The 72,089-nt window shown below is 24.5% G+C and overlaps 3 protein-coding genes across 4 annotated transcripts; 1 reads left to right on the top strand and 2 right to left on the bottom strand.

The window, feature by feature from the left end:
- Positions 1–23,680: 23,680 nt before the first annotated feature.
- On the top strand, positions 23,681–35,051 carry LOC145831383 (DBH-like monooxygenase protein 1 homolog). Its single transcript, XM_082938629.1, has 15 exons — positions 23,681–23,871; positions 24,238–24,351; positions 25,048–25,194; positions 26,263–26,353; positions 26,680–26,864; positions 27,291–27,365; positions 28,240–28,344; positions 28,695–28,794; positions 28,934–29,100; positions 30,666–30,760; positions 31,368–31,524; positions 32,148–32,275; positions 32,793–32,880; positions 33,561–33,659; positions 34,467–35,051. The coding sequence occupies exons 1-15, from the start codon at positions 23,713–23,715 to the stop codon at positions 34,617–34,619; spliced, it is 1,863 nt and encodes a 620-aa protein (XP_082794755.1). The 5' UTR covers positions 23,681–23,712; the 3' UTR covers positions 34,620–35,051.
- Positions 35,052–47,908: 12,857 nt separating this feature from the next.
- On the bottom strand, positions 47,909–54,778 carry LOC145832503 (NAD-dependent protein deacetylase sirtuin-2-like). The gene is made up of 11 exons (XM_082939821.1): positions 54,718–54,778; positions 54,309–54,350; positions 53,983–54,089; positions 53,647–53,772; positions 53,038–53,161; positions 52,787–52,858; positions 52,307–52,439; positions 51,938–52,051; positions 51,441–51,524; positions 48,216–48,411; positions 47,909–47,992 (listed from the first exon to the last, which is right to left on the bottom strand). Exons 2-11 carry the CDS (start codon positions 54,331–54,333, stop codon positions 47,909–47,911), a joined length of 1,065 nt encoding a protein of 354 aa, XP_082795947.1. The 5' UTR covers positions 54,334–54,350; positions 54,718–54,778.
- A 10,993-nt stretch (positions 54,779–65,771) lies between these two features.
- On the bottom strand, positions 65,772–69,136 carry LOC145831845 (uncharacterized). Of its 2 annotated transcripts, none has more exons than XM_082939188.1 (4): positions 69,011–69,136; positions 68,030–68,192; positions 67,593–67,864; positions 65,772–66,814 (listed from the first exon to the last, which is right to left on the bottom strand). In XM_082939188.1, the coding sequence occupies exons 1-4, from the start codon at positions 69,108–69,110 to the stop codon at positions 66,672–66,674; spliced, it is 678 nt and encodes a 225-aa protein (XP_082795314.1). In that variant the 5' UTR covers positions 69,111–69,136; the 3' UTR covers positions 65,772–66,671. The 2 variants fall into 2 exon arrangements, with proteins under 2 accessions (XP_082795314.1, XP_082795315.1); XM_082939189.1 differs by having other exon boundaries at positions 65,774–66,814; positions 67,593–67,840.
- Between the last annotated feature and the right edge of the window lie 2,953 nt (positions 69,137–72,089).

A 72,089-nucleotide genomic window follows, 5' to 3' on the forward strand; every position in this document is an offset into this window, starting at 1 on the left:
AGTAAAGTAAACATAAGTAAACTACAAACAGTTTATAGGTTTTAAGATTATATCTTAATTTCATTATTACATAAAATTAAAGTTTAAATCTTCGGAAAAGATATCTTTGATTGATTCATATAAACTAAATCAAGTTTAATAGTATTGGAAACATATTGACAAAAAATTAGATAAAACTATCAAAAATAATTTTCTAATTAAATTGTTTATAAATTATTCAGTTTTAATTGATTAAATTTGCAATTCAAAATATTTTTCTGATTGGCTTTTAAGTATTTTAACTATAAAAGTTATAAAAATTTAGTGTTAGTTATTTTGTGAGATTTATGGTACAAAAATATTTCTAACTTGACTGTTTAAAATGCAAAATAAACAAATTAGATTGAATCAATTATTTATAAACTAATAATATAACATAGTTCTTAAAAAACAAAAGTATTAAAAATAAAAAGAAAAAAAGATTTAATAACTTGTAAAGTTACAAAGCTATAAAACAGTAGTTTTATTTATAGTTGTTTGTTATGTGTTACACGATTCCAATATGTGAAACTTTATTTGATAATTCACTGATAAAATAAATTAAATTATAAATGCAGAACTATTTTTTACTTTGGCAATTCTCTATGCATTAACTAAACAGTAGTGTTGCAACTATAATTGATTTTTGTATCCAGTTGTTAAGTATTTTGAGTAATAAACATTTAAGAAAGTATTTTTGAATCCATTTTAATCAAATAACTAAACTTTACATCAACTATACGTTTTTTTTTAAATTTTAATTGGACTTCAAGTAGTAATTGATTTGTTTTTTGTGTAAACTAACGAGACTTACTAAAAAATATGCTCAGAAGTTTTAGTAATAATAATTTCTTTTATAACGCTGATTAATAATATAACTGTTTGTTTTAATTCTTAACAAAAGTTTGGTAGAAAATTATGTAAACAAGTAGTTAGGAAATTTGGATTATTTAAATACAATTACTATTCTATATACATATGTAAAACATTTTTAGTTTTACGTATTTTGTATGACGCACATTTGGTCAGTTAATTAAATAATTTGTTGGAAATTAAAAAACAAGCAATCTTACTTTCTTCCTACAAGTAAAATTGTTGTAATAAAAAAACAAATTGTATTCACCGTAAAAAACGATTTGATAAATTCAAAAAAAGTAATGACTTATAGTACAGCTGAGCGAGCTAAGCATGTGTTTAAAAACTAAATTATTTCTTCGTGTTCCTGCAAAACAAACTGATTTCGGCACAGTCATAGATCGAAACTAAAGTTTTGTCATGACAGATTAAAAATTCTAAGTTAAAGATACTGATGCAGTTTTTATTAACTTGTGATTTTGTTATACGCTATCTCTGAACTAAACATGCGAAACTTAATATCATTAATACGCAATCCTTTTAATTAGCGTAAACTTTTGTTTTACAAAAAAGAATATGAATGTTTTTATTATATTAAAGTTTGATTTAAATATTTGTTTTTTTTTTAAGAGAAGTTTGTGACTAATTAGTTACTTTTAAGTAATGTAACTTAACTCTTTAATTGTTTTTTACAAAACAAAGTTTTTCGTTAAAAATTTTATCTTATCTTTTACTTTGAAACACTTTAAACCTAAAGAGATTTTAATATTTATTAAAAACATTTATTACTTGTTGTTTAAGATTTAAGTTAGTCGATTAAAGTCGTAAAAATTTTTAAAACATTTTAAACACCCATTTTAAAACTTATTCCTTTTCATACTTTTTTTAAAGGAAATAGTTAATGTCTTCGTATTTTTTTTTGCAGTCTATCTAAAGTCTATTGAAATAATTTATTAATACTTAGTTTACAGATTTATAAAATTAAGCACTTAAGTTATAAATTAAGTTTTTATTTGCGTGTAAAAAAGGATGTTTGATCCGAAAATTAGCTTTATAGACTTTTTATAGTGGTTTATAGTATATATCAAATCTTTTATAATGATACATTTGTTCTAAAAGTATTTTTACTAAGTTATATGTAGGTAAACAGAACTGAGTAAAATTAAACATAAGTTGGTTCTATATTCTTTTTAACAAGGCTCAAATACATCACTTGAAATATCGAGCTAGAATAAATGTCAGTTTTAAAGCTGTACTCGATTTTATGTATCTTTATAAAAAATTAAAAGTAATTTGCCATATTATATTTGTTAAATCAAGTTTAATAATAGTTTTAATCGATTTCATTTAAAAACTTTTTATTTTCTTTTTATATAAATTTATTTTATCCATTTTGATATACCTCAGTACAGACTTAAATATATAAGAAGGAATGTTAATTGAAAAACTAAAAATAGCCCTTTGAAAACAATTATTTAAAATGGACAGTTAAAAATAAGAAAAAGTATACGTATAGTTTTAAATCAAACGACATTAAATGTTTTTTAAATTAAATCTATAAAATTAATTACATGTACTACATACCATAACGTTTTGAACATAACGGTGCATAACATGTTTTATACGATTTACTTTGCGGAGCTAACAGTATAAGTTTAAATAATAAAAGCAATTAAAAACTCTGCAACTTTTATAACTGTAGTCTACCATAAATACTTTTAATTTTTACTCAAATAAATAGCATATTAATGCAAGGACTTACTATGCATTAGTCATTAACATCACTTAAAAACTTAGTTTACTGAGATGGTTATTGTTTTCACAACTATTTAAGTAAATTTTTGTTCAGAATGATTAGAAGAAGTTTAATTTTTGAAGTAAATCAAGTTCTTAAACCTTTAATAAAGTGTTGTAATGTTTAGTTTAAATTAATACAGACGCTTTAAACCGCAAATTTAACAAATTACCTATTCAAATGCTTTTCAAATGACACAAGGTTTTTTATTACAAATTTATTATATTTGAAAGTATTTTATAAATGAAACAATGAAAGTTTTGTAGAATTTTTTCCAGGAAATTTATAAATTTTGCAATTCATAGAATGTTGAAATTATGTGCGTTCAACCAAAGTTACCACAATGATTAGCAAAAGAGCGGTAAAAATGTTGTGTACATTTTTTTAAAAGACTTAAAAAAGTTAGTAAAAAAAGTATACTTAAAGGTCAGCATGATTTGCATATTTTCTGAGTCAGCTTATTTTTAGTTTATACTTTTTATACCCTTATTCCTAACCTACCGTACCCAAACGTATTAAAATAATGCAAAATAAGTTAAAGGTATTTGTGTATTCATTGTAGCCATTGTTATAAGAAAACTGATGTTTACAAATTGATATAAACAATTGCGTAAGTTGACCTTAAACTTAAACAGCAGTAGTTTTCAAATATTTTCCTGAAGCAACTTGGAATATTACTGGCAGAAAAATTCACATGAATCATATTCATACGTTGCTTAGCAACTACTGTTAAAAAAAGAGGAAATAGCTATCACTTATTATGTTTTTATTTGCTTTTTTACAAAATTTTGATTTTTCTGTAACGCCTTGTACCAAATTTTAAATAGTTTAGTCTATAGATAGTGTTTGATTTCAATTTGTTTACTTAGCACTTAATTAAGAACTATAAACTCAGTTAAAAAATAACTAGATTATTTTGTTAGAGATTTTTATAACGTAATCGTGTAGCAAAATATAACAACTTTTGACTGTTATAAACATATAATATGTAGACTTTTGCAAACTTTAAATTCTTTATTTGATGATATTTTTTGTAGTTTTACTTTAAATTTTAGTTATAAATTAGATATTATGTTTAAATAGAGAAGAAGTAGTCAATGAAGTAGAATAAGCTTAACAAACTAGATTAACATAATAATAGCACACTTATCATACGTTATCTTTTCATACGAACTTTGAAATTTTAATAACGATATTTTCATAAATTTTTAAACAAAATAACGTCAATGAAAGATAAAAAAAAACACCTGTTTGGGCTAATAGATAATATATAAAAAACAAACTCAGAAAGTTTGTATGTAAATTGTAATTTATGAATAATATATGAACTATAAAAATTATAATATAAACTTTATAAAATTTTCTTTTTTTAACTTGCTGTTTTTACTAGTTTATTTAAAACAGCATTAGACGAGAGTTTGTTGAATTTAGATATATTGCAAGTGTGATTTTGATAGACTTTGTTTTATTATAACAATTTTTTGTATTTTTTTAATGAAGGTTTGTTTTTTAGTTTAGTACAACGCAGCATTAAAAACTGGTAAAATCTATTTAAAATTTCAAAATTATAATTTGTGTGAAATACTGTTTTTTTAGCATTGTGTAAAACCTAAACATCTTTCCAGAACCTGTACTGTTTTTATTTTAATTTTCACAACTTTTTTTCACATATCTTTGATAAAAATGGTAAAACAGGTTTAATTAATTAAGTAGATTAAATTCTAGAACCTTTTAATATCTACCACTCTATATATTACAAACAGTTTAAACGTTAAAAACTGACAATTTAAGAATTTACCTACTTACTTTCTTAAGCTTACATACTGTTTGTCTTATCAAAAGTACAGCATGAAAAAAAAAACTATAAAAAGATTTTGATAATAAATATGTAACTGCAAGTCATGGTGTCAAACTTATGCTCGGTCACCACGACAAAATAAAACAATAAGCAGTAAAATCTATCATGTAAGAAGAAAAAAAAAACATTAATCAAATGACAAATTATTTTGAACCCTGGTTGATCTTGAAATTTAAACCCCAAGTTAAAAATTTCGAAATGTTTTTCTATTAAAATCATCCGATCTTAAGTAAATAAAAAGCTAAGTAATATTTTTTAAGTTCTGAGAATTTTTTTTTGTCAAAATATTTCAGCAAAGTCATGTTTATTTAGTTTTGTTTTTTAACATTCTCTTTAAATTGAAAAAAATGTTTTAAGCTCGTTACTAAACATAATAAGTTTAAAAGTTTTCGAAATTTCTAGTTTAAAACAAGCAAATTGGTTTACGTTTAATATAAATTTCATAAGAGCTTAAATATTATGATTTTCAAACATAGAAATAAAAACACATTGTTTGTAAAATGTCAAAAAAGTATACTTTAAACTCACTACAGGTTGTAACAGATCAGGTAAATTTGTTTCAATATCATAAGTTGTTAAAACCTGTCATTAAACCGTTTTAAATTTTAGAGTTTTACCGTAATTTGATATAGACTTTACAGATAATTACTGTACTCTTTTACATAGCTCAGTTTTCAATACATGACAAAAATATTGCAAAATGATTTGTACTGGTTTAAAAGAAACAGTGTTAAGTGTTAGTATTTAAAATCATTAAAATTTTACGATTTCGTATATTTTAGACAATAAGTTCGTTTTAAGTGTAAGGCGATTGATATATTAACTAGTTACTTTGATCTCGAGTTTAAGCTTAGCTGAGATAATCAGTCAATTAAGCGTTGTCGAATGGAATTCATAAAATTGCGAAATACACAGTTTTTGTATGGTTCTGAATATAACTTCAAAACTTAGACGATGAGTTTTAACTTAAACTAGGTTAGTTGTAGTAAAGTAAACATATTGTATAAGTAAACTACAAACGGTTTACAGGTTTTTCAATTTAATTATTATTTTCTTGTTAAATAAGATTAAAGTTTAAAGCTTCATAAAAGAAATCATTGATTGATTCATAAAAACTAAACCAAGTTTGATAGTATTGGAAACATGTTGACTTAAAAGTATCTAAAATAGTTTTTTCAATCAAGCTCTTTACAGATTATTTAGATTTAATAAGATAACTTTACAGTTAAAGTATATTTGTCATTGATGAGGTTTTGAATATTAAAAATATAAAATTACTAAACTTTAGTTTGTAAGATTTAAGTCACAAAAATGTTTCTAACTTGAATGTTTCAAATGCAAAATTAAATTAAATCAATTATTTATATGTTAGCCATATATCATAGATTTGAAAGTAAGAATATTAAAATAAAAAAAAGTTACTGATGGAATTTTCGTAGTTATTTAGTATACAAAAAGCCTTGTTAGAACTACTTTTTTTTGTCTAAGCTTATATTTTAAAGACTTTCCATTTAAGTAGTTTTTGCCAAAAACGTATAATGAGAAATTCAGTTTGAAGCTATATGTTTTATAAAGCATAGAAAAAGACGAAACTTTCATTAGTTCAAACACTTAAAATTACTTTATAAAAAACGTTAAATATCATAAGAACATGTTTTTATTAATGTTTTACATGTTAATGTTACATGTTTATATCATAAGTTTTTGTATCGTAATACTAGTTTTAGCTTTATGCATCTTTTACTTATTAACGTATAAGAAACGTAGAAAAAAGTTGAAAGAAAAAGGCAATGTAAAAGCTAAAATTGAATGTTAGTTCTACGAAGTTAACTAGTCATTTTGTCATGTTTACAGATACTTTTGTTTAAATTGCTAAGGAAAAAAAAAATAACTTAACATGAGTATGTCAAATTTTAATAAATGAGGATTATTAATGTAGATTGATTTCTTTTAACTATTACCTGAAAGTTTAAGCTTTTTTTAGCATTTTCTTATTTGGATTTCTTTTATATAAAGCAGTTCAGCACATTTTTGTGGAAATTGTAACAAATTTTTACAAATAAAGTTTATTGAAAATTTGTTTCAAAGTAAAGTAAACCTTTTGTAATGTATGAAGTTGATACTGAACTATTTATGAGTTTATTCTGATATGGATATCATTACACTGAGAGAAACAACTGTTTAACATGAATAAACAATTTGCTACTTTTAAGTTGTGCTGAATTATTAGAAAAGTAAAAAAAAAACGTCTTTCCATTAGTAGTTCTAAAAAGTAACACTTTGCGTTTTAATATCATAGTTATCTAATTTTAACCTTTTTCTTTAAAAAATTATATACTTCTAAACATTTATAATAAATGATAATGAAACTAAAAACATTATTATTGCGCTTCAAAGGCATAAGTTGAAGCAAGTATTAACATAAATCTCGGTATTTTACAAAATTTCCTAAAATAGCACTTCAAATAACAAAACTATTTTATATATTTCAATTTTTAGATTATTCTGAAAAAACATCATGTATGAACAAAAATTTGTTTAATTAATGCTTTATAAATCATAAGTTGCACATTTTGTATATTCAGTCAGATATTACAATCAAAAGCTTAAAATTACGTAAAACAAAGTCTGTATTTGTCAATTTCGTCCTATATTTAATCTTTTTAAACGTAAAGGCAGCTATGAGTTTTATTTGAAGTTTATTTTTTTTAGTATCTAGTCATGTTAAAGCTGTCGAAATCCATTTTATTTTTAAAAGTTGATATTTTTATTATAATTTTTGATTTTTTAAAATTATATATATACGTAGGCTGGAAAAGTTAGTTATTATGTAAATGTTTTGATAATGGGGAATGTAAACGTTGCATAAGAACATAAAGTACAAATTTTAACTAGTTTTTCTTGCTTAATGTAAAAAACGCTATAATCTGAGAATATTTATTTATTGATTATTTCATAAAACCTTACCAGTTATTTTATGTTAAAAAATTGTTATCTATTTTTTATAAAAATTTTATTTTTGAGAACTTATTATTTTTCAAACTGTTTCTATAATTTATTCAAGATAAGCAACTACTTATTTTTATTAAAATTTCAAAAGATAACTTTATATTGACCGAATTCGCTTTAAGTTCTTACAGAAACTAGAGTTATTGTTGTAGAAGTTTTTGTGTTGACTTTAGTACGAATTGACTCAGTACTTAAGTGTAGTTAAAATCAAACTACGAAAATTTGTTGACAAGTATTTCTATAAACACGAGCACACACTAATTTAAGCGTGAAAAAGTGAATTGACAAAAAAATATTTTTGTGCAGCGTAAGTAGAGCATGTACGTGAAACAGGTTGAAAAAAGTTGAACAAAATGCTCTATGCTTGAAATAGCTGTTTGTAAATATTTATATTTCGTTCTCTTATTTCCATCATTAAAAAGCATCAAAAATTCTGGTAAAATTTTAGTTTATCTTTTAGATTGTTAAGTTTTTTTTAGCTATGAAGTATGAGTGTACTTAAACACTAACATGAAACTGATTGATTTTGTATGCATTGTTAATTTAAATTTAAACTGAACAACTTATTAAAAGACGTTTTAAAACTAACATAATTTTGTTTTCAAACTAGTTTAAAGCGTTTATTTGTATTAATTTAATTTTTTCTTCAAAAGTAAAATGCTTCCTGTTGTGTGAGCGTCTTAAATGACTTAATTTACATATTATTTAATTTTATTTGTTATTTATAGACTGAGAGGAGAGCTAGATTTTCTACGAATTTAGAGATATATTTACATTGACAGAGAGACAGCATATATGCTTCCTTTTAAAATTTTCTTGTTGAAAAATAAAGGCAATTTATTGATAAGATGAAAAATTCAATTTTTTAAATTAAACTGCCGTGGTGAATGGTTATAAAAAATGTTTGAAACATTTAAACATCTTTATTCCAAAATAAATATTTTTTTTATTTTTCGTTTAAACAGGAAGTGTTGTAGTATAATTCCTTATCTTATACAGCTTTTTGTTGAAGAATTTAAAGATTTTTCTTAATTAAAAGTATTGTTTATTTGTTAATATAAAACTGATTTAAATCTATGAAAAAGAAAAATTAAGCTTATATTAAAAAATAGATTTTTATTTTTAAGAAACCATATCTAAATAGACTAACATTTTAAAGTCATACTTCAAATGTGTTAGACTAACCAGATAATTTTAAATGTATGACTCCATTAGGTAGTACAATCACATATTAGTCATTTTGCTTTACTATCAATGTAAACAAAAATATTTTCATTAAGTATTCTCAAATATTACGATTTTTGAGATTATCAAAATTAATATTCTAAAAAATTATACTGTATGATTCTAAATAAAACCAAAACCATCTATTTATTGTTTATTGGTTAGACTTTTATCAACTTTTTTATAATAGACTTTTACTATGTAAAAACAAGCCTTCTTAAAACTACTTTTTAATATAAAATTATTTACTAAAACGTTACATTTAAGTAATATTTTGCTGAAAACGTAAAATGAGAACTTTAATTTGAAATTATTATGTTTTACAAAGCATAAAAAAAGACGAAACTTTTGTAAGTTTAAACACTTTAAATTAATTAACAAAAAGTAAAGTTTATAACAACTTATCTTATTTTACACTTAAATGTGACAGTTTTTATATCATAAAACTAACTTAAGCTTTGTGCGTCTTTTACTTGTTACCGTATCTGACACGTAGAAAAAAAAAGGTGAAAGAAAAAGGCAATACAAAAGCTAAAATTGAATGTTAGTTCTACGAAGTAAATTAGTTGTTTTATTAAGTATACTGATGCTTTTGTTTTCATTCTTAAAAGAGATAGTTTATAATTTAGCATAAGGCTGTAATATTCAAATAAATAAAGTTTATTAATGCAGATTTTTTCTTTTTTCAAACTACTTAACTGAAAGTGTAAGCTTTTTTAAATATTCTTTATTTAGAGTTCTTTTATATAAAATAGTTCAGTACACACTTTTGTGTAAATTTTTAAATACTTTACAAATAAAATCTATTAAAAATTATTTTCAAGTTGAAGCGAAAGTTTTGTAATGTGTAAAATTGATACAGAATTAATTGTAAGTTTTGTCTGATATTGTAGATAACCGCATTGAAAGAAAAAGTTGTTTAAAGTAAATACCTATTTTACCTACTTTGAAGTTTAGTATTATTATTTCGAAAGTAGAAACGAAAAAAGTATTTTCATTGTAGTTCTAAAAATTAATACTTTGCGTTTCAGTATCATAGTTATTTAATTTCAATCTTTTCCTCCAAAAAATTATATTGTTATAGACATTTATAAGAAATGATAGTGAAACTAGAAACATTATGATTACGCTTTGAGACCATAAACAAAAGAAATTATTAAGATAAAGATTAGAAATTTACAACAAATTCTAAGATATTTCTAATATTAGAAAACTTTAATAATTAGTTTTCCATTAACAGATTATTCCATATTTTTTTTTACACCATGTATTAATAAAATATTGTTCAAAAATAAAGCTTTTTAAATTGTACATTTTGTATATTCAGTTCGATATTAGTATTAAAGGTTTAAAGTTGCGTAAGTACAAGACTGTAATTGTCAACTCGACTTAAATATAATCTTTTTAAACTTCTGACTTGCTGAAGATTAGACAGCTATCTATTTATTTTATTTGAAGTTCAGATCAAATTTTTTACTTTATTTCACTTTGTCAGGTTAATGTCGTCGAATATAATAAATTTAATTTTTTACTAAACTAGCAGCGTTTTCTAAAGTTTAGTTATTTTAATAAGTTCCAAGTTTTCATATTTAGTTTGTAATAATGGAGTTTTGTCTTGTGTTCGAACTTTATGTCATGCGAATATTCAAAAGGTTTGTTAATATAAAACATCACAAAACATGGATTTAGAAGTTATTTTAATGTTGTTTCAATATTTTTAAACTCAAAACAAAACTTAATTGAAGTTTTCATCAATTTCAACAACTTTTTTTTATGCTGAAGATCATTAATTGTTTTCAGTATTTTAGATTAACTTGAAATAAGTGGCAAATTTTATAAATAATAGTTCCAAATTGTTAGAAAAGCAAAATTAGAAATTTTTTTCAAAGCTTTTTGTAGTGAAAAATATTGATACTGACAATAAATATAAACTACATTTGATAAAACTAATCAAGTTATAATAAACTTCTCATAGAAATTTTGACATGTAACTTAGTGAACATGCACAAACTAATTTAAGCGTGAAAACGTAAATTGACAAATAAATATTCATATGCAGTATAATTAGAGCATATATGAAAAACAGATAAAAAAAATTTACCAAAAAGGTGTACACTGGAGATAGCAGTTTGTAAATATATATATTTCGTTCACTTATTACCTGATAAAAAGTGTAAAGTATATTTGTAAAAAAAACTGTTCTTTTTCAGATTATTTAGTTTTTTTTAAACCTTGGATGCAATCTGAAATTTCATCACTAGCATGAAACTGATTGAACTTATATATATTATTAGTTTTAATTTAAATTGAATAACTCATTAAAACACGGTTTCAAACTAACATAATTTTTAGACGGAATTTGTTAGTATTGTTAATTTAAATTTAAACTGAACAACTTATTAAAAGAGGTTTAAAACTAACACAATTTTGGTTTTAAACTAGGTAAAAGCGTTTATTTGTATTAATTTCATTTTTTCTTCAAAAGTAAAACGTTTTCTGTTGTGTGAGCGTCTTAAATGAGTTAATTTACATATTACTTAATTTTATTTGTTATTTCAAGATTGAGAGGAGAACTAGACTTTATACGAATTTAGAGATATATTTACATTGATAGATAGAGGATATATGCTATCTTTTAAAATTTTATTGTTAAAAAATAAAGGCAATTTATTGATAAGATGAAAAATTCAATTATTTAAATTAAACTGCTGTGGTGAATGGTAATTCGTATAAACATCTATATTCCAAAATAATAGGTTTTTATTTTTCGATTAAACAGGAAGTGGTGTAGTATAACTTCTTATCTTATACAGCTTTTTGTTGAAGTATTTAAAAAGTTTAATTTGCTTATGTTCTGTTGCTATAAACTATAAAGGTTATAGAACATATAAATGTAAGAGCTTTATGAAACTTTTATTCAATGATAAAAATTATTAAAATTTTCTTAGTTTATTATCATTTTCTCATGTTTTGAAGTAATAACTTTTAGTTATAGCTCAGAAGTTTTATTAACTGAAGACAAGCAGTAGCAAATGAAGTGAAAAAAGCGTATATGATTAAATCAACATGATAATAAAACAATTATCGTACGTTATCTTTTGTTTAAAAAATATACTTTGAAGTACATTTAAACAGTTAAATGCAAATAGAAATTGATAAAAATATTCTATTAGAGAAATAATAATAACGTCAATCAAAGATTAAAAATATCTGCTTAGGTTTGTGCTTAAGATAAAACAGCGAATAAAACGTTTTTAATTCTTTAGAGTTTGTGTGTAAAATGCATAAGTAAAAAACCTCAATTTTTATAAAAGGTTTGCATTTTTTGTTTAGACCTTTTTACAAGTTTTAATAAGTTTTATTAATAAAAACAAATGTGGTTAAACTTATACACAAACATAGTTAAAAGAATAACTTTATATAGAAAAGTTCAAATACTTCAGTTTTAACAATTTTAGTTTAAAAAAATTAAGTGCATTTACTACATAACGTAATCTTTTAAACTTATACATAAACCACGACTTTGTAATGTAGATTTGTTTGTTTAGGCTGAAACCACTAGAAACACATATAATCATTTAAATACTTTAATGAATTTAAAAGTTAAGAAAAAGGAAAAAAAAACTTTGTTTTTAAAAACATAAACGAATGAATTAGTTTTTGTTTATGTTTTAAATATTTTCTTAGTCAAATTTCGCAAAATACTGTTGTTTTAAGTACCAATTTTTTATAATTTTTATAAAACAGCGTTAGACGAGAACTTATTGAAGTTAGATATATTGCAACTGTGGTTTTGATAGGTTTCGTTTTCTTATAATTAAAACATTTTTATTATTATCTTGAATTTTTTTTAAGTTTTATGTATAGTACTCACATTATTCAGTATCGCATTTATTAAAAATTAACTAGTTTGTATTAAATCCTAAACTTCATTCCAAATTCTAATTACTGCTTTGATTTTAATTTTCACAACCTTTGATCATATATTTTTGATCAGAATGGTAAAACAGGTTTAAATAATTAAGTAGGTCAATTTGACATTGATGAGCTATCACTTTTTTTAACTAACATCATTTTAAAGGGTTCGAATAGTAAATTTAACAACATACCTATTTAATTGCTGAGATTTATACACTGTTTTTTGTTAAGTAATAATGCACTCAATAAAAGTCACAAAATAATTTTTTAAAAGTAATTTTTTTTATAAATAATGCAAGTCACTGTAGAATATTTAAGTATTACACCAATGTTAATACAACCACTATGAAAGGTGAGATAGTAGAAATACCGTGTTAGTTTTTTTATAAAATTCAAAAAATAATGAACTGTTAATTTATGTAATTCAAATGTCTTAACAATTCAAATGTCATTAGGTAGAAAAATTGAAAATAACAAATTCAGAATTTAAATGACGAATTATTTTGTACTCTGGTCGAACTTTGATTAAAAACCAAAAGTAAATTATTTCGAAATATTTTTCAAGTAAGACTAACGGACCTTATCAAAGTCGTAAAAACCAATAAATTTTTAACAAGAAAATTAAATTTTTCTTAGAATGCCTGTTCATCGTAAAAACAACTTTCAACAAAGTCACGCTTTTTAAACTAAGTTATTTGAAAATAAAAGCCTCATTATTTTTTTAGTATCTTAGTATTTTGTTAGTAAACAAGAATAGTTATAAAACAATATTAATTGTTATAAAATACAAGTAAGTAAATTTATGTGAAATATATTTTCTTAAAAAGTTCTATTACTATCCTGAAGAAACATATTAATAAAACACCATTCTTGTAATATGTCAAAGCAATACACTTTAAATTTTACTACTCTTTGTAATAGAGAAGAAAAAATATTTTTATACTATAAATATTGAAAATTTGTCACTAATTAGTTATAAACCTCAATATTTGACTGTAGTTTAATACAGACTTTACAGATAATCACTGTAATTTTCTTACATGATATAGTTTTGAATACATGATAGAAATATTGGGGAATGATTTATACTTAGTTAAAAGAGCTTGTGCTAAGTAATGCCGACTGAAGAACATTTTTACGATTGCGTACATTTTATGCAATAAGTTCGTTTTAGAGATTTAAATATTAACTAATTACTTCGGTCTTAAGTTTAAGCTTAGCTGGGATTAACAAGATTTAAGTTTGTGTTGTCTAATGGCGTTTATAAAAAAAAATTGCGAAATATACAGTTTTTATATGGCTCTGAAAAAAGCTTCAAAAGTTAGACGATGAATTTAAATTTAAGCTAGGTTAGTTGTAGTTAAACAAGCATGTTGTGTAAGTAAACTACAAACAGTTTATATGTTTTAAGATTAAATCTTAATTTCCTTCCTACCTAAGATTAAAATTTAAATTTTCAAAAGAGATATCCTTGATTGATTTATGTAAACTAAATCAAGTTTAATAGTACTGGAAACATGTTTATTTAAAATTGGATAAAAGTATCTAAAACAAAATTTTCAAATGAAATTTTTACACATTATATAGTTTTAATTGAATAAATTACAGTTAAAATAATTTTTCGTCATTCTATTTTAACTATAACCGTTAATAAAATATAGTTGTATGTAATTTGTAAGATTTAAGATACAAACATCTTTCTAATTTTAGTGCTTAAAATACAACAAAAAAAGTTAGACTAAATCAAATATTTATATATTAGTTATGAAACATATGTTTTAGATAATAAGAAAACTAAAATAAAAGAAAGAATAAAAAATGGCTTTTTAGTAGCAAAAAAGTATAAAAAAAAATGTAAGGGGTCAAAATTTTGCACCAAAGGTCATTTTTGCACAAGAGTAAAAATAAAAATAGAAAAAATTGATAAATTAATTAAAAAAAAAGAAAAAAAAGTTACTGACCGATGGTAAGGGTTAGGGGTAACAGTGATAGTAAAAATAACTAAATTAAAAATAACATTCAACCCGTGCCAAAATATCTTCGTGCAAAATAGTCTGCTCGTGCAAAAGTTTCTTTGTGCAAAATTGACCCTTCGTGCAAAAGTGTCTTCGTGCAAATTTATTTTCGTGCAATCTTATCCCCTCTTGCAAAAGTGTCTTCGTGCAAAAGTATCATCGTGCAATTTTGTGCCCTCGCGCAATTTGGTCCCCACGAAAAATTGTATAAGCTCCTGCAAATTCGACATCTACCCAAAAAATATACTATCTTAAATCCATTTTTTATCAAACTTATTTTTTAAGCATAGCATTTAAGTAATTTTTTGCCAAAAACAAATGGCAACATCAACTTGAAATTAATATGTTTATTAAAGCATACAAAAAGACAAAACCTTCGTAAGTTTAAATACTTCAAATTACTTTAAAAAAAGTAAAATATTATAAAAACTAGTCTTAGTTTTCACTGAAATATGACAGTTTTTATATTATAAAACTTACTCAAGTTTTATGGGTCTTTTACTTCTTAAAGTATAAGAAACGTACAAAAAAAGTTGGAAGAAAAAGGCATTAAAAAGCTAAATTTTTATGTTAGTTCTACGAAGTTCAGTAGTCTATTTATTAAGTTTAAAGATACTTTTGTTTATATGCGTAGAAAAAAAAAACTAACAAAAATCTAACATACTAAAATGAATGAAGTTTATTGATGTTGAAGATTTTTTAAATATTTAACTGAAAGTTTAAGGTTTAAAAAAAAATAATTAAAGTTTTTTTAGTAGTTGAGCAGTTCAGTACATTTTTGTGAAAATTGTATTAACAATTTACAAACGTAGTCTACTAAAAATTTATTTCAAAGTAAAGTTAACAGTATGTAATGCGTGAAATTGATACTGAATTATTTAGGAATTTTGTCTGATATGGTAGATAATTAAAAATGTGAAAAAGCAGTTTAAAGTAAATATGCGTACTACGTACTTTTAAATTGTACATTAGTTTTTAAAGAATAAAATTAACGTTAGTCGTTTTAAAAAGTAATACTTTGCAGTGAGTATCATAGTTGTAAAATAATTTTAATTTCCTAAAAAAGTGTATTTTTTTTGACAGCTATAAAAATTATAATTAAACTATAAACTTCATATTTACGTTTTAAAACCACAATTAAAGAACGTATTAACATAAAGATTAAAACTTTACAAAATATTCTATAATATTATCAAAACAAAAAACTATGTTAATTAGGTTTCTGATTATAGATAGTTCTATAAAAAAATTGACAACATGTATGAACAAAATATTGTTCCAAAATAAAGATTTTAAAATAGTAAATTATAGATTTATATTTCATATTCAGTTAAATATTAATATCAAAGGCTTAAAGTTGCTTGACTATAAGACTGTAACTGTCAACTCCGACTTAAATACAATCTTTTAAAATTTCTGACTTGCTGAAGTATAGACAGCTACTTATTTATATTACTTGAATTTCAGCTTAAATGTTCTTTATTTTTTAATTTGTCATATAAATGTCGTTTAACATACTACATTACAATGTTTACTAAACTAGTAGGTTTTTATAAGGAATATTTTGATAAGTACAACTGTTTAAAAGTTTTTTAATAATTAAGTTATTATCTTGTGTTTGAACTTTACGTCATGTGTTTACTTAATAGGTTTGTTAATATAAAATATTTCAAAACATGGAATAAAAGGTTTTTTTTAAGGTTAAAAATTGAATTAAAATCAAAGCAAAACTTAATTGAAATTTTCATCAACTTCAACAATTTATGTCTTATACTGAAAATCATTAATTTTTTTTCTTATTTTAAATTTACTTGAAATAAGTGGCAAACTTTCATAAATAATAGTTTTAAATTGCTAGAAACTTTTCGAAAAATTAAAAAATTGTTTTAAAGCTTTTTGCAGTGAAAATATTGATACTGACACTAAATATAAACTACATTTGGTAAAACTAACCAAGCTATAATAAACTTCACATAAACATTTTGACATGTAATTTAGTGAACATGCACAAACTAATTTAAGTGTGAAAACGTAAATTGACAAATCAATATTCGTATGAAGTATAATTAGAGCATATATGACAAACAGATTAAAAAAAAATATCAAAAAGGTGTACACTGGAGATAGCTGTTTGTAAATATATAAAATTCGTTCATTTATATACCTGATAAAAAGTATAAAGTACATTGGAAAAAAAACAGTTCTTTTTTAGAACATTTAGTGTTATTTTAAACCTTGGATGTAATCTGAAACTTCAACACTAGCATGAAACTAATTGAACTTATATATATTATTATTTTTAATTTAAATTGAATAACACATTAAAAGACGGTTTAAAACTAACATAATTTTGTTTATTTAACTAGTTTTAAAAAGTTTATATTATTGAAAAGTTATTTATTTTTCTTTAAAAATAAAACGTTTCCTGTTATAAAAGCGTCTTAAATGGGTTAATTTACATATTATTTAATTTTATTTGTTATTTGTAAATTTAGAGGAGAACTAGATTTTCTACGAATTTAGAGATATATTTACATTGACAGAGAGAGGATATGTGCTTCCTTTTAAAATTTTCTTTTTTAAAAATAACAGCAATTTATTGGGTAGATGAAAATTGCATCCATTCAAGTAAAACTGCTGTTGTCATCTGTTAAATAAAAAGGTTTTAAACGTTAAAGATCTTAACTTGAAAATAAAAACACTTTGTTTATAGACAAAGCAGGAAGAACTGGAATGAAATAAATATGTTGTAGATGATATAATTATAGATGACAAAATGTTTAAAAACTAGGTTTTTTCTTGTTTTATAAACGCCTTTATTTAGAAACTTTTGCATTTTTTTTAACTAAATTTGTTTTCTATTTATTTAAAGCAGTAAAGTTTTATTTTTTTAAGAAACATGTTAATTTATTTTGACAGAGATAGGATATGTAGTTTCTTTTTACAGTTGTTTAGTTGTTCTTAATAAAAACATAAATTGTTTAGACGGTAAAAACTTTAACAAATTAGTTAGTTTTTTTAATATATAAATTAGTACAAGTTTTTTTAAAATTTTATATCAAAATTATAAAGAAGAATAAAAGCCATTTTAGAAAGTTTATTTTTAAGGTAAATGACAACTAAATTGTGTCATATTGCTTCTCTTCTTTTCTAAATAGAAAAAAAGCATTACGATTAAAAAAGTGAAGTGTTTAGTTTTTTTTTTAAACAATTTTTTTTTGCATTATGCACGTAGCACAAAATGTGAGAGATTATATAAAAACAATACAAAAAACTTAAGCTAGGAATAATATTCACAATTCAGACCAATACAATATTCAAAAGTTTGTTTCATATGAAAAGAGATTTTTTTCGGTTAAATTGTGGTATATTTTTATTAACTTATAGTTTAACTAAATTTATACTATAAGTAATGAAATGGTGAAACATATATTTAATATAGATTTGTGTAAAAAAATTTTTCATTAAAATAAAACAAAAACTAGGTAGTTTTTGTTTTTGGTAAAATTTAAAGAGTTTATATAAGCCAAATTTTCTTTACAACTTCGTGAACGTATTGATTAAAATAGTTTTACATGTTATTTAAAATAGTTTTCTTAACAATTGTGATCAGTTATGAAATTATTTTAAAAGGTAGAAGTTTATTTACTTGGACAGAAAGAGTATGTACACTTCCTTTTACTTTTTTTTAAACAATAGACAACTAAGTGAGTGGGTTAAAATTTTAGTTACTTAAGTTAAACTGCTGTTGAAGTTTTTGTTTTTAATTTTTTAACCAATACTTTTTAGAATTTTAAATGTGTTTTTTTAATTTCGACAAAGTATGAAATATTTAAAAAAGTTTTTGTCTTATGTAAGTCTACAAAGTGTTTTTTGTTGGCAGTTAAAAACAGAAAAGCAATTAAAGAAGATAATATTTTTTGATCATATTTTTCAAAAAAACTTTAGCTAAGCGTCTTATAGTTAAAATATAGTGTTCAATCATTTTTACCAACCACATTCCGTCGTGAAGAAATGCTTAAAAGAATTTGTACGTTTTATTTTTAATTATTAACATTAATCTAGGTTAAAGTAAAAAATACCTAGCTTTTCTCAGATATTTAATTTAATAAACTAAACTATCTTTTTATGCTTCAGGTATAATATTCGATACACTTAATTGTTTAAATCCTTTTTTTCTAATTTTAGAGTTGAACTTGATTACTTTAGTTTTTGTTTGGGTTTTTGTATAATGATTGAGCACTTTTTATACAATAATTAACTGTCTTTGTTAAAACTGTTTTAACTCAAAAAAAAAGCAGATACATTGTTTTTTTCAACATTATAATTTATATTATTTAAAATGTTCGGTATATTTTATTACATACTCCTTGTAAGAACATGTAAATTATTTTTTCAACAGTTTTACGTAGTTTGCTGTCAATCTAACTTAAAATAAAAGCACTTAGCTTTCCCTAGAGTATTATTATGATAATTTGACAATGTGCAAAAACTAAGTTTTTAAACATGTTAGTCGGTTGTTTTACAAAACAACATGTTTTTTTGAATTTTAAAATTGAGCTCAATTGCTTTTAGATTTTATAATAAATATAAAAGTCATTTATTTCCAACACAACTAACTTTGTTTAAGTGTTAGAACTTTTTTTCAAAACCTATAAGAAATTTAATTAGATGTATTTCTTTTAAATGCTTATTTGTTTAAATATTATTAAGTGCTTAAAAATGTTATAACTCTAACTCTAACAAAAAAAAAGTAGTTTTCTTAAATAACTTTTATACTTTACTCTATTTTATTTATAAAAAGAGATATACAAGCCGTAATCTACTATAATTTTGTTTTAAAAATACAAAAATGCAATGTTCTTAGAGTAAAGTGTTACTTTTATATAAACACTTTTTATTTCGCATACAAATTTACTAATTGAGATAAAAACTTGTGCAAAAGCTTAATGTTAAATTCTTAAACGAAACCCTTGAAAAACAAAAAATATGAGTTGTATTTATATATTTAAAAAAGCCATTATTGCATTTAATGGTGTACAGCCAAAAGGTCTTGAATTTTCTCTGCTTTACTAAAAACATTACGAGACTTTAATTCGACACTATCTACAATTTGAAAAAGTTTTATCTATTTGATCAATTTTAAGTTGACTATTCTGAACTTCAAATATAAGATAATGATTGTGCAATTGTATTGTTTGTGATGTTTTTTGATGCATAAATTAAAATAAAAGGGTTTAAATGATACCGCAATTTGAAATCAAACCGAATAAAAAAATAATATTTTTAAAGATTATTATAAAGCAAACAAAATACTCAAGCTTTTTTACTCATGGATTGTACTTCAATGTAGTACTTTAGATGCTTAAAAGCATGAATTACAGAATTATTTTGCGCTTTAATAAGAATAAAAACTTCAAATTTTATTTGTAAGTGCTTAAGAAAGATATCATAACATGGTAAACGTATTTTGTGTAAAAAATTGTTTCATTACTGTTTTTTTTTGTAAACGAAATTATTGATTTTAACTAGTGACTTCTTTGTTTATAACTTGTTACTGTTAGAAGATAAGGAAAATTAATTATTTAACTTTTTAGGTAAGCTAGTTTAGCTTAAAAATATATAGTTACGACTTTAAATTATACAAAAATTTGTACTATATGTACAAAATTTGTTCAAAATGTACGATATCTTTGTTTGTTAGCTTGTAATAAGTTTAGATTATAGATTAAAATATAAAGCGATTAAGTTAATTCGTTCAACTGCATTTTTAATTTGTTTTTTATTGATTGATTATCTATAAACAACTATAAATCTAGTTGTATAGAATAACTTGTTCATTTTAATATTATAAGAAAGTTAAAAAATTATAAAAAAAAGTATTTATAGTTGTTTGTCATGTGTTACGCAATTCCAACATATAAAAATCTATTTGATTTTTCACTGATAAAAAATAACATTTTTAAATGTAGAACTTTTTTTACTTTGGCAAAAAGCAAAGTTTAGATAATTTATTGTTTAGTAACAAAATTATAGTGTAGTAATTGAAGCTTATTTTTATACCCAATTGTTGAACATTTTGAGTAATAAACAATTAAGAAAATATTTTCGAAACCATTGTTGCTTAAATAACTAGACTTTACATCATTTATCCATTTATTATTAATATTAGTTTGAATTCAAGCAGTAATTAGATTTTATTTTGTGTTGTTCTAATAATAATTGTGAGAAAACATGCTGAGAGAGTTTAGTAAAAATAAATTATTTTTTAAAGTTAATTAGTAATATTAGTTTTTGTTTTAATTTTTAACATAAGTTTGGTAGAGAAATTTTTAAACAAATAGTTAGAAATTTAGGTATTTGAACAGAGTATATATTTTTAAAACAATTTGAGTTTCTACGTACTTTTCATGACGTACATTTGGTCAATTATTTAAATAAATTGTTGAACAAAATAGAAAAACAAGCAGACAAGCTTTCTTCTTGCATTTAAATGGATGTAATAATAAAATAAACTTGTACCCACCATAATAAACGGTTAAAAAAAAAGACTTATAATACAGCTGAGTTAAGCAAAAACTTAATTATTTTTTCGTGTTCCTGAAAAGTAAAACTGATTTCGGCGCAGTCATAGATCGAAACTAAAGTTTTATCATGACAGAGTAAAACTTGTAACTTGAAGATACGATGCAATTTATATTTACTTAAGATTTTGTGCTAAAGCTGTCTCTTGACTAAGTACGCGAAACTTAACATTATTAATACACAATCCTTTTAGTAAGCGTGATGATCGATTTTTTTTACAAAACATTTATATAAAAAACAAAATTTTGTGCTTAACTAGGTACTCTTAAGTATGTAATTTTAAAGTTTAATTGTCTTTTAAGTAACGATATTTCACGTTAAAACTTAAATCTTATATTTTTCTTCAGAATACTTCAAAGATTATAATGTTTTAATTTATGTTTTTAAACATTAATTAGTTATTATTAACGTTATTATTAAGTTAGTTGATTAAACTTGTAAAAATAATGACAAAAAAATTGAAAAACCTATTTATCATTGTTTTTCATTAATTTTTCAAAGTAAACTGTTTTAAAAACTTCATTCAAAGTTATGTTAACTAAAAAAAGCACTTCTAATTATAAAAAACGTATTATAAGTTTGTTTTAGTTTTCATAAAACATATTATTTTCCACTTAAAATAAAGTTTGTGAAACCTGTGCCCATTAGAAATATTTCATGAAGTAAAACAGAATAAAAGTTTATTTCAAAGCAAAGTAAGGATAATCGCATTGGCTTGACATGAATAAAGTAAATATTTAAATTTTTGAAATTACATAAAAACTTTATTGTGCATAATGTATCTGGCATAAAAACAGAAACAAGTACAAAAGTTTCAATTTTAAAATACCACATCATAAGAATTACCACATTAATACAGTTTTCATATAAAAAAGTATTCGTAGTTTATTTACTAATATTATGGCAATCTTAAATTTAATCTAAAACTTTGTTTTACTTTTTTCTTTACTTTCAAGATATGATAGTTGTAATGTAATAGATTTTTTAGTGTTTAACATAAATAATACTGTGTTTACCCTAATTTAGTTTTGCTAGTAAACTTCTATCTATATTTTCATATTCTAAAACTTCTAAAAAAGTTATAAAACAGTAATTTAGATATTAGTTGTTGTTACTATTTTTTATTTAAAACGAAATATGTTATTTCAAACTTTTATTTTGTTCAAAAAAATTAGCTACTCAAATTATCGACCATTCTTGTAGTCGTAACAAGTAAAAACGTAAGTTGTAAACTACTTTTGTGAAGCGAATTTCAATTCTATGTAGTTTGTTTTTAAGCTTACATTGTGTACTTAAAACAGTTTTGTAACTAAAGATCTAATCAATCTAAATTTTTTGTTATTTATTTCAACAGAGTTATACGTTTGGTTTTTATTGAATACTATTGATATTAGTTAATTGAGTAATTTTTTTACACTAAGTTTAATGGACGTCTAGAAAATATGTTAAGTAAAGCTTTAGTCACAGTTGTAAAAACATGAAACAGTTACATTCATTTATCGATTTTTATGTATTTCTTAATACCAAAGTAAAGAATGAAAACTTTTTAAAGTTAAATACTATATGTCATCCAAGTTTTACTGAACATTTAGTTTTCTGTCGGCTGAAAACTAAAAAAAATCAATAAGTATTAGCTTTCACAACTGTAGTTTTTCAAAGTAAGTTAAGAGTTATGTTTATAAAAAATAATCTTTTTATTGCATAATTCATCTTTTGATACTATTGACTATCTATAACATATAATGTTAGATACTAGTTATTTTCTAATTTATAAAAAAACAAACCTTTGTACATAACACTATTTAAGGACAAGTTCAAAGCTACGTTTATACTAAAAGCAGCTTCGTTTACTAAGCAGTTTTTTTTTTACTTCGCTGAAGGCAATTTAAGTTTTTGAAAAGTCTGTCTATACATAAATAAACAAATGATATCAAATTAGTAAAACTAATGACGTGTTTATGTTAGTAAAACTGATTTGAAACGATATCTTAATAATTTAGCTGTCTGAAAGAATTCAGTTTCATTCTTTTTAATATGCAACCTCTATACTTATTGCGCAAAAGATTTAGTAAAAAAAAAGATTTTATTATTAAAATATTTTAGCGTATGTTCTAAGAACTTTAGTAAAAAGTGTTTTTGTTGTTTATTTTGTATGTTTACTTTTGAATATATTTAGTGTTTTTTTAGACATGCTTTTTATTTGTTCATTCAAATAACTTTTCTATTCAAATTGAACACATTTAAAACAGTTTCTAGACTTATCTAAAAAGTTATAAGTAACCTCTAAATTGATCATAACTTTGATCATATGTTTTTAAAACTAACATGTTTTGTAAGTTTTAATAAATCTTAAAATAAACATTTTTCAAACAAAAACTAGTTTTAACTTTTTTCAGACTAATATAACTTATCAAGACTAACCTTTAATATCAATCATGACGTCATTTATAATACTGATTATGACGTCGCTGTTAGTGCTTGTTACGTCACAAGAAGTCGTCGACGTCAGCGACGAATCACTAAACCATAAAATAATAATCAACGACAATTATCATCTGTACTGGGCTTACGACAACAAAACGATTACTTTTGAGGTTTAAAGATTTTTTGAATTTTATAAACAATTTATTTTGAGAGCTTTGACCTTACTTTTAACACTATGAAGAAGATAAAAATATTTTTTAAATCACGAAACTTATTCAAAAAGGTTTTTTGAACAACTTATATACAAAAATTGTACCTAAAGCTACATAGAAAGATTTTTTTGATAAATAAAAAAAATAAAAATTATTAATTTTGATTAAAACCTTTAACAAAAAAGTTACTTGACGAAAAAAATGTATTACCTTGTATGGGTAGCTTAAGCTTTAATACTTGTATAAACAAAAAACGTGCGATTATTTGCACTGTGTTAAAAAAATTTATTTTGCTTAAAATCTCAACTAATCCTTACTTACCAGGTTAGAGGCCGCACACTAGGTTGGGTTGGATTAGGTTTTTCCCCTAACGGAGCAATGACAGGGGCGGATATTTACCTGGGATGGGTGAAGAATGATGGAAATGTTGTTTTATATGTAAGTCGAAAACATTGTTATTTGTTACTGGTGATAGTTGAACATATTACTGTTGTTTTTTATTTAATTTATTATCTTTATTTTAAGGAAAAAAGCTAATGTGATTTTATTACGTCAGTTGAAAGTTTTAAATATTTTATTATATTGAATCAGCAGTTGTAAGTAATGGCATAAAATGAAAAGTACTTTGTATATGTGGTGGTGTTGTTTTTAATTTAGGTCTAAAAAGTACTCGCATTTTAAACAGATTGTACTGAAAACAATGTAAAAATAGCTTGTACTGAAAATAAATGTATGAATATTTACTTTTTGAAAAAATTTGATGTTTGTATGTCATTAAAAAAATGTTGGGAACGTTAAATATTTATGACAGTTCTAAGTATTGTATTTAATTTTCAAGCTTAAAATTATATTATTTAGTTTACTAGAGGTGGCGTTTAATGTATTTAAAATATACTTCTAACTTGTGTAAATAGCTTATGTTAAAAACAAAAGCAAGAAACCTATTTCACAGAAACATTCAATTTTTATCTGTCGTAAAACAACTATGATGGAATGTCAATTAAAATTACTTTCATGTCTTAATATGCTGTTTAACTATAAGTTGTTATTTAACATTCTATAAACAAACGGATACTAAGCAATAGGTAGTTTTTTGATTACCAGTAAAAAACAACTATGTACACTGTTTGACAGGACATGCACGGCGAGGGAAACTACGCTCCCATCTTGGATGAGCAGCAGGACGCCGAGGTGTTGGGTGGCAGGGAGGAAAACGGGTGGACCGTGGTCAGGTTCAGGAGGGAGTTGCAGACCTGCGATAACCAGGACATGGGGATCGGTGTAAGTTGGTTTTATATGGGTGTCGGTGTTATTTTTTATGGGTATTTGTGTTAATTGGTTTAATGGGTACCGGTGTTAGTTGTTTTATGGATATCGGTGTTGGTTGACTTTATATGGGTATCTGTATTAGTTCTTTTTATGGGTATCAGTGTTAGTTTATTTTCTATGTATACCGGTGTTAGTTGGTTTAATCGGTTTAGGTGTTACATGGTTGTATGGGGATCGGTGTAAATTCGTTTTTTGATATCGGTGTTAAATGATTTTATGGGTAACGTGTTAGTTTAGGGGATTTTTTATTTGAAAATGTATACTTTTTGCTTTATATTCATAGTATGTTGTTTAAGTGCTATGACTATTAATATTTAGTGGTGTTAGTCTAAAATGTGAAGCTTTACTTGTTGAAAATTTTACTTAAATTGACTTTTTTTAGTATTTTTTTCATGCTTGGTATGTTTAAAAGCTAAATACTTTTTATGCAGTATATCTAAAATTTTATTAAAACTGTTCTAAATTGTAACTAAAACAAAGTTTTGTTGCACAAAATTGTGAACCATAATGTTTTTTATCATTTTTGCTACTGAAAGTATACATTTTTTAGACTAAAATTTGTTCCTGTTTTATTTTCTACATGGCACCAAAGTAAATGAATCATGTTTAAAAACTATGATACAAATCTTTTGTTTTTGTTAGGTTATTTATTATTATGTTTTAAAAGCTTGAGATTTTATAAAGTTGTTTCTTATAAAGTTGTTAAAACAAGTATTCTTGTTTTAACAAATATTTACTTATTATAAAACAACTATTAATATTCATGTTTTATTTTGTGTTGCTAACATGTTAAAAATTTTATATTTTGATAAGTATTAGAATTTTCTATTTACTTTTTTTGTAACAGTTTCATATAATTTTTTCAAATATAGCTCTTGTGCTAATTCCTTTTATTCATACAATATTTGTTTAACTCTTCGAGTGTATGTTAACACTTTTTTTCAACAGAAACCGGTTTGATATGAATAAAATATTAATTTATTGAACTAAATAAACTTTTTATTTCAATGTAACTTGCAGGAAGACACTTTAAAGGTGATTTGGGCTTATGGAAGCACAGACCCAGCGGGTCCGAGAATCACCGGTGCAAGTTACCATGGTAGCAATAGAGGTCGGTTGCTATGGAAACTTATTAAAGTTTCACTTTAATTTATCTTACTTTAATCAATAAAAAGTATTTCGTAAACTAAATAAGTGTAAACTGACAACAATAAACACAATTTGGAGTCTGTTGAAAATAAAAAAATAAGTACTTCCTAAATGTTTTAAATTTATTTAATTTAAATCATCAAGTTGAAAACAAATGTATTTTGTATAGATGAAAAAGGATTTAATGTAGCTTGGAGTTTATATTTGAGTTTATTTTTATATTTCAATAAAGTGCGCTTTACAATAAAAAACCAAACGTGTAAATATTTCAGTATTTTATTTTTGCAGGAGTTCGCAGTGTGACGATTTCCACCGGTAACCAGGAACGGATAACCGAGGAGATATCGGAAGCGAACGGATATTCGAAGATCGAGTTTAAAACTGATAACTTCTCTCCACCAGTCTTGAAAACCTACTACAACTGCAAAACCTTCAAGCTACCTGAGTTTGATGGTAAAAAGCACATGATCAAAGTAAGTTTACAATCTTTCTTAAAAATTAACATAAAAGAAGTACTGTATTTTATCTTTAAAGAAAAACATGATATTATAAGGTTTTTTGTATAAAAGTGCAAACTGATTCTTAATAACAATAGTACTTCAATAAACTGTCTGAGATTGACTAAAAACACGCATAGGATTGAAGAAAATTAATACTTAAAAGTACAAAAAATAATAGTAACTTTAATTATTTTTTTGATATTTTAGCCAAAAGATCATTTGAAGTAAAACTCCAAGTAAACATTGTTGAAAATTTTTTTTAAAACACTTATACTTGCCTGAACTTTAACAAAAAGTTTGTTAAATTATAAAAATTTCAAGGGTTTGTTTGTCAACTGTTTAACAATTTTGCAAAAGATCCTCTCTAAAACAACTACGATCAGTAAATAATAAACACAGGTGGAACCAATCATACAAGCCGGAAATGAATTAAATGTTCACCACATGATTCTGCATTCGTGCGGCATGAACTTGGTTAGTTGTAAATAAAAAACTTATTTATAAACTTTATTTATATTCACATAATTCTGAACTCGTGCGGTAAGAACTTGGTTAGTTTGTTTAAATTGTGGAAAGTAATATAACATTATGAATAATAACAATTTTACACTTTACATACCGTTTAAATCTTTCTTAGTTTTTCATGTCTTAATTGTTGTGAAATGCTAAAATAAGCCATCAACGTCTAATCGAAACTATTTATTGTTTATTAATAACTACTTGATTATTATTACTAAAATTGTCATCAATAATTTAATAATTAAAGTTATATGAACTTGATCAGTTACTGTTTAATTTTTATTATAACAATCTTTTAAGTAATACAGTCTACATCGACTTCAAAATATTTTTTTATCCTAGTACATTTTACACCGTTTTTATTTTTATTTTACTCTACTTGTATAACGGAAGCTCGCAGAAAGACAGCTAGTCAGATATGAAAAGTTTTCTTGATGTTTTTTGACAACCAAAGACGTTATAAAAGGCAAAAAAAGTTGAAACTAACCAAGATGTTGTTGCATTTTACATTAAAGTATGCAGTTTCGCTAAAACTGCAAACTAATACCTACAATGAAGTATGTAGGTATGGAAATATAAGTATCGGAGGCAGTTTATGTCGCACAGCAACATTAGTTTTTATGACGTCACTATGCATTGCCAGTGGTGAAAAGTAATAATAAATGTAAGACATCGATTTTTTCCCCTTAAAAAGTGCACACTTGCATTTTCGTCGTTCTTTTCGACATTTAAAAGCTGTTACTTTTTGTGCTAATATTTCTAAACTAACATGCAACAAACTACTTTTTGCTGCCTCACTAATCATGAAATACTTGTTATGACGTCACAGAAAACGTACGGGCTGGGGGAAGATCACGAATGCTACATTTACAACAACTACATGGATTTCATGACTTGTCAGGCCGTGCTTCACGCGTGGGCAGTCGGTGGAGAGGTTCGGAACATTTATTTAAAAATTTTTTTTTAAATGTATAGTTTTTGAGTTAAAACTTAATACTTTGTGCTGAGCTTAGAAAACATATAAATTTTTTTTTTTTTTCACAATGCAAGCTAATATAAAGTTTTACACTATATTTCTGTCTGGAACGAAAATAAAAGTCTTAAAAAACTTATAAAACAATATTTTAGTTTGCACACTTAAATGTTAAAGTGTTAAAACAAATAAAATTTTCAGTTGTAAATCATTTTTTGGTACAAATCGTAAATACAGTTTTGAATTTGTTCAAAACATCAACCTTACCAGTTTAAAGACTTTTTAACCATCAAATATCGTCAATTTATCAGGAATTCTACTATCCATCGGAGGCTGGGTATCCGCTAGGAACCGATGGGTCTCCTCAATTTCTACTTCTGGAAACCCATTACGACAACCCCACCATGCAACGTTTGTTTTAACGTAATATTTAAAGAAACTTTATCAAGTAGCTTGTAATGGTATTCTATAACTGTCTTAAAACGTCATGTTTGTGAAACGTTTTTCTTTCATGAATATAACTTGAATTAAATTAAAATTTTAATTACAGCGTTCGAAGACAGCTCAGGATTCAGGATCTGGGTGACGGAGGACCTGAGACGGTACGATGCCGAGTTCCTGCAAGTCGGCAACCTGGTGTCGGAGTTCCAGCTGATACCGCCGCGCCAGGAGACTTACAGCACGGTGGCAGACTGTAGCAAGGATTGCTTGAAATATGTTGGTTTGCTACTTTTGATACTAAAAAGTAAAACTAAATGGTATGAAATATATTGTTTTTTTCTAATTAAGTTTTATTTATTTAAGATTGTTTGAAATATGTTGTTTTACTATTTGTTGGTTATTAATTGAACTGCTAGTAAAACGTTAACTATAACAAAATAGTTTTCTCCCGTTGTAATACTGTTAGGATTCTTGAACTTTTATTAAACTATAAAAATGCCTAATGGAAATATGCTGGTTTATTTTTGACTGTTTTAATTTAAGTATTAGCCGATTGTAGAAATGATTGTTAAAAACTTGTTGGTACATTATTTGATTGTTGTTTTTGAAAAGTTTGGTTTCGGTACTAGCTTTTTGAAGAAATTAAAACACAAATCACTAATTAAGAAAAGTTTATTAATTTATTTCATTTAGTGCATCGTATAAATAAGCTTGCTATAAACTGATAAAAATATTTTGTAAATGACTTTTAAACGTCTAGCTAAAAATACTTACATCATAAAGTGTTAAGTGTAAAATTCCGTTTAAAAGGTTTAAAGTAGAGTTAATTTATACTTAACTGGTTTCAAGTTATTTTAAAGACAAAATTGCTAGAATAAAATAATTTTTGGAACTAAATCAAAAACTACTTTACAAAAAACGACAATAACATTACTAAAAACACGCTGTTTATGAAGCTTTAAGTTGTAGAAATCTCGTTGTTTACTAATTTTCGGCTCACGAGTTTTAATGAACAGTGGTTCTAGAACTTAGAGTTAATAAGAGTTCCTCGCTCTGGATACAACTTCGAACTACTATACATGTACAGCACAACTAGGATTATTGAGGAGGTGTTCTAGATGGATGATTCTTCACCTTTTGGCTCAACGTCATCATTAAAAATAAACCTTTTTGGCTTTTTTTGTGACACGCTGCTCTCGCTTGACGTGGAAACGTTGAGACGTTTAACCTACGTAATCATTTTCGCAACGAATTTTAAACATGCATACTAAATTACTGAAATCATGGGTAAATGAGGCATCTTCCACAATTTTGTTAAACGGACGGTCAATGCTGTACACAACACGTAAAGAAACGCTATTAAAGATGGATTTTATAGCTAATAAATCTTGCTTAGACAATCTAATTGAGTTTTCACCCATGTAAGGAAGGCGGAGGTAGACTGGGCAAGGATGTGGGCCGAAAGAGGGTAAGCGGTTCATTTTGGACTCTATTTATATTGCCTTAATTGTCTTCTTGATGACTGTTTCAGGGTAACCTAAATTAATATTAAAATTTGTTATTTTATAAGTATGTTATAATTTTGGTTGAAATTTATATATTATTATGTCTGTTCAATTTTTTATCTCTCAAATATACATTTTAGCTTTTTTAGTTGGTTTTATTGACAGTAGAAAAAGCACAAAAGTTAATATAGAGAAATTAGAATTGTTTTAGTAAATATAACAAAGTCGGAACTCTAATTATACTTACTAAAACTGACGTCTAAAATTATTGATTCAACGCTTTACAACCAAAACTATTACTGTTTAAATAAAAGTTATCACAACTGCTATACGTAGGGAATGGAAACATCATCTATAGATGAACTAAATGTATTTGCCGTACTGCAACACAGCCATACAATTGGAAAGACTATTGAACTTAAACACATAAGGTTTGTTGTTTGCATGTAATGTCTACTTAGTTTGAAGTTTTCAAAGTTTGTGTCAAATAAACAAGTGTGTTAGTATTTCTTAATGCATTGATTATTTTTGAATAGACTAAAAAAACCATAGACCATTAAAAATTTAAAGTCGGAATGATGATAGTTGTTATGACGGCTTTTTATTATGCCAACAAAATAAACTTAAACACGTAAGATTTGTTTTTAAACTTTAGTTCGATTTAAATAATTGACTTAATAAGTTATAACCTAATACTTTATGCTTTTTTCAAGATTTGATATTATTTTTAAATAAAAACAATCACAAAAATGTAAAATAAAGCCTTTTTGTAATTAAAATAAAAAATTTAGTTTCGAAGTTTGATCAAAATATTAATACGTATAAAGTTAACAGAGTTAAAAAGGTTAATAAAGATTTTCTACAGTAGTGAACTGTAAACGGTGTAAAGTACATAAACTGTCCAAACAATTACATATAGTTTTCAATTATTTAAAGTATTTTCACAGATCATATTAACTAGTTTTATTAAAAAAACAGTCATTTTATTTTTGTTGCTGGAAACTGTTGTTTTTTATAATGTTTTTCTAACAAACACAGAGACGGGGTGGAGTTGAAACCGGTGAACGTGGACAGAACTTACGACTTCAACTATCAGGAGATCAAGCATCTGGATCCCTACGTTAAAGTGAGGAAGGGGGACTCGTTCAGACTGCGGTGCAACTACTCGTCAGTTGCGAGGAGCAAGTTCACTCAGGTACTGTGACGTCGTAATACTAGTTATTTGTTGTTTCTATGTGACGTAATAACTACTTGTCTGTTAAAAGAACCAAGTTTTGTAAGGTAGTGTTCCGTCATAATATTAATTGTTGTTTTGTTGTGATGTAATAACTACTCGTCAGTTGCAAGAAGCAAGTTCACTCAGGTAATGTGACGTCATTATATTAGTTGTTTCTTATTTTTGTGCCGATGTAATAACTTACACTTATTAATAACTTAATAACGATGTAATCGAAAGAAGTAAGTAAACTTAGGTAATTTAACGTTTCATTTGAGTTTTAAAATTACACGCTTGGTGTCATGATGTTTTCTATTGTTTGTTATTTCGTCATAATAACATCTGTATCTTTAGCCTTATACTGTTCTTTGTTTTTGAATTTATAGTTTTACTGTTACATTTGTACATTCATAACTCACTTAAAAATTTTAACAAAAACAATAGTGGTTTATTTAACACTAATAATTCTCTTGGATTTCTATGCAGTATTTTTTACAAAACATGCTCATACAACTTAATAAAATACCTTTCCTATGTTGTTGAAAACTCACAGTACAACAAGGTTAGTTTTTTATTTCAATCTAAGTAAATCGTTCACACAGGGAGGGCTGGGAACCGAAGATGAGATGTGTTTGTCGTACATGGTCTACTACCCGAAGATACCCGTACAAAAGTGCATGAGCACGTTTGAAAATCCCGGATTCGTTCAATACTTCAACCTCAATGCGACGTCAGTTGAAGTTTTATTCAACTTAAGTTGATGAATTACTTATTATTTTTAACTCAAAGGTACTTATTTGATTTGATAACCTGTGATTTGATAAGAAAAATTATAAAACTTAATATAAATAATGGAGGTATCTACATTTCAAGTTTGAACTATTTATATTAAAAACTGAAGTAAAAGCTGTTTCAGATAAGCGTATAATTTTTAACAACTTTTTCGCAACTGAAATTCTTATAATAACAAAAATGTCTATTTGCAAAAGTCAACTACAACTAGTAACTGATCTAAACATGTTAAATTATAGTTTATAGAAATAAAAAACTGTAGTAATTTTGATACTGTTATATAAGTTTTGATTCTTTAACAACATTTAAAAACTAGCGAGCATTGTGCATTTTCATAGTTTTTATTTCAAGAAAGCTATTAACTATAAAATATGATATCGTGTTTAATTTTATAAACAAATGCTCAAATAAAACTAATTAAGTTAACAAATTTTTTGATGAAGTGTTGTTTACAGGATAAACAGATTTTCGTTTTTCAACCTCTCAGCATCTTATGTGAACGACGGAGACAACTGGGTGTCGTTTCAAGACTACCTTGATCAGGTTGACATAATTTGGTGTTAAAATCTTGCAACTAATTAAAAAAACATGATGGATACAAAGATAAACGTTTTGTTTATATATTATGTTTTCAAGGTAACCTTCTAAGGCTACATGGATCAGGTTTACATATTTTAAAATTAATTATCATTACGTTAAAAGTATGTTGTTCAATTTCTATACGATGAAGAGTTAAAATCTGAAAATTTTGTTTTGTATCTTGAATTATAAATAAACAATAAAAACGTTTAAACAGTTTTATTTAAATTGATTACATTTTTGAGTTTAATAAAATAAATTGTTCAAAAAAATGTATAAGTGTAGTCGTAATCTAGTATTGTCTTGAAACCTTCAAAGTTTGAAAAAAAAAGAAAACTTTAGTCAATTAAGACTATTTATAGGTATATAATGGCAAATTGTACTTCTTGTATGTATTAATTACGTCAAAGTTAGAAACAAACTTATATCTCTATTTACATTACCATAGTTTATAAAATATTATATTAATTAAGTTGATTAAAAAAAAACTTTTATGTATAGAACACCTTTAGTTATGACAACTTGACGGTTGAAAACAGTTTTAAAGTTTGTAAAATTTTAAAAATTAAGTCAGAACTTAGTTTCATTTCCAAGTGCCTTAAAACTGTAATAAACTTCTTTTTTAACTAGCAAAAACAATTTAGGCCCGGTGGAGCGATGAAGAGATAAGAGGCATAGAGAGAGCAGAGCTGAACAGCGAAAGAAAGTACCAGTGTTTTGCCAACTACTTCATTTTGCCTGAAGTTAGTTTATAATCAAATCCAATAATTTATTTATATTCATTCAATTAAGTTTTCAAAGGAAAATAACAATGTTTTGCCAACTACTTTCTTTTGCCTGAAGTGAATCAACAACTAGATAGAATAATTAAATTTTTAAAATATAATAAAGTTTGCGAATGTACTAGTTTTTTGCCAGCTATCAAGTTTTATTTAAAGTTTGTCTTTGTTAGTCAAAATGGTTTGTTTGTTATTTTGAATTTTGTGCTAACAGCCATTGGAACTTTAAATACAGACTTAGTTTTTAATTTTTTACTGCAAATTTGAAATTGAATTTTTTAAACAGCTTTGTTAAAATTAGTAGTTTAAATTTCTTTTCATTATTGCGATGTTGTAGAATTAATAGTTCAAATCGTTTAAAGAAGGATAAGAAGAAATTACAATAAAAATAATCAAGTTCTTGCTATCAACATAGTTATGAATTTAAACAAATTTACGTTTTATAGATAAATTAAAAACTTCAAAATTATAAATTCACTATATAATTGAAATAATTTCAAACAAAATTTCAACTTGCTAACTGATTTTTACGCAACTTATTAGTACGTTATAAAAATAATTCAAAAAATATAGCTGTTACACTATTTATAGATACACAATTCAACTATTTTTACTAACTTAAATTCCAAAAGAAAAAGTTAAAGTAAACCGTTTTTTATATTTAAATGTTACAATTACTTTTTATTTTTACTATAAAACAAAATTAAATATAATTTAAAACACACTTATTTTTTGTGGCAACTCACACACAAAGTTAACTGTTTTTTTTAGTCCGTGGTCAACTACACGAGTCACACAATGGAAGAAATAAAAACAGCCTACATCACTCCTGAGTTGTGCACCAAGAAAGGATCCTCTTCAATGTTGCGAGCTTCTGGATGCGTTATTTGCACTCTTCTTTTCAGTATTGCTTTTGTTCTTTGATCTAACAAGTGTGCATTTTTAAAGTATCGTTTTTTTTACCATTTAAATGTATAGTTAGTAAAAATTTCTTTAGTAAAAAATAACTTCAAGGTTACCTAAAACACAAAAAAAAAGATAACGTTTAAGCTTTGAATTAACTTTCTGCTTAAAATAATTATTGTGCTTACCAGTACAGAGTGTTCTTTACTTTCTGTAAAAACAAAACAATGTATAAATTGTTCTAAAGATTTATTATTTGTGTTCTAACTTTCAAGTTTTACGTTAAGCTGTAATGACTTTTTGCTTATCTAAGTACGTTTTAATTTATTTAACATGTAGATGTTCAAAATAGTTTGTTTGTCTTCAAAAAACTCAATATCAGTTTCAAATTTATTGACTGTGTCAAATACTACATTTTAAAATTTTTGTTTGTGAAAATACCGTTTATTTCATTTTTTAAAGACATTTGCGTTTCGAAAGGCTTTCACTTATTTTAAATTAGTGAAAACCGAAACGTTTGTGAAATATTAAAAAAAAAATAATAATTTAAAAACCAGTATTGGCTTTTACAAAATAAGTTTTAACAACACAATAGATAATTTTTATGTTTATTTTTAAAGATATATTTTGCTCTATAACGTTTTATCAAGAAATTACTTAGAGTATAATGTCTACAGTTTTACACTTTTTATTCGCTTTTCTTTAAATTATTTAAATAAATCGAACATTTTGGAAATATTCATTTACAATAAGTAAGCTAAATTTCTGTTTAATCTTTTTATATAGATGAACTGTTTTTTTTAACAGAAATAAAAATTTAACTTTCGTACATATTGTATTGTTGATGCTATTTTCAAAAAAAATTAATTTGAGTTATTAAAACAGCTTTACTTTGTTGTAAACTCTATTTTTTCGATATTGAAAAAAAAAATGCATACAACAATGACTTGCAGCGATTTGTAGGTTTCTCAAAAAAAAAGTCAGTAGCAAAGGGATTAAATTAAGAGTATAAGTATTTTCATAATTCATAGCTATATTTTTAAATATAGCATCCTATATTTAATCCATATATTTAATTTGAAAGTTGAATTGAAGTTTTAAAATCGTTGTGTTGATTTCAATAAAATAAAGTTTGCTGTTTTAATAATTAAAGTTTTTTTTAAAAGTTGAATGTACTTTTTTATACCCATATAAATATATATATATATATTTAGTAATGTTTTATTAGAGAAAATAAGCTTTAGTTTATTTTTTAATTAAGATTTACTGTCTTTAAAGTTTTAAATAATTAAATTTAAAAAGAGCAAAACTAATTTAACATATTTTAACTTTTTTAGTTTCAATTAGAAAATGCCAACGAGTGAACATTAAGACTTAAAAAAAAGAATATTAAAAAAATATATAATGATTAACTAGGTGTTTAACAGAAATTAAAAGTACCTTTATTTTGTTACTTGCTTGAATGAATTTTATATAATTTAGTTTTTGCTTAAAAAATACTTAAACTTTCTAAAATTATGTTTTTATTTATATACTTATAGAGTAATATTTTTGTAATTGAGTATAAACTAAACTAAGCTATTTTAATATAAACAAACATTTAAAATATTCTTGTATCGAAATAGTTCATCACTTTACCACATTTAACAATAATTTTACCAAGGTAAAAAAAAAATTGATGAGCTAAGAGTCGCTTACACTTTAATAAACTGTCAGTATTAGAATTTGGAATTGTAAAAGGTTTTATTTGTAGTAAATTAAACTTGACAGATTAGTTTAACTTAAGAAGTTTACCATATTTTCTAATTTAATGAGTTGAATTTATATAATTAAAATTTAAGCACCTTAATAGTTGTATTTTATATATTGAATAAAGTAAGAATATAAGTTTCTAATTTTATTTAGTTTTGAAAAATTAAATATTTTACAAAAATAAAACAAAGCTTACTGAACTTTAAATCAGTTATTCTAAAGATTGTTGTACAGTTCAAAGATTTGTACAATAATTTAGGCCAGTCTGCGAAAACTTGAGTTTTTGTTGGTTAAGGATATAAAGGGATATAAATTTAAGGATATAAATGTTGCGTTTTTTATTTTATTAAATTGTTATGAGACTTAAATTCTCATGGAAAGTTAAGTTATTAAGTTCTAGAATTTTAAGCTTTTTAAACGAAAGGCTTTATTTACATCTGCTATGCTTTCAAAACTAGTTTATACTTGGCTACAAAGTTGCATGTTATCCAATAAATATGATTCAAGGTAAAAGTATTTATTAATATAGTGTAAATATATTTAAAGACATATTAAATATTATTCATACAAAAACAACACTTTATTATTATAAATTCTGAATTTATTACATCTAGAATCTTTCTTTTTAGAGTATTTAATTTTACAAAATAGTATATTTAAAATATCAAAAAAAAAAGGTTTTCTTTATGAAGTTTATTAGTCTTTGTCAATTCTACTAATCTATCTAAAGAAATAATAAACAGTAGGGACGTAGTACAGTAACATACCACAGGTACTTTGAAAACAGCTCGAAAGTGCTTACCTAAGAATTTTGGTTTTTGATTATCTACGTTAAACGTAATACAGACATATAAAAGGACTCTACGTTTTACATACAATTTACTCTTAAAGATAAATTCTCAAAAACAAATTTTTACATTAAAACAAAACATATTTGTTGAACAAATGCAAGAACTTAATGTATTTATTTAATTTATTTAGTTCTTTGTAAGAGTGTATTTATTTTCAACTCACAAAGCTTTTTAATCTATCTTGTATTACCTTGTACCTTTTAAATTTATAAAATACATGTAATTGATTGCTACTTTTAAATAAATAAATATTTATTAAAACATCGATCTAACTTTTATAATTTGTGTTCAGTCAAAAAAAATATTTTAGGATTTTATAATATCATATCTACTTACTTATTATTTAGCAACTTTCGTGTTTTAACTGGTTGTCTTAGTAGAAAACAAAACAGTTGAGGATAAGATAGTGTTGTGCTCTCAGGAAGAAATGGTGCGGTGCTCATAGTAGACTGTGTTAGTCATAGTCAGCATTGGCAGTAATAGATTTAAGAAAAGGTTCTTACCAGTTTTATTAATTTTATAAGTTTTCTTATTTTATGTGTCCATCATTGTTACCACAAACTCGGGTCAATTTAATTTCAACTGCACTGTTCATCGATAGAAATTTATCCACCTAAATTTGGTATGACTATTTTTAATTATATCTTTTAATTAAAAGGTAGACAAATTTAAAACTGCACTATTCGTTACTTTCGTTGAATAAATAACCATTGATATGTTTGTTTTTTTATATTAGACTTGATAGAAAATTTGTTAGTTTCCGACTTAACTTCTGGAAACTTTAGTTTTAAATCATTTTAATCTAATACTGTATAATTTAATTTAAGTTATAGTGTTTTCGGACTTTTACTTTTGGTTTGTTTTTCTCTATTTCAAGGTAAAAAACAATTGCATTAAAAAAGGCATTTTTTGGATGAAAAGTGGGTACCATACCAGCAGTTAGTACCTAGGTGACAGGTTATTTAACCTAGACAAAAGTACGTAATTTCATAAAACTTGTCTTTTATGAATTCTATTGTCGAACAGTTTTATTGTATTTGCAACTTAACATAAATATATTTTCATTTTTAAATATTCTGTAAAACTCTAAACTTTTCGAATCTTATCTCTGATTCTTTTTCAAAAGTTAAATGTATTGTTAAGCAGTTATAAATATTTACATAAAACTTTTGAATCTAATTATGACGTAGTTTTTCATGAAATACTTGCATTTAATTTTTGAAAAAGTTTTTCCGTTATTCGCAACAACTAATAGCTTCTATAGATTTACTTTGAAAGAAAATCAGTAATGTTTTAAGTTTGTATAAAAGTTATCGGAAAAAAAGTATCTTTGTGACCATTGAATTAACTAAGTTGATTATTTTACTTCGTTCGTTTATATTAGGGGTGGGCAACGTTTTTCAATCAACGGGCCGGATCCGAAAATATTTAGTCTTTTGCGGGCCGGAGCATTTTGAATTAGTTATTTACCGGATCCAGCCAAATGACTACTTTTTAGATACGTTGCCACCCCTAATTTATATTTATCTCTTAAACACTGCGTTTATGATTATTTAAACACTTTTGATCAAAAAACTTTCAAGATTTATTAAGTATCTTACGCGGGGGAGTAAAAGGAAAATGTGCCTGTATTATCGATCTCCCTAAACTATATTTTAGTTATACAAATACAACACTAAACAAATTGTTCATTTAAAATTATAAAGTTTTTTATCACCTCCAAGTGAAAAATATTTGTTTACTAGTAAGTTAATTTGTAAAAGCTACTATGTTAGTTGTATGTACATGTATCTTTACACTACGATTACCATACTTCGGTGTTTTTAGTTTGCATCTTTGTTTAGTACTCTTAAATTATGCGTAAAATACTAAAACCATTATTTAAGAATATAGCAACTGAATGTTAAAATGCTTTGAAGAACTTTTAAAGTTTGAAAAGAGCATAAAATAGAACATCAAGTTTAAGAGGTGCTTCTTCTATTTAAATTCCGACAGTTTAAATTCTCAAAAAATTCTATAAGAGGCCATATTAAAAAAAAAACACATTGGAAAATATTTAAAAATTTATTACTAACCTTATTTTTACCTAAAAACCGTTGTTTTTATGTAGAGTTTTAAAATATTAATTCAGATGTATTTAAAATATCTTTTAAAGTAACTTTATAGTTTTTAATATTCTCTTTCTATAACATAATATTCAATGATTTTGCTTTCATAATCTTAATTATTAAATGTACAACCGATTATTATTATTAATTATGTTTGTATTATTGTATATATTATTTTTTGAGGTAAGGTCACTTAAATTTTTTTTTGAAAATTTCCAATGTCAAATCTTGATTTGTACGAATTTGAAATTTCATGTAACCATATTTGACATAATTAAAGTAAAAGCTATTAAATGATACTAGTTTTGAAAGTACTATCAAGCTAACAAAGTTTATACACAACGTTATACTTGACTACATATTTAAAAGTTCTTAACAGTACATTTTATTTAGGTTACGTTTTCATTTATTAAGTAGTTGAAGTTTTTATAATTTGTTTAATTACTAAACAGCGAAACATACTTTTGATATCATTTATGACTTGTATTAGTACACACTGAATAATTTTTGATAATTGTATAAGTAAGCCTGTATAGAAAATCTTAAATTGTATTTTAATTGCAGAGTTTTAACAGCTAAGTATAACCTTCTTTTACTATCATTTATATTTAGTATTAGAACTTGTACAAAGTTGGAGTAAAATTGATGAAATATATTTTTTTTTAAATGGTTTGTAAATATTTTTTACGGTTTCAAACTAAAACTGACGGTTTTGACTGATTAAATTTTGTTTAGTTTATTTAAAACTTTTAAAATGTACAGAAAATATGGGTTGTTACTAAAAATTCGATTGATTATATTTAAGTAAAAAAAAATATTAAACAGATTATACATTATTGTTTAAAAAAACATTAAAAAAAATTATAAGAAAATATGTAAAAATAAAATTTAGTAATAATATATATTTTCTTATTAAACTATTAAAGATAAACAAAATTAGTTATCAATTTTAATGCAATTATTACATTGATAAAACATTTACATTTTCTTATCAAATAATTGTAATAAAATTCTTATCAATAAATCTTATTCCACTTATTAGTTGTTTTTTACAAAGTTTTAAAATTTAATCTGTATTTATTACAAGTTTAAAAACTAGTTGTAATTTTTTTAATATATACCTTCTAATATCTGATTGTTTTTCCATTGCGTCATATGTGTTTTTGATAAGAAAGTGTGAATAATTCTTAGTACTAAATTATTATTAAAATTTAAAATATTTATTAAATGACATTCAAAGCTTTAAAATATAACTAAAAGCTTTGATTGGCTGATTGAAATCTAAAACGTTTTTTTTAATTTGTACATAAAAATAGTTTATATGAGTTTTAAACTATGAATAATTAGACTTGTGCTAAACACTTTGCCATAAGAACAACTAAGTTTTGGTTAGTACAAGAAGCTTTTATCATAATATACTGTGAGAAACAATTAACAACATGAAAAAATGTTATTATACTTTTTAAAACTACATACTTCATTATCGTTGTACTTTTATAACATTTTAGTTTAATCAGACTTTTAAGTAAGTTTCAAATAATCTCTCTCATATACAACCTAAATATTAGTTTAGTACAAAAACCAATTGCTTATTTTGAAGATGTTTTAAAAAAAAATACGTGGAAAATGTTTACTAAAAAGACTTTAGAAAGAACTAAGATTTTGTTTAAAGCTTTTGAAAGAAACCTTTCATTAGTGATAGTTTTTGTTTATTAAAAGTTAAATATTTTTGATTTGTTTTACCGTAAACTAATACAGTGAGTGCTTAATATTTAAATTGTTTAAAGCTACGAATCTGTTAAATACTAATCGATATAAGTAAGTAATTTATATAATCATGTCTATTTCGTTTTGTTATATGTATGTTTTGTATTATACAAAGACGGTAGATCCAAATTTTTAGAACAATAACTAAAACAAAAAATTAGTGTATTTTTTACCAAAAATTCATGGTTTCAAAATTGTATTTATAAGATATGCACAAAACATTGTTAATTTAAATTTTAGTTATAACAAACATCTCATCAAATGGAATTTTGTTTTAAACAATGATTTTATTTATCTAATTTAAGTTACTAAGTGCTACTGTCAAGCATAAAAAAACCTTAAGTATTTATGTCAATCAACTAAAATTGACATTTTATATGAGAAAATCAAAAGGTAAATGTCAAATTAACTTGACAGTAATTACTTACAATCAGTATTAATCCTAACACGTACTTGTGAAAAACAAATTTGTGTTATACCACAAAAGTAATTAATCTGATTATTGTAACCTACAAAATAAACACTTTAAATTAGACGGCACCTCAACTTGATAATCTGATTTAATAATACTTGAGTACGATTGCAGCAAACATGCCTGAAGGTTTTAAAGACAATCAACATGTAATGAACACGCTAGATTTTGAAAGTTAGTTCCAAATTTAGCTAGTAAAGAACCAGTATGTTTTTTAGAATAATTTTTAAATAGTTTTTTTTACAGTTTTTTCTATTAGTAAAAGTTTCGAACTATTTAAGTTCGTGTAATTGGTTTATACAATTTTAAAATTGTTTGTAAAAAAAAGTATATCAAGTATAAAATAAAAAAATTAAAAGATAGTTATGTTCGTATTTTAAGTTTATGTATTCTTCCTTTTTCTTTACAAAATTAGTTAATTAAAAAAAAATCAATAATGTTACTAAGAATAAATCTTGATATATTATTTTGTTTTAAAGCGTAAATGATTAGCTAAAACTGAAATAAGTATTTTAAACTATTAAAACAGTTTAATTATTATTAAAAAAAGTAAATACTTGTTTTGTTTGATATTGTTTAGAAATCTTACTATACTCAATAAAATTTTAAATCGTTACAATAATTTATAAGTAGAAACTAAATATGAACAATTTAAAAGACCTAAAACTAATTTATTTTATTACTTCTCTGACAATGGTATTTGACGGTAGAAGAAATTGTTTGCTACGATTTGTTAGAAACATCCAAAAGGTCTTTCAAAAAACAAACAACGCGAAAGAAGTTTGTAGTTTTAGTAAAAGATATTTTAAACATTATAAGTTCAAAGTTTATTGTAGTTTTTTTATAAAACCTTTTTTATTTTACTCACCTATACACTTATAATTTTGTATAAAAAAAAATATGATAAGAATATAAAACAATCATTTTACTTCGAAAAACTTATTAAGAATTGATATAATTTTCTTTAAAAAATAAAAATATTGATATTTTTAGTGTTTAAGTTATTAACAACCACATAATTTAAATAAAAATTAAGATTCAATCTTTAATGATAAAGTGTTTAACAGCTTGAAGACATCAACTTCAATGGTATGTCTACAAAAGAATTCAGTGAATGTATCAACAAAAATGGAAAGAATACCTTACCGTTGTAATACCAAATGTGTACATAACAATTTTGATCTTTTAATCTTTTGTCTTATTCTATTATTTTTTCAAAGTTATCAATAATTTTTTGTTATAAGTACTTTGTTTACTACATTAATTTGAAAAAACAAATGTTCTGATGTAATTCTATCTAATTTTTATAAAACATTAATCTAGTATTTTTGAGTAACATTTTTTCTAACAACTGAAAAACTCAAAAATACAGTTAGTTAAGCTACACTAGTCAGCACAAAACTAAAAATAATTTGTATTGTCTGTTGTAACGTTTCAAGATTTTCAAAATCCAATATATTGCTTTTTAACGATATTTACAGATTCTTTAGTTTTTATATATTGTTATAATACTAATTAAAACTTTACAAAAACTTAAAAACGTTTCAATTTTTTTTTAATTTAGTACAAATAAATAGTTGTTGGTTTTGATACTTTGAATTGTATACTTCTTTTTTATTACTTATGTAAATTTTATGTAAAATACAAAATATTTTACTAAATGTTATATAAGATTTTTAATAATTTTTTACAACTACTACAAATAACTTTTGTATAACTAACACTTAGGTTTCTTAGAAATGTTATTAAGATAGTTAAACATAATTTGATGTTTAAGTTTGCTTTTGAAATATAATTTCTAGTACACTCTACTTGTCAATTGTGAAAAAAATTTGTCTTTATGGTTAAGTAAGTTAATACTTAAAGCAGCATGCTAAGTTATTGACAGCATTAGATGCGAGGTCGAAGTTTACAAACAAACCAAACGTCAGTAAAAAAAAATGAGTTTTCTTCAGAGTTACCACATTTACATCCAGAAACTTTGAACTGCATATAAAGATAAACACATTATTTAAAAGACAAAAATAAAAATGGTAAGAACCATTAAAAAAAGTCAATCACAGTCTTATACAAGCACTTTGAAGAGATCTTTCGTTTATTAAAACAAAAATTTTCAATTCTGTAGAAAACAAAAAAATATATACAGTGCTTCCTCGCTAATCCGGCCAAGTTGGGCAAGATTTTTTTGAAAATACGGCCGGATTTGCCTTTGGCCGGATAAGAACAAAATATCGCTTTTTTTACAAATTATCTACCTTGATTATTTTATGAATGTGTATAACAAAACGTACTATAAAATTTCTGTTAATATAATTTATTTTACTTTATTTGGAGAAAAAAGAATTAAAAAAGACAAAACTAAACGAAAAAAAATTTTATAAGTTCAAAATTAATGGAAAAAAACTACACTGTTAACACTTAAACTAAATTAAGATTTTTTTTTGAAAAAAGAAAGAATGGAAGATTGTTTTACAGTGCTTTCTCGTTTCTTAACAGGAAACTCACGAAATTGGATGAGTTTTAACACATCTTCAGGTATGGCTTCTGGTTGGAAACGATAGTAAACTAAGTAATCGTCCATTTTCTGCATGGCTTTAGCATGAGAAAATGGACACTTAGAAGGCTGGGAAACACCAATTTCATCTTCAACAACTTCAACAGCCTTTTTTTCGTTATCCCCAGTAACCAGTTCAACAATTCCTTGCTCGTCCATATGCTCATATCCAGGACCATCGCAACTCATCCATCTTTGAATATCATCTTCTGTAAATGTGATATTTAATCTCGCAAATTGCTGAACAAACTCGTTGTCTTGAGTTTTTTCTGAAGGGTCTATGTTTTGCATGGAAGCGCTTTGCTGTAATGGCATTAATTTCTTCCATGAGCTTCTAATGGAAGAAGGCTTTACCATACCCCAAACAGATAAAACGGTGTAGACAACTTTTGTCGTGTCGATTCTTTTAAAAAATCTTCAATTGTGAAAGTTGATTGCGATATAAGATCTCTAAGAATCGACTTTCTATAAACCCTTTTTATGGACTCCTCCTTTTCGACTTTAAACCTTTTGAAGTTTTCTTCGCCTCTCAGAATGTCATTTAAAGTTGACTTACCTATGTTAAACTGGCTCATTATACAGCTTTAGGCACATTATTGTTTGCCATTTCGCAAACTTTTAACTTGTTTTCAATTGTTAGTTGAACGCGTTTTCGTTTCTTTGCTGTCTTATCCATTTTTTAACCAGATATGTTGATTGTAGTATATTAAAGTGTAACTTGCTTAGCAAAGACAGAAAAATTGCAAATGAATAATTAACAAGTTTGTTACAACTGAGCGAGAAAAGTATGAAAAAAAAACTTAAGATTATACAAATGATACTTTATTATGACGTAACAATATATTGCTTGCATACTTATAAAACGTAAATTGAATACTTTTTCGAAGTAAAATGAAATTAAACTTTAAAAACGCTAAAATAAATAAGTCGACTTCTCGACTAAAACCGACCGGATTAGCGAGGAACCGGATTAGCGAGGACCGGATTAGCGAGGAAGCACTATACTAGCAACTAGAGAAAATTAAGTATCGTAAATTAAATATTTTTAGTAAAATTTTATACAAAACAAAAACTACCATATCATTAAAATATTGAATTTCACACTTTTAGTTCAAAATTAATGGAACACTTATATTTGAGATTAGTCAGTAAAGTTTGATATAATTTTTCAAATTGAGAAACTGGGAAAACGACACTTTAGAAAATTATTTTTGTTTACTGTAACTAAGAAAAACTATTTCTATAAACAACAACAATAAAAAAATATCCCCTAGTTTTGTACTTGTTAGAAAATTTTTGATGACATTTTCAATTTTTTATTAAAAAAATTCCTTAAAAACACTGTTTAAATTAATTTTTGCCCTAGTTTTTTTTAATCCACCATTGTTCTGTGTAGTCTAAATTAGTTCTTACAGGGCTTTCTAAAAACTGGATTGTGTAGGCATTTTCTATCTTTTCTGGTATATTGTTTGTACTGCAGCTCATATTATGATTTTGTTTTTTAACTGATAAGTTTTTTTATAAATTGGTAATGTTATTTTGAAACAAGTATGCTTATAATTTAAATTTATAACAAAAAACTATACCTTTGTCGTTTAAAACATGATAAATTCATTATTTTTCTCATTATATATTGTAAAATTTTACGTTAATAAATCAATATTTATTTACATTGCTTTAAAGTTGATTAACATAGAAGTATTTAAAAACGTACAATATGTACAGTAAATATACAATTTTATAGTAATAAATATGTTAAAAAACTCTCTTTTTCACAAAATTTTCAGTTTAGCTAGAAATTAAGTAAATATATTTAAAAAAAGATAGAAAAGAATAATTTATTCTAAACAACATCTTCTGAAGAAAACTTTTTTTTTGTAATATGTGGATCCAAAACAATAATAATGAAAACTTTTGTCCACCAAAACAATATTATTTCAGCACAGTTTTAATAATAACAATAATAAAGCCCGCTATCAGCCGAGATCGGCTATGCGTGTTGTGTACAGAGAAGAAGAACAAAAAACATACACAGTGATGCAATAAACAAAACACAAACACACAAAAAAAAAAAACAATTAAATTCATTCTGCTTCTTATTTCTTCATCTTCTTTTATTTTCTAAAATATTCCTTTTCTCTTTCTTGCAGTCTTTTGTGTATAGTTGATCTCCATTTGGCACGGTCATTTGCAAGCAACTCCCAATCATCAGTTCCAATGTTCAAGCTTTTTAGGTCGCGCTTGCATACATCCTTAAAACATAATTTTGGACGTCCTCGGTTTCGTTTGCCAATGACCAACTCGCCATACAATAGAAACTTTGGGATCCGCTCAGTATTCATTCTCAGGATATGACCGAGCCAGCGAAGCCTGCGCTGACTAAGGGTAAAGTATATAGTGGTAAGACCAGTACGTCTCAATACTTCCTCATTGGTGATCTTTTGCTGCCATGTAATTCCAACGATGCGACGAAGGCATCGTAGGTGGAAGGTATTGATTTTCTTCTCCTGTACGCTAGGTTATGTCCATGTCTCGCTACCGTAAAGCAGAGTACTGCAGACACAGGAACGGTAAACGTTAGCCTTTGTTCGAATGCTTAGCTTTTGGTTATCCCAAACTCTTGCAGTCAAGCGAGCGAAAGTGCCTGATGCTTTGCCAATGCGACTATTTATTTCTTTGTCCAATGATGCGTTTGACGCAACATTTGAGCCAAGGTATACAAAGTTATCTACATTCTCGATATCCTTACAATTGATCTTGATTGATGGTAAAATATTTGTTCCTTTACTTAGAATTTTAGTCTTCTTAAGGCTTATAGTAAGGCCGAAATCCGAGCATGCCGAAGAAAATGTCTGCAGGTCTTGGGCAGAGTGAGCCACGAGTGTAGCATCGTCAGCAAATAAAAGATCACGTATGGTGACTTTCTTCAGATTTCGCTTAGCTCTTAGATTTGAAGGGTTGAAAAGGTGTCCGTCAGTTCTTGTATGAAGCTTGATTCCAGTAGTTAATGAATTAAAAGCATGCTTTAATAGCATCGAAAAGAAGATTCCAAACAAAGTTGGAGCAAGTACGCAGCCTTGCTTTACCCCACTTTTGATTTCAAATGAATCAGATACACTACCATCATATTGAATGGTTGCCCTTGTAGTTTGTATGAAAAGACTTCACAATATTGAATAATTTTGGAGGACATCCAATTTTCAGCAGTATAGTATATAATCCTTCTCTACTTATCAAGTCAAAGGCTTTAGTGAGGTCAATGAAAGCGATGTACAAAGGCATGTTCTGCTCATTACATTTCTCTTGTAACTGACGTACAGAAAAAATCATGTCGGTGGTAGATCTTTTAGACCTAAATCCACATTGAGATTCAGGATATACTCTTTCAGCCAGCTTCTGAATACGAGGGAGAACCACTCTTGCAAAAACTTTACCAGCAATCGCAAGAAGAGAAATTCCCCTGTAACTATTGCAGTCCGATCTGGAACCCTTGTTTTTATATAAGACTATGATCTTAGCATCACGCATGTCTTGTGGCACTATACCTTCTCTCCAACATTTGGCTAAAATATCATGTAAATGAGGTAACAAGCACGACTTACAATTGCGGACCAAGTCCGCTGGTATGCCGTCACTACCTGGAGCTTTCCACGGAGCCATCATATCAATGGCTTTACTGAGTTCTTCAGTAGTTGGTATGCTATCCAGGTCATCAATCATTGGTAGACTATCCATTCTGTTAAGGGCATCATTTGTAACAATATTCTGTGTAGAATACAGAAGGGAAAAGTGTTGAACCCATCTACTCAACGGTTCATTCCTACTGCTTCGGGGTCCATACCAGTAGTCATGGTACGAACGTTCCAGCTTCCCAGTTTAAGAGTGGGTCTCTTTTTACGTTTATGTTTGTCAGGTGACATAGTTTTGGTTTACTTTTCACTTAAAGCTATCCCCATTCACCCAATGAGGAAGGTAAACTGTGGCGGAACAACACCTTATTGGCCGAGGGCTGCTCAGCTTAAGGCAGGCGGTGGTTGTTCAGTGGAATTCCTCCTACCAACGAATACGACCCCTGGCGCCCATCCTTTCGCCAAACAGGATTAAGCTTATCACCGGTAACTGCCGTATTCCGTGTTGTGTCTTCGCGAAAAACCTGCGAAGCTGGAGTAAACCTCTCCAAGCACAAAGCCAGGGCATAACATTGAGATTCCAGCTGTTGCCCATGCAGCAGGATCTCACTCTCCACAGTGAGAAGAGCCCAGCGAAACAGCAAAGCTGATACAGCCAAGATTCATCATTGTCGCAGGAGCTGCCGGAATGACATTGAATACAAAGTCAGACCGAACACAGTTTTAGAACAACTTTTAATCATAAATCATAAGTATAAAAAGTTACAGTTACATATGTGTATATTTAGTTTTTTATGTCATGGTCTTTACACTTTTTTTACAGTGTACCATACTTTTAAAAGTGTTCGGTTTTGTTTTCAATAAACCTTTAAACATAAATTCAGTGTTATACAAATAAATAATACTTATTGAAAACAATAAACGTTTTTTATTTAGTTACAGTCTCTCTTTGTTATTATTTACTTGTTTAAAAAAAATACTAAAATAAAGCCTATATACTCACTTAATACTATTTTCAGTACTACTAATATTAGCATTCTGCTGAATGAAAAATTTAATACTTAGTAACCTATTTTTTTCTTAGTTTTATTGAAACTAGTTTTTAAAATAATTCGTTTGTAAAATGACTTTCTGCATACTAAAAACTTATAGTTATTATGTTCTTTTTATTCTAAGTATCATTGAAATATAGACTTGGAGTATTAATGAGTTTTTAGTTATTTTTTTTTCTAAGTTAACCTTTTAGTTTTTTAGTTTAGTTAACCTCTGAAACGGCTAAAAACAAACTGCTTTATTAACTTTTTTGTCGCGCTGTAAAATATTCTCCTTACAACTTAAATAAAAATTTTATTAAAATTTTTTCAGAACAGAAAACTATGGAACTAATAGCTTACTATGCAAAGTGTAGTAAGAAGTTTAAATTACATTTGTCAACTTTTACAACGCTGGCTGTTTTATTTTATTATATATTATACATAAATTTTTTATTTTTACAATTTTGATCACCATTGTTAGTCTGAATAATTCTTAAGTATCAAATTGATTGAACGAATTATGACAATATTTGTACGGTTTTGTTTACACAAAAGAGTTTTATTTACATTTTTCTCCCGTTTTTTTAACTCAGTAAACTTAATCTTAGTTAATTATTATTAACTGAAATAAAAGTTCATTATGGTACAAAAAATATTCGTATAAAAAAAAATTTATACAGTGGCTGTAAGAACAAGGGTTAATTTTACAATTTTTCCAGTTGGCTAGTCAGATTCACTAAAATAAAAAAAGAAGTGCCGCTTAATTGATATAAAAAACATAAAGAAAAATCTAAAAATTCTCATCAGAGGAAATTGTAATGAAATGATTATTTACTAATTACAGAAGAAATTTGTATTCTAACCAAAATTTAGAGCAAACTTCAAAACAGTTGATCGAAAAAAGCTCAATTTTATTTATTTGTGCAACTTTATTTTTAAGCTAAAGTCGCAGATCTTATTTATGAACTTCTTTTTTCGTTTTATACTTGCTAAAGAACTAATACATTTAAATAATTTATTGTTACTTACGCTGACTTTAAAGAAGTTTTAGTGTTTTCCAACTCTAACATCGGAAAAATATCACAAAAATTGTACAACATCATTCATTGTTATACTTCATAAAATTATAAAAAAGTTGTTGACTTTAATTTTTCAAACAACTACTTTAAAGTTTTTATTTTTTTTTTGTAGGCACCTATTTAGTATCCAAGTATTTTTTTCAGTTTGTAATTATGTAAGTTATTACTGTCGTTACTCTTGAGTTGAAATAAAATTCTAATAAAAACTTTTTAAAGTAGCTATAAGTTCTAAATTATTTTTATTGCATTTTCTTCTAACGAAGTTAACAAGTGAACTAGCAATAAAATAAATTTTTATGTTGTCATTAATTATTTATTATGTATTGTTGCTATTACTATAAAGCTGAAGCGTAAAATTAAAGTTGTCAAATATTAAACAAACTAAACATAATTATAAAAATGTATACTATTTCTTCGATTGTTTAAAATTGACATGCAGTATTAAAGCAATAAAAGTTTTTTAGTAGTTTAAAAGTCAAATAAGTAAAATTTACTATATATTATTGTTGGAAGGTTTTTCGTCGTAAATAAATACCTTTTAAACTAAAAAGTAAAATATTTTTATTAATTGTTAAATCGAATTTTTTCGTCTTATTTCCATAAAACTTTCTTAATAATGAAAGATGAGTTACTAATTAGTTTTGCAATAAGTTTTAAACATGTAATATAATGACGTAAACAATAGATGTGTTATCTATAGTTAATAGATTTTCTTAAATATTTGTTGTTTACGTCATAATATTACAAGTTACAAACTTATTGCAAAAATAATTACTAACTCATCTGTCATTCTTGATAAAGTGTTAATGAAGCTTCGAGTTAAAAATGAATAAAACTACTTTACTTTTTAGTTGCAAATAGTATTTAAAATTTACTAAGATAGTCTTTGATCACTTTACTAGACAATGTTAGAAACATACTATTTATTAATAAAATTAAGAAATTAAATACTATCTGTAGTTGTTTATACTATATCAAACACAGTTATAATGATTAAACTACTTTAACTTTAAAAATAAAGGTTTATTATTTATTATTTTAAACTGAAAAATAAGAAAGAAATACTAGCTTTTTATACTGAAAAAACATCTTATAGGTATAATTAATTATACAATCTTATTTACTTCACATTATTATTCACTAATAAAGACTAAAGACATGTTGATTGTTTTAAAGTTATCTGTTTGATTTACTACAGTTAAACTGAATAACGTTTAGCTAATATTATATATAGTTTTATGGTTTAGTTATAGATGTTTTTTTTTGTTTTTAAGTAAAGTTTCTTTCTTTATTTAGAAATAGTAGTTTTATATTAACATTTTTAATTTATTTAGCTAATTTTTAAATTTCAGTAATTTACTTGGTTATTACAAGCAGATATGTATAAAACCTCTTAAGCTTAGCTTATAATAATTAATACTAGATAAGCTTTTTAAAGTTAAGTATAGTCAACTAAGTTATTTATTTTTGAACTCATTTATTATAAAAAACACAAGTTTCTATACTTAAACTAAAAATACAGGTTAAACTAATTTGTGCTCATTCAAGCTTAATTATTTAGAACATATTGTGGAATTTTTATTACTTCCAGCAAACAGTTTATCAAGTTCTCCCTTCCATCCGAGTTTTTCACATAATTTACTTATGACGTCATCACAATTACCCAACAATGCCACATCCCTGTAACAAATAAATAATTTTAATTTTAACTAGTACAGAAAAGTATAAAACATGTAAATTCGCCAGTCTCTAAATATATTATTATGATTTATAAGAAATTAGCTTGTTTCAAAGACATTAAATTGATTTACTACGGAAAATATGTAGCTTGTAAATTATCAGTACTAAAAAAAAATTAAAAACACACTTAAAAGTTTGTTTGGGATTTTTTTTGTCTAAATCTAAATTTTATCAATTTTATTATGAGGAGATTACTCGTATTTATTAAAAGTTGTATATGAAAAAAACTTAGCAATTAGCTTTAAAATTAGTTAATGCTATGTATTTTTCTACTAAGATTTAAATTATATAAGATGTCCACAAATATATTAAAAAAAAACTAAAACCAATTTGATAAATACAACAGAAATAACCTGTAAGCTTTTTCTGAGTCAAAATCGAACGAGGATGAACCGTAATAATCAAAATCTTCAGTGAAGTTGCATTTTTCACGATTGATCAGTACTCTCGGAGTGTTGATATTCACACTGAAAATACATGTCTTTTAGTTATAAAACTATTTTTGTTTTAATATTAGAAATTCCGGTTACAATAACGTTTAACTTACTTGACGTCTAATGCCACTTTAGGTTGACTAAAAAAGGAAGTTAAGTTGTTTAATTCAGACGGTTTACAAAATGTAGACGTATACTTTTAAGTTATTTAAGTAGTTTTTGATTAATGGTAGTTAAATTCTAAAATTAAATAAAACAAAAAATATTATACTAAATAAAAACACTAACTCTTCCGGCAGAAATGAAAAAGGTTTGACTTTAAGTGAGGTGCCAATAACAAGCAACAAATCGCATTTTTCAAAATCATCTTGATTAAGTTTACGGAATTTTTCTGGTAACTCTTCACCGAAGAACACAATATCTGTTAAATTGCAGTTTAGTAAATAACTAAAAATTTTATAAGATAAGTTTAATTGCATATTACGTAAAAATCGATGGATAGAAATCATAGTAACAATGTAGCATAGCAACCTAAATGTAATAATTTAAACTTTTTAAATGATTTAAAACTGGATACATATTATCTGAGCTCTAACCTTTTTAGTTAGAAACAAACAGTATTTTATTTTGTACATAAAAAAAGAAAGTACTTTTATCTTTTATACTGTAAAAACTTACATTATTATTATAGTTCATAGTTATACAACTTTATATTTTTAACATATAACAAATATAATTTGAGTAAGCTTGTTAACCAATTTCACTTACCTGGTTTAATATAAGCATTATTTCCACAACCATCGTTGGTGCACAATGGGATTTCATCGTTATATACTTTGTCTAAAAATAAATACTAAGTAAGTTTTTGTTTATAGGAAGAGTATGATTTGTTTTTAAAGTCACACCAATTTTTGAAGCGACGTTTTCTAATTGCATTGATACATTTACATATCTAACAAAGTTTGATAAGTTTATCTAAAATATTCTGCTTAACATTAATTCAAAATAAAAGAACTCACTTTTGACCCATTGTTGTGAGTACGCTTGCTTGCAGTTAATGCACTTTGCAGTGTGAAATGAACCGTGAGATTCAACTATTACGTCATCACTCACTCCTGCTACCCTTTCAAGCGTATCTATGTTCTGTCAAAAACGTAAGGACTACTTTTCAATATATTTAATTTTAAGCTAATATAAGTTCTAATTTGATGAACTTAAATTATTTTTTTAGCTTTCGAGCATTCAGACAACAAAAAAAGCTTAATTTTGTAATAGTGAAAAAGAATATCTATTGGTAGATTTTTGTAAAATTTTACCTATTGATTTGTTTGTTTTTCCGACAGCTCCAACGGGTTTGTTTTTTTTTTATAAATTTATTTATCAACAATTTTAAACACATTTGCTTTTTTTTTCTATAAAAACCACTTAAATAAAACATTTTAAATTACACCATTTATTGCAACAAATTAAATAATATAAAAAGAAAAAGCAAATCAATTATTTTTTTTTAAAAAGAAAAGTAATCAAATGGATATTTTTAAAGAAACGAAGGATTATTTATTGAGGCTAAGCATAAAACTTTAATGTTTAATATCTTAATTTTAATCTTATATATTTTAACGACTTACTTGGGTGTAAACACGTTGAAGCAGATTCTTTTTTTCAAGTAATTTCAAAAAGTAATGGCTAAGTGTTGGCTTGTAATTACCAGGATACAACTCTTTTGCAAGTGTGTAGAATGGTTTAGGATTGTTCTGTAATGTACAGATGTTTTTTAAAAATTAGGTAAAAAAAAAACACACAATAACTTGAATTATTTTAAATCAAAATTAAGTTTATAAAACTAGTATTAAAGGTATATTGTAATTCCAAATACTTAATATGATTTTTGATATAAACCAACTATTTTACGATTTTATCTAAAGTTTAAAAATATTTTCAGGCTTTTGATCAAAATTGACAACCTTAAAAAAATCCAATGTAAATACGGATTGAGGTGTTGGTAGGTTGTATTTCTGAAGGTTGTCATAGAGACCCGTTCCATGACTTCTGAAATCAGGAATTCCAGCAGCTTAAAACAAATATTAAATTAAGTATAGTTTAGAATAAATTCCAAAAAATAAGATAGATTATAAGATCAGCAAACAATGTAATGTATTATATACACTCATAGGAAATAGTTTATTAGTAAATTACACACTTTATTACACAGTAAATGTACTCTAAAGTAGCTTTAAGGCTAAAGTTATTTATAAATGAAAACAATAACCATCTTGAAACTTATTCTTACCAGTTGAAAGACCTGCTCCACACATCACAATTATTTTTTCACCTAAAAATATTCAATTGGGTAGTATCTACTCAACAAACGATATTACAATACAAGTTGTTATTTAGAAGTTTTTTTTTTATTATTACTTGTAATAAAGCTGTTTAGAAAATTAAACTGATGTGCTTTAAAAGAAAAGCTTTAAGATTGTTCAAGTGAAACTTGTTGTGTTGTTTGAGTGAGAATTATCAAAATAGGTTTATTAACTTGTTAAAACAACTATAAAATATTTATATATTCAATGTGTTAACATTTATTGTAATCTTACATAACTTTAAACAAAAAAAAAAAGATTTATTGAACACAAACTTATGCTGTAAACTTATTTTAACTCATCTCGACAAAGCTTTATAAAAGTCTTTTAACTTACATTTTTCAGAGTTTATAAAACTAGCAACTCCATCAAGGTCAAGACTGTTCAGAATTTTTTGAGGTTTTGCTGGAACAAACTCGCGTTCAGAGAACAAATCACTCATGTTATTCATTAAAGTACCCAGTTCATCCATTTGTTAGATAAATATTTTACTTTTGAAATAAAGGTTAGTTAAAACTGTGAAAATTATTTAATTCTTCCATTTGAAAGATGTAAAATTCATTAATGTAGTTTAAACTAACTTTTGTAGCAAAGAGAATTGTCAATGTTTTACTAAAAGGATATAAAAAATGCATGTTGGTTTTTACTATTAGTATTTTATTACATAGAATTAGTTTCTAAGGCAATATGTATTTACTAAAAGTAAATTTTTACTAATTATTTGGTATAATTTTGATATTTTTAGAATCAAAATATAATGCACTTTGGAATTTTATCTATAATAGTTTATGTTATGTTATGTAACGTCAAGCCCAACAAGCAAAGAAATAACTAATTTAGAAAAAAACTTAATAACAACTTATAAATAACAAACGAAATTAAGCTTCTTATTTTAAATATTTTGAAATGTTCTTGAGTAATTAATTTCTATACACAATAGAGGGTAAATTATTTTTTTTTGAAATAATTATTCTAAATGAATTAAATTGATTTTGAGTAATTTATAGTAGTTATACCTTTTTAAGTTGGCTTTAAAAAATTTATGTAACATATTAATTAATATAGTCTTTTACATTATATGGAGATATTTTTATAAATTACTTAAAAGAAAGTTTTAAATTTAAAGGTGGATTTAAAAACAAAAGTTGGTACTGCAACTAAATTAACTTTCCTAAAAATTCTTTTTATTAAATTACTCATTGAATTTTTTACTAATTAAACTAAATATTTTAAATAGCATATTTTTAACTTTAAAATTTAGCTATAGTTATAGAAATGCACTAAAATAACTTAATTTCAAAAAATTAATAATTTACTTATATAATAAAAAAAATCAAAATCAATTGTTTTGACTATTATCTTGTAATGCATGTAATAGTATTGCGACTTATCTTTTAAGAAAATATTTATAGTAAAAAATACATATATAAGCTACTTTTAATTCATACTTATCTAAAACAAAACATTCTATTTAAAGGTTATTACATTAATAACTGAGCAATTTAATTAACAAGTTAAACTTAAACAAGCAAAAAAACTAAAGACTGAATTAAAAAAATAATAAATGTATACTTCTAAATCATATATATTTGATATAAAATAATAGACTTAATATATTTCATGTTTTCTACTAACTATCAACTAATATGGAATTCTTATGACCAAATTTTGTATGTAAACTCTTACTTTAACTATTTAAAAATTTTATAATTTCGAATATAATAATGTAATTAGCAAATTTTCTTCAGGTCAAAGCAAAATTTCATTCATGTTTCAAAAGAACACATTTTGGGTCTATTTTAGTTTAAAGTTAAGTTTAAGGTTAAAAACTGTATTAAATAGTATAAAAACGTTGAAAGATAGTGTAAAGCTACTTTGAATGTGTTTTTTAAATAAAATAAATTTTTGATGATGACAAAAAATATTTATTAGTATGATAATATTTTTTTTTTTGAATCAAAATTTTTCTACTTAATATTTAAATGTTATTTGAAGTTCCAGGTTTTTCCAGTTTTTTTTTAATTTACCCAAATACCAAGTTTTTTTTACCATAAATTGTCAAATTCTAGGTTTTCTAGGTATTTATTGAAAAAAATACTTCTAATTAGTTTTTAAATGTTGGCATAGATCAAAACAAACGAGAATAGTATTGATCTTTTTGCTTAGCAAAAAATAATTTTCAAATTTGAAATTATGTAAATATCAATACTAATATTTCTTTTTTTGAAAAAATTCTAATGCAAAGTTTCCAATTTTTAAAAGTATACCAGATTTAAAAAAACTTAGTTGCTATAGTTGGAAAGTTAATGTTTGATTGTAGTTAAAAAGTTTTAAATTTTTTTTTAAACCTTATTTTAAGTACAAACTTCAATACCTCACTTTCATTATGATTATATAAAAATATTGTGATAATTATTATTATGTAAGTATAAAGTATGTGTTATTATTTGTTTTATCTTTAAACAAAATACTATATTTAATTCATTCAAAGTCATTAAATAATACCTAATTAATACTAGTCATTGTGCTTTATACTTAAAATAAATAAAAAAAACGAGCTCGAAAAATCTAAATAAGTTTATAGAAGTATTGTTTATAAAAGTTAAAAATAAATTTTGTAAACTAAGATTGGAAAATAAGATGCATGCATATTATATTGTGCTTACAAAAAATTGTTATACTAAGATAGTAATGGTTTTAAATTTAATAAGTCTGAAAATAATTTAATATATGTTAAAAAAAATATACTTTAAATAATTTTTTTTTTAAATAAGCATTTATATTTTGATGTTTTGTTTTAAACATCTGTTTTAAAGATTTTAGTTTGACTGAATAATAAATATAGTTAAAATTGTTTTTATTTTTACAACTTTAATTTGTTTTAATTTCTTTTTTAATAACCTAATATATTATTTTAATAAAAAGTCCTTGAATTTTTTTAATAGTATGATTACCTGGACTGGATAAAAGATTAATGAGTAGAATTGTAAGGAGCTACTGACAAATGTGTTCAACCGTGACAAATAAAAATGGCTTTTTATTACTTAGGATTTTAGAACCATAAATAATTTGTTAACTATTTGATGATTCCTTATCGAGACAGATTTTAATTTTCTCATAGTTCTAAGTATAACTATAAAACTCAAACTATATTATCAGGAAGAAACTTGAAGTATATTACTAGTAGTTGTGTAAGTACTAGTAGTAAACGTGGTGTACGACTTGATAACCGAAAGGTTCCTTTGTACACCAGGTCGTTAGACCAAACTTTATGAACCTTTTTATCGTTCATTAAACAATATAGTAAGTTAAAACTACATTATCAAAAAAAAAATATTACTAACATTGTTATTCAGCAAATATGTAAAAATTTGGAATATATGGTTAAGTTTACAGAGCATATAAAAAGGTGGCAAATATAGAAAATACGGCAGTATGTGGCAAAATTGACAAATATGAAGAAACTTTTTAAATATTTGCAAATATGGCAAAATTTATCAAACATCTATAATATCTGTTTACAACATTTACAGTTAAAGTTTTTGTCTCTGAAAAGATCGCTAAATTTACCACTTATATTTACGAAAATAGTTTTCCATGATATTATAATTCAAATTTATTATATTTATTAGGGGTTTTCTTGACATTTTTGCACGGCGTCAATTTTGCGCAAATGGACACTTTTGCCCAAAGACTTTTTTGAATTTATTAAATTTTTTATAACTGAAATTTTTAATTTTTGTTCATTTTTAGTATCACTGTTACCCTTAACCTTTATCTTCGGTCGATAACTTTTTTCTTCTTTTAGTTATTCTATAAAGTTATTTATTTTTATATTTTTTAAGTTCTTGTCTTGTTTTCTTAACATTTTACTATCTCTATTACCCCTAAATTTATGTAGTTAATCAACATTCTAGTTTTTCTGCTAGAGCATCTGCAAACATTAAAGTTAGTTTAGTATGTTAGAATTATAACATTTAACTAAGTAGCAGCAACTCATAAAATTTAAAAGAGTACAAAAGCAAGTCAAATCCACCTAAACAAAAACTTATAGTTACACTAATTTTGTAGTTTTTAAATTTTAACATTATAAATAATGCATTAACTCTTAGCTTTTAACACTAGCAATAGTAATTTTAGAAGTACACCGGTTTCATATTATACGTAAAGTAAAAACAAAAAAATGAAATTAATTTCTAACTTCTTTTAATACTTAGAGTTAAAAAAAAACTAAGTTTTAGACAATTATGATATTTTAAGTTTAAAACTAGTTTAATTCTTTTTTAATGAAATGAATACTTGCTAAAGTAAAAAATAAAACAAAACTTCAAAAAAAAACTAGAGTTTTGTTGATAGCTGTTCAAATATACAGTAAATATAAATAAGTCAATCACAAAAACCTTAAATAAATTTTTAGGAACACAAAAAGTTTTATTTTGTTTGAATAAAATAATGTTTTAGTTTATGATGTCTAAGAAAATTAAATTAGTCTGAAAGTGTTGATCACTAATATGAACTAAAAGTACTTGAAAAAAATCATAGATTATGTTTGGAAGGAATTTTTCGTTTTATAATAATAATATAATGCTTTTAAAAATGTCGGATTTAAACTTAATTATAAAATGAGTTATTTTTTACTATAATTCTTAATTATTAACGACTGTATTTTTTGTATATATCAGTTATGTGTAAGTTATTTATTCTAAATGGATTAGTTTTAAACCAACTTCCTTTGGGATTATTATCATTTTAGTTTGCGAGCGTAATTTACCATGATATCAATTGGGTGGACCGGACTTAATTTTAATTGATAAATTGATATCTTCATTATTTTAAAGAACTACAAATACAGTAACTTTAGTAAAAACACATATCAAAACTACAATTAAATTTTCTCTTAAGCCATAATATCTATTGAAAACCATTAACTGAAATACTATTGTTAATAATCTTATGTTGCGTTTATCAAAGTACCTATTTGCTTTTATATTAAAACAGTAAAGAGACAAAAGAGAGCTTTAAATTCTTAAAAAGTATGACGTAAAATGTTAGTAAATTATATATTATGTAATAAGTAAAGTATAAGCTACCCAATTTAGAAATTGTAAAAAAAGAAAAATTTGAACGCTCACAACAATGGTCAATGGATTTTTGTGGAGAAAGATCTTTCGGTCATCAAGTCTCACACCACGTATTTTGTGAATAAGTTTGATAGTTTTACTTAGGACTTTAATAAATTTTAACTGTATGAACGTTATAAATGAATTCTGTATTTTTTATTTAAATTTATTAAAAAAACTAATAATAACAGAAAAATGGTTTACACTCTTTTTTAAACTTAATACTGCCAATATTAACTACGAAAACCATAATCTATCATTGGAATTACGCCCTCTCCTCCAAAAAATTTCGATTTTTATGATCATGTTTGCTCAAATTTTTTTTTGCCATCTCTACACGATCAACCCTGAGAAACGAATAAAAAGGTTTATAAAAAAGCAAAAAGGGAGAAGTGTTAAATTGCTCTAACTAACGTATTTTTCCTTTTATATATATAAGAAAAACACGAGTATAAGCATGAACTGTAGAGAATAACCTACTCTAATAAAATCTACAGACTTATGTGCTTATAAGTACAAAATATTTAAAAGATTTAGCTTTTTCTTGTACCTTTTAAATATATAAATTACTCAGTCAAAATAACTAGTTCTCACATTTATAAATACCAGATACATGCAAGAAAATAAAAATGAATAAATCACTCTTATAAATATACAACTAAATGTTTTTAAGAAAATAAACTACTTGAGTAAATAATAAGTAAATTAGTTCGTACTTTACTTATAACTATAAATAAACAAAATACATTTCAACTATACAAATTCAAAAACTATTATCATTTTAAATATAAACTTAACATTTTTTTAGAAAGTAAATGAATGAAAATAATAATCATATACGATTAGAAAACTTTTAAATTAGAAATAAAATAAGTTAGTAGACAAAAACTGCATGTTCAATAACTATGACCAAGATCTCAAACCATTTCCGCTCACACCCAGCCAACACAACTACCATTGATTAGTCTTAAAACGTAACTACCCAAGAAATAATTTTATTTGACATTATATAAAACAGTAAACTAAATTTAAAATTATTTGATCGATTTTTAGTTATACATTTTTAGTCAAGATTGAAACGATATAAGATAGCTTTTAACTTTTAATCTTTTTAGAAATTCCTCCCATACTTAAAATCAAGATAGGATAAGAATTTAGAACCTTAAAGACTATTTACTTTATGAAAATAGAAGTATGTAAATGAAAATCTTGTTGAATAATTGTGAATTAGTTTATACTTCTATAGTTAGGCTTGAAATTAACATGCATTATACCATTTTTGAATTTGTACATCAAGACTCCTAACTTATACTGAAACATGTTTCAAAATCTAAATTGTTTCAGATATTTTCATACTGATTACATTTCAATTTAAACTTTTGAAATGCATGCACCTTATTGCTCTATTTATAAGTTTATTGACCTCAGTTATTCCACTAACCCTACATCAACAAAGTAATCTATATCTAACATGACTCATCAGAAGTAAATTAATAATTTAATGCAATATATTTTTATTTAAATACTACCGTTTTTTGTATAAAATAAGTTTTATCTTTTATAATTTTGTTTTTTATGCTTTAAAATGGTTAAATCAAATAATATTAATGTAAATTGTGACACCAAAATATTTATAATTGTCTACCTTCGATAAAGTTAAATTACTAATTTCTAAATCTATATTTGTGTTTTTCCAAATATATTATTCGCCAGAGTCCAAGAGCATGTATCTTTTTTTATTTAGTCAGTTGTGCATCAACAATCTTGATACATTTTATAATTGAAAGTTGAGGTACGAATTATCTTTTATAGATGTTTTTTTGAATGTCGTTTATAATAGTGTATCATCAGCAAACGATCGGCAACTGTGTCATAGACTAGAACTAAAGCGTGCTTGATATTATTTTATATATTCAAGATAATAAAGTTTCGCAAATAATACAATCAGTTATGTTCACGGCCTAAACTGTTTGGTTGGTTGGTCTTTACTCTTGAGAAATGTTACAATAGCTTCGCTGAGTTTACTTTGTATTATTAAACCATTCAAACAAAATATAAAGCATTCTTAATGATGATTTTCTAAATAAAGTTTCAAGTTTTTTTGACTCAAATTTTTTCTTTCAAACTTACGTTCTATACTTTAGGTATTTTAACAAAATTTTTAAAGCATACAGGTTGTTATATCATTTTTTTATTTACAATTTTTAAAACATTACAATAAAATACGTTGGACTTATTTAAAAATATTAGTTAAGCATAAATCAAACAGAACGCTGTTTTTATGTTTTAGAAAATATTTTCTAGAACTAAATATACATGATAAAATTCTACAATTAACAAAAACATATCTTTATCACGTAAATATTTCGAAAATATTATGAGAAAACTACTTTTAACTTATCAAAAATTCATATTGGTGTATTTAAAATGTTTTTATTGTGCTTAGTTATTAAGATTTTAAGTAAAATCTCACTGTAGTTTTTTTTATTTGTTATTATATGTTTCAATTGATTTCGTAAAAAATAATATTATTAAAACGTTTTAAATAAACTTATTATTGGTTTTAATAACTTTTAGTCGCTAATTTATTTATTAGTTTAGTAATATTACTTGAATACACGTTTATTGTTTAATAACTTTTTTTTTAATAACTTTAACATTTTTTAATTTTATTAGTATGTTTAAATAGAAAATGCATTAATTGTCTAGAGGATACTTTAGAAAGCTGAAATTTTCAATAACACAAAAACAATAGAAAATTATTTATATGTATAAACAAAGTGATTAACTTCACTAGTGCCAAATTTCAAACTTAAAAATCTTCGTGGGTTGTAGTTTTAGTTTTAGTAATACTTTAAGATCAATTAGTTTTAGTTTTGGTTACAGATTTACTTTTACACACTTTTTAGTTTTAATCACTTATAGTTATACATATAGGAGCTAAAATATTATACATATATGTACATATATAAACATATTAGACTAATATTTACATTGACTATGATACTTCTGTTTAACCATCCATATACTTTGTAAAAATAAAGTTTTCATAAGTAGTTTAATAGTTCTATTGTTTTTGAGATACTAAACTTAATAAAAAACAAGATTTGAAAACTTTTACTGATAATTCATAGAAAACTTTTAAATACTTAAAATCAGTTAAGATTAACATATTTGAGCACAGTATAATGGACCATTTGTTCAATTTAAATATAGATTTAGTTTGTTTATTTTATGTTTACTTATTATATGTACTGACGTTATAATATACTGAAGCCTGAGCTACACTTCGTAACCAAACCATACATTATTTGCCTTTTGATGCCATTGAAGTGTGTGTTCTTGTTCAAAGTTTGAATTATTTATCAATTGGACCTTACTGAAAGGTACAAAGGAAGTGATTGTAATGAAGTAGTTAGTTTCTAAATTTTTCTCCTGGTTGGTGGTCTGCACTCTGCAGGATTCACCATTTTTAATTTTTTATGAGTTTATAGTTTTGTTGTTTATTAATCGCTATCCTGCCAGCAAGCCAAATCAGTCACCACTGATCTATATCTAATTCAATTAACATTTTCAGTCTACTTGTATTTACACCTCATAAATACGTAGTCTACAATTTTGTTGTTTGGTGTTATTTCTTAGATTATTTAAGTAGTCCTTGTTATTTCTTGAGATCATACGAAAATATTTTATACTGTAAGATATGTTACATTTCGGTTTAATAATAATCGGTAAACATGTTCACTATAAAAAAAATAATACTTATTACAAACTTTTTATACTTAAATAAGTTTTTAGGGTTATAATGTACAAAAAAATATTTATTTAATCAAATAGTGTTTATGAAAGTTTTGTGTTTATGTTAAAGGCATTTCTAAATGATTATTTAAAATAAAAACAATTTTTCACAAAATTAAATACTTCGGTTTTGATTATTAGCAGTTCTTAATAAATTAAACATGCTTGACCATATTTATTACCTATATTATAGGTTTTAACTTTTATATTATTAATAAAAATGAAGCTTACATAACTTTTTTTTACGCTTTGTATACTAAATATGTACTCTAAAAAATAATATTATTAGATGAGATATAAACAGAATAACAAAATACAATTTTGTTATTCTGTATATATCTCATCAACTGATATTATTTAACTGTAATTGCTGTTTAACTTTTCTTACTTTAAATCACAAAAGACAACTACTTTGATTTTTATTTAAACAGTAAAAAACAATTTTATTTTTTTCCCACAAAATAGTAAATAAGACTGAAGAAAAAATTTAATATTTATATATTTAGAATTAGTTTATTTTTATGCTGAGCTAACTAAATTATCGAAAGATTTTGAGTACGTAAATTACAATAAAAAAAGCAATAAAAAATTAACCACCTTTTACGGTTGTATATATATTGCTTTTAAGGAAACATTTTAAATTTACATAAAAATTATCTATAGTACACATTTTATTTAATTTTACATACAAACTTAAAAAACATAAAAAAGAAGTTACTTTTTTTTTTAGTCTACTAATTTTTTTACATAACAAAGTTACTAAGTCAAGACATATAGTTAAAAAAAATATTATGAGAAAACTACTTTTAACATATAAAAAATTCACATTGGTGTAATGTTTTTATTGTACTTAATTGTTAAGATTTTAAATAAAATCTCAATGTAGTTTATTTTTTCGTTATAATATATTTCAATTAATTTCGTAAAGTACTTTAGAAGTACTTTTACAACAAACATTTCAAAAAAAATATTTTACATATATGTATGTGTAAATGATAAAATACTGTCATTTGCCCAAAATCAAAGCAGTTGTAAATGGCTTGATAAATGTTGTTTAAAAATAACAAATAAAGTTTAACGTCTTTAAAGTATGAATTGTTGAGTATGTAAGTTTTAAGAATGTTTATCATAAATTACATGTTATTTAGATGTATACAAATTTACTTATGTTTAAATAATAACTACTGTGAAAATAGTTCTTATAAAATGTGCCTCAATTATTTTTAAACATTATAAAGGTTTTTTTCTATTTTTTTTACTTAACCCTTTTTCTTAAACTACTCGACCGTGGTGTCATTTCTCTCAAACCAAGTTTGTTTGTTAAATACTTTCAAAACAAATATTTTAATGTCTAGTTTATATTTTTATTTCTTACATTATAAAACTATTTATTTTGTTTTGTATATACTATGTTTTTCTACGCATTGACTGAAATTTAAGCTCACTCAATCATCGTTTGTGAAAAAGCCTATGATTGCAATTTTTTTTATATGAAAAGCTTAAGTAAAAATGTTTGTAAATTCTCATATTAAAATATTTATAAAAGTTTTTGAAAGTCAAAATAGTTTCTATTTATAAGTAACTTTTTTGTATAAATTAATTAGCCTCATTACTACTTCTCATGGGATAGTGTAAAACCTTGAGTAATTGTTACGTTTAAATTTAGCAAAATAGGAACTGAATACATACAGAAATTTAACAATCATATTGGCATCGAATTATATGTCATCTTCTATCTTTATGATCATTTCGTTGTTGAAACTATTCAGATTCTTTTATATTTTTTATACTAACTGTAATTTTACACCAAGTGAGTCTCTTTTTTCGTTTTGCCCTCGAGCAATACGCCATAAATATCGGCTGATAGGAAATTTACACTCTTTTTAAGAACAGCTCTTTTTTAAGTTGTGTAAATTATAAGACACATATAAACTCAAAGTTTGCAATTATACTTTTTAATAATTCGTACAAAAGACACACACAAACGTATACATCTTTAAATGGCAGTAACATTTATTTGAAAAAATATTTCAAACAGACAATAAAATGAAAAACTTTAGTTATGAATAAAGTTAAATAAACTTTATGAAGTTATTCTTTCTTAACTTTTTTTTTAAACGCACCTTTAATTTTCAGAGTTAAACTACTGTAAAATTATATTATGTAGAATTAAAAACTTTGAGTTTACTCTAATATTTTTTTTTTCAAAAAGGTAAAGTTTATTATTTTATTTTATTTAGATCAGTATAAAATGCTTTCATCTAATTGATGCTTGAAAACACTAAACTTAGATTAAACTTATATTTAAAATGTTTTCAAACGCAAGTGTTTTAATTAAACGTATTTATTTTTATTTAGTTAAAATCTCATCTAAAAGTATAACACTAGTATGTAAATGCTAAATACGCAAATAGGTTAAAGTTTTTATGTTATTGTTAAGAAAGAATATCTTTAACTAATCTTCAGCGGTGAAAATAATTGCGAAATTTTGTTTGGCAAACCCTGGTTTAGCACTATAAAAACTTTGTTTAAATATAACTTATAAATAACACTTGTATAAATTTTATATTTCTCAAAACTTACTAAAATTTTATACTGAGATAGGTAACTTTGTTTAAACAACATGTACAAACAGATTAAAAAAGACTTTAAAAAGCTAAAAAAATATAACAGTAAAACAACTACATATATGAATAAAATAAAATGTTTTATTTTCTTTAGTTTAATTATTGATAAAATTTGACAATTTCTAACTTTATATACTTCTAAAATGTTTTAAATTAATCTACTTAGCTTTGAATAAATGAAAAAGCAATAAATTGTGGCTTTGTCGCTTACAAGTTGTTTAATTAACAATTGCGACCCTGTAAATGGTCTTTTAAATCATTTTTTCATCAAGAAAACCTTAAACAAATTAATTAGATATATGTACTTTTTCTTCTTATTTTATTAAATAGATTTTTTTTTTTAATTTTTATTACATTTTGATTTATTAAGTAATAACTAAGTTATAAAACGAATACCTATAAAAAAGTAAAAAATAATAATAATATATTTATCTCAACTTTAATTAATTGAACTTCAATTATATCAAGTTTTAAATAAAAGAAATTCATTTTACAAAAAAAAATAAAGTTTATATTTATACTTTCCTATACTTATTTTAAACACTTTAAACTTTATTGTGATAAATTATACTTTATTTTTTGGGCTAAAAATGTTATTATTCAAACAAGACTAGATTTGTAAATAATATTTTATCAAAAATGCTCTTTTATTTTATTACTGAATTATAACATCTTTAATAATCAAAAATTTTGTATTATAATATAATGTTTTTATTTATAATCCAATTTACATTTTTCAAAAAACTTAAAAAAGTCTTTTAGTCCGGAGACATTTTGTACCAAAACAGTACATTAAACAAGCACAAAGTAGAATTAACAAACAAACAACTATAACTGTTATTATAATAGTATTTTTTCCAGTTGATGTTCCGGTTTCAAATTCTACTTCTGTTAAAAAATAGTGTTGTTTTGATTGAAAATTAAACTACTATAACAATCTTATTAATATTTAAAAACAATTTTATTATATTTACAGATTCAGTAAACTTTTTAAAAGAGTTTTATAATTTGTTAGTAAAAGTTAAGATTTAAAACCATCATAATTTGTTGTTTGACAGAAATTGTTTAAAAAAAAGATATAATGAATGTCTTTTGTGGGGTAAGCTAATTCTTATATTTATCTAAAGACTATTTACTAAAAAAAAAACAATTTATAGTTTTATACTTTTACAAATTTCAAAAATATTTTATGGTTACATAAAATTTCAAAAACTTTTTAGGTTAAACATTTTATGGTACCAAAAATCAATAGTTTAGTAGAAAAAAAGTTAATGCTACATTAAAAATTAGTTAAGGTTTTAAGTAAAATTGTTAAGCTTGTAATTATTTTATAGTTATTTGTAGCGTAATTTAATTAGTGTACAGATTTCAACAAAAATATTAAAAAAATAAAGCTTTGACAAAAAAACTCATTATCGTAGCATTTTTTTCATTGCTTTAGTTTGATGATAAACAATTACAACCTAAGTATAGGCGTTATATTAGGTCTTCTTTTTTTTACAGAAATCAACGTTTTTCATATTGCATAGAAGAAACACATTTTTAAGTTAACATTATGTTCTTACCAAAAAAAAATACGTATGTCAATCTTAACAAGCTTTAAAAAAATTCAATAATTAAAATCAAAAATAATTTAAAGCTATTTAATGAAATAAAAAATCCAAACCTGATGAACTGTGACAGCAACCTTGAGAAATCTTGCAACCTTCCTGCCAAATCGTGCAGTTGAAATATATTTCTTCCACTTCGCTTCTCAGGTAGGTCTCGTTCAACACAAGCCTGCTGCCTTCCTGATTGAAGCTCAGTTCACCGTAATCGCCTCGCCAACTGATGCTGGTGCTGGTGTTGTAGTAGGAACTGTACAAAGTGAGCGAGGGAAACAGCTCGCCTCTGAGTTCAAACTTCCAGCTGCATCTGGGTTGTATATCAAGTCGTGTTCTAGAGGTTATGTTTGAAAATATTCATGTAGACTAGCTGTTGCTTTAAAAATTCAAATTTTGTAAAAACAATATCAGTAATTTAATAATTAAGAAAAGTACGTGATGTTAAAAGCACGCATTATTTATACTTATATTTAAGTTGTTCAAATGATTTTCAACTCACCTAAAAGCTTCATTGACGCCAGTTTGGTTTATTGTGACGTCATACTTGGTTGCATTCAGGGGAAGTCCGTTTCCGTTCGACCAAACCTCAATGTTGCTTGTTCTGCATTCGAGTAATTTTATTGGCGAATCCCATTCAACTTGATTGTACACTGTTGTGGTTTCTGGCAAACCAATGGATTAATTTTTATTAAGCTTTATTATTAGATTTAAAATTAAAACTTGTTGCTAAATACAGTAAGTAAATTTTTTTTACTATCGTATTAACTAAAAATTATCAAAAATTACATAATTTCTAAGTTGCTTAGATATGTTAATATATAAACAACACATAATTTTAATCTAATAGCACTTCTTTTCTTAACATTATAAAAAAAATATGTTCTATTTAGAAAATGATTTTTAGCTATGGTATATAAACTAGAAATTGAGCACTTAATATATTCATTTGTAAAACATTTAATATACACATTTGTAAAAACTTTTAGAATTTTGTAATAATGTTGAAAAAAATACTTTTAATTATGTTTCCTTACTGTATTTACTTGGTTACAAATTATTCAAACTTAATTAAACATAGAAAACAAAATCACCTACTACTCAGACTAACACAGTTGTCAAAAACAAATGAAATATGTTTTAGTTTACATACTCTACTTTAAGTTTTTTTTTGCTTAAAATAAATATGTTAAACTGTCAAAAATTAAATTTTGATTTATCTAAAAAGTTTTTACTTTTAAAAACTTTATTTTTTGTTCTAAGTAGTTAATTTATATTTTTATCTAAATACCACAATGTATAATTAAGAGACCAATATTTTTTTATTTAACAATTAACCATAATATGTTTTTAGCAGAATAAAAACTTTTAAATTAAAATAAACACTATAGAAAAAAATCATACAAGTAGATTAAGTATAAAAGAAATAAAATTAATAAAAAAAAAAGTTACTCTACCCTAATATAAAAAAAAATTAACTAACTGTAGGAAAAACAACGACTTAGGTTGCAAGTAAAAACAAAAACAACAAATATAGTAAGGTTCAGTGCTGTAGTCATGCTATTCAGTTCTGAGTAAGCCATGAGTTGAGTTTTTACTTAAGCTATGTGTAAATAAAGAGAAAAAAATGTAGATACCATGTACTTTTGACGTGTTTACGTTTCTCTTTAAATTCAGTTTCGTTGCGAAAGTAAAATTTACGCTTGCAACTATGTTGAAACAAATAGCATGGTTGTAACATGATCAAAAGACATGTGATATGTTTTTCTTTTTATTTTTATTTAATTATGTTACGTGATACATTTAACGGCTTAAAAATTTATCGATGAAATTGTTTGTTCTTAAAATAAAGTAGCTAAAAACATGTGTTTGTTTAAACTTTTTTTAGGGATAGCAAAGCTTTGTTTTAGAAATATATATAATCTAATATGCTCTATTAATTACGGTTATATCAAAACTCGAACAACAAATAACATACAATTTAAGTAGAAAAACAAATTCTTAAATTTGTTTAATTTAAAATTTTAGTATTTTTGGAGTTAAATCGAAATTTTAAGTAGCTTGAAACATAATTTTGCTGTATATGAATTTTGTTGAAAAAAAATTATTAATATTTTTAATACTTTTAAAATTTTTTAAACATTTTAAAACTGTTAACAGTTGAATAAGCATATTTAAAAAAACATACCGTTTTGCTTATGTAGTAGTAACGTAACAATGAAATAAATGTATAAGTTATATTAATTTTATCAACTGTTGATTAAAAACAGTTTCACTTTTACGTTTAAAATACTTTAAGATAAATAAGACTTTTCATAAAAATTAAAAAAAAACACATTTTAGATTGCTTTTACTTTAAAAACGAATCAAGCAATATTGAAAAGTTTTATTGATTGATATTATAAAACGATTAACAACAATTGAGTGAGAATTAAAACAAAAAAGGAAAATATAGTTTTAAAAAAACATTTGCTGTTTACTTCAAAGTGCATAAAAATTAAAAATAAGTTTATATGTTTTTTCCAATAAGAAAACATTAAGTATCTGCTATTTTTAAGATTTATTCTACATTAATGATATTTATTTAGTCGTATCAGTTTTCTATTATTAAACATTTCACAGGTGTACTCATTTCCTACGGAGTTTGTTATTAGATAGAAACCTGAAAAAACTTTTTTTCAACATTACAATACAACAAAACAAAATTTACTTAAAATTATTATCTTTGAAAGTTGTCTGATGAATTTGAAAAGTTTGTGTAAGTTACAGTAAAACTTTATTCAAGCAATGTTCTAAAAAAGGAATTTCGATGAATTAGTTAGTTTCAGCTTGTTTTTATAAAGGTAGATTTGTAACAAATTATTTTTTAGAGACAGTTAAGAAGTTTATTAGTCACTATTATAAAACTGTACATATAAAATACATTAGTAAATAACTACCAAGTTTCTACATCCTACTACTCATAACTTTTTTTTTTCATAGTTTTTTTTTTACTAGAAAACTGGTTTAGTATAACTACAGAGTACAGTTGTCAGTCTAAAAATTTATACAGAATTTCATTTGAGAAGTTTTATGTAATTAATTTCGTTTGTTCGCTTTATACTGATTGTCAATGACTAATTTCATGTTTTAAACTTTTTGTTTGATTTCAGTAATAAAGTGTTTTGTATTTTATGTAGAGTAAAAAATATGAAAAAAAAAACCTTTTTCTGTAAGAAAAAATAAAAATCAGGTAAATATTCAAAATGATACGTGATTAAAATAAATAAAATAAAATAAAAATTAGTATATACGACAGTTTAGATTTATTTAGTACTTTATAGATAGATAAAATTCAAAATTCAACTTGAAGGAGTCTTTCAAAGCTTATTATCTGCTTAAAAATTCATAAATTACCGAATGTAGACTGACAATTTTTTCGTGTAAACTAGGTATTAAACAAAATAAAAATAACCTAAAAATGTATAAATTTGTTATAGAAAAAATCGTAAGTTTCAATTCTAAAATAAACAAACTAATGAATTACTGATAAAACTGTTTAAGTAAAAACATTAAGCAAAGATCATCAATTATGTTCTTCGAACAAATAAAATACTTTAAAAATAAAATTTAAAGTTTAAAATAAACGTACTAAATCAGTAAAAATAAAAGCAACTAGCTGTTTATTTATACATGATGAAAAAAAGACATGTCAGTTGCCTTTATGTTTTTATATTAAACTTCAGTGTAAAATATTGTTATCTCCTTCATTTATAAACAGCAAAACTTTAAAAAAAAAATTCTGTATTTGAATATGAATACTATTTTAAGCTTCCGACTACACTTGTAAAGCATATTGTATCGGATTGTTTATAAGACAACTAAGAAAAAAAGTTAAAAGAGCATGTCCCAAACAGCTTAGATTTTGTTTTTTGGAAATTTAGGATACCATACTGCATAGAGTTATTAATACTTAAATAATTTTGATTTTACAGAAAAGTTTGTGAATAATCAAACATGTGCAAGTATCTGTCATTTATATAGATAAAAAAAAACTAATAATATTCAGGAAATATTTTATATGTATCAAAAAAAAACTGATTGTACTATTGATTATATTCTTACTTTTATTTGTAATCATTTATATTTCAAAAGAAGTGTTATTGTCTTTTTACATATATATGTAGTTTTACTATATGTTAATTGTTGTTTAGTATCTTTAATTAGTTTTAATGTAATTTCTATTTACTTTTGTCGTTTTTTCTATCGATTATATTATATACAGTTTCTTGCTTTTAAAGTTTCAGAAGTCTCATCTTAAAAATCTTATTGTATTTGTATTGTACTTAATAAGTACTTCTCAAAAAAAATTCTTGTTAAATATAAAACTAATAATTTTTTATCACATAATCAATACAAAAACACTTGTACTTGTTCCATATATTTTTTAAGACCGTTGGTACAAAGAATATTTAAAAAATGCTCAAAAGAGAGTTGTGGCTTTATTTTCGATTTAAGCTTTTTGATAAATACAAACGAGCAATGCGGAAATATGTGGAAGTTTATTTACGTTTTAAAAAGAG

Source organism: Thalia democratica, chromosome 3, assembly GCF_965202585.1.
Source record: "Thalia democratica chromosome 3, ktThaDemo2.hap1.1, whole genome shotgun sequence".
Lineage (NCBI taxonomy): Eukaryota > Metazoa > Chordata > Thaliacea > Salpida > Salpidae > Thalia > Thalia democratica.

Excerpts from the sequence above, each read along its gene's own strand:
- LOC145831383 (XM_082938629.1), top strand. The coding sequence starts at position 23,713 with ATGACGTCATTTATAATACTGATTATGACGTCGCTGTTAGTGCTTGTT. Across the intron at positions 23,872-24,237 it reads ACAAAACGATTACTTTTGAG|GTTAGAGGCCGCACACTAGG; the intron begins GTTTAAAGATTT and ends CTTACTTACCAG. Across the intron at positions 32,276-32,792 it reads TACTTCAACCTCAATGCGAC|GATAAACAGATTTTCGTTTT; the intron begins GTCAGTTGAAGT and ends TGTTGTTTACAG.
- LOC145832503 (XM_082939821.1), bottom strand. The coding sequence starts at position 54,333 with ATGTGTGGAGCAGGTCTTTCAACTG. Across the intron at positions 53,162-53,646 it reads TTCAACGTGTTTACACCCAA|AACATAGATACGCTTGAAAG; the intron begins GTAAGTCGTTAA and ends CGTTTTTGACAG. Across the intron at positions 48,412-51,440 it reads AAGGGAGAACTTGATAAACT|CTCCTGCGACAATGATGAAT; the intron begins GTTTGCTGGAAG and ends TCATTCCGGCAG.
- LOC145831845 (XM_082939188.1), bottom strand. The coding sequence starts at position 69,110 with ATGGCTTACTCAGAACTGAATAGCATGACTACAGCACTGAACCTTACT. Across the intron at positions 68,193-69,010 it reads AAGTCGTTGTTTTTCCTACA|AAACCACAACAGTGTACAAT; the intron begins GTTAGTTAATTT and ends TTGGTTTGCCAG. Across the intron at positions 67,865-68,029 it reads GGCGTCAATGAAGCTTTTAG|AACACGACTTGATATACAAC; the intron begins GTGAGTTGAAAA and ends CATAACCTCTAG.